The sequence below is a fragment of the Condylostylus longicornis genome, unplaced genomic scaffold, assembly GCF_029603195.1.
Source record: "Condylostylus longicornis isolate FDR11 unplaced genomic scaffold, ASM2960319v2 ptg000049l, whole genome shotgun sequence".
Classification (NCBI taxonomy): domain Eukaryota; kingdom Metazoa; phylum Arthropoda; class Insecta; order Diptera; family Dolichopodidae; genus Condylostylus; species Condylostylus longicornis.
The window spans coordinates 1,756,638-1,828,726 of record NW_026578018.1 but is presented as its reverse complement, the minus strand read 5'-3'; the positions used below and the strand labels follow the sequence as shown (position 1 = coordinate 1,828,726).

Here is a 72,089-nt window from a genome sequence, read left to right as displayed (position 1 = left end):
AAAATATAGGCTTGCTATTATGTAATACATGAGGATTTTTTTTGTACTTTCATAATTTTATTGATTATTTTAGTCTTACCAGTACTAATAATAAAAATTTAACTAAGCACACATAAGTATTTTTTTTTTTATTTACTTAAGCACCATTAAATTTACAATCCCCCAACACAATTTTAAAACTTAAAAAGAAAAAAAAATTGTGTACATTTTTATTTATTATTCAGAAATTTTAAAAATTCCAAAATAAATACGGATCTTTTATAACAGAGTGAAAAGTTTCAATAAAAACATAAAAATAAGAAAATGGAAAAAATGATTATGTAATGAGTAATTTTATATTTTAACAGACTCACCTGCCTAAGTAAAAATTTTATGATGTTAAAATTAAATTAACTTTAATAATATTTATAATACAGATACATGTATGTTTGCTAGTGTATTTGTGCAGTTAGTTAAATTTTTTTATTCCATAACTTTGAATTTTACTTAAAATCATTTAAATGAAAAAAAAACCATCATGCAACTACAAAAATTAAAATTTTTTTTTTGATCTCAATAAAAATGTTGTATTTGACACCTTGCCTTTTGTATTTCGCACCTTCCAAAAAAACACATTTTAAAACTTACCATTAAATTATCACCTCTCTGTATACACAGAAAAAAAAAACCAGAAAATTATAACAATAATAATTAACCACTGACGCGTATTACGCATTATGACACCATGCAAACTTACAATGTATGTGCTTGTAATGAAAAGGTTATACCTAATGCGAGATTATTTTAAAATTTTTAAGTATTATGTGACTCAAACTTAAAGTTTAATGTATAAAATTGTGAGTACAATTGTGAAAATGAAGAAAGTAATTAAAAAATCATTGTAAAGTGAAAGCCAGACTTAATTAAATTTTGGTAATTATTATTTTTTTCTTTTTTTTTAATTTCCGAAAGTAGAGAAACGTATGCATTGCAGCTTTGAAAAAAAATTGCCTTAGTTCAAAATTACTTATTTGGAGTAAGTCAGAAATAAACAAAAAATGTGAAAACGCCTTGCAAGAGAATAGCGTAGAGTTTTTAAATTTGCTCTTTTCAAATAGTTTTTTATTTAAAAACTTAATAACGCTTTAAAAGTAAGTAATTTTTTTTTGAAATCATGAAACATTTTTCGAAAATCTTAATTTTGTAAATTTTTTTAAAAACGCATTTTAGACTCAAATGAAAACTCTTTTAAATTAATCAAATTTTTCAAGATTATCGAATAACTTAACGAATTTCATTGATAAAATGATAATGGCAAAGTCATTTAGTACCACTTGTAACTGTCAGAATTTACTTCTTTTTGATATCCTAGTGTTCTTTTCTAAATTAATTTTACAAAATTTATTCGAAATATTTGATAATTACTCATATCAGACTCTGTACCAAAACAGGAAAATAAAAAATAGTTAATTATTTTCGTTAAGTTTTTTTTTTTTTATTTCAACTCTCTAATTTTTACATAATTTTAACACATTTTGAAAGTAACAAGGAAAAAAATTCAAACTTACCATACTCATTAAGATTATTACTACGGTTACCATACCGTTTCAAACGACAAAATCATCGGAAAATTATTAAAAATAAAAAAGAAATGTAAAATAAAATAAGATGATGACAGAAACTGACAACAAAAAAGTACAAAATAAAAAAGTTTTAAATAAAAACCCCGAAAATAAGTACAACAAATAACAATAATAAATAATAATTTCCACGGCGTCATAACATAACAATATGTCGTTAGGCTACTCTCTATCACCGTACCGAAAGAGAGTTGAGCGGAAGAGTTCGAGTGTAAACATACTTTCGTATTATATGTATGTACACAACACACGGTTTACATATACTATCAAATTGTTACAACTAATATTATTATTTTTTGTATATATGTATGTATTTAAATTTATTACATATCTATAATTATATTATGATACGAACCGGAAACTCCGGATATTATGTAATATTTTTTTTGTTTTTGTTTATTTTTATTTTCCTCTCTCTTTCTCTCAGTTACATTATAATCGTTATGTTTTTGCTTTTATTTTGTATTTTTGTTTTTTTTTTTAAGTTGTACCCATAATTTAACATTTATTTTAACTTTTATACCTAATATTTTTGTAGCTTGGTTAAACATAACATTTAAATCTTTTTTATTTATTTTTGTGATTTTTTGTTACTGTTATTATTATTTTCTCTTTAATATGTTATAAAACTGCCCACTTACTGGTCAATTTAAGATGAAATTGAATAAAAAAGAGTGAAAAAAGAAAAATGCAAAATAAATAACAATAATTGTTAAAAATGCTGGTTAATATTTTTTAATTTCATTTCTTGTTTTTTTTTTTGACTTTATACTAAAATTTAGCCTTTGTTTTTGCACCAAACATAACATTTTTTGTTGAATTTTTGTTTTGTTTATGCATTTTGTGTTTTCTGTTGTTTTATCTTATCGTTACAGTCATCGTTGACACGAAAAACAACGAACGACACTGTTTTGTTACTTTTTTTTTTCAATTTATGCATAATTACACGAATAAATTTTTTTGAGTGGATTTTCCAATGTCAATCAATATAACGATGCTACAGAATAATATGAAATAATTTATATAGATTTGTAATTGTACAGTAAAAACTCGTTTAAAATTACATATGATAATTTAAAAAAACCTGATATGTGACATTTTGCTGCATATTATGGCATGTTTTTGCGTAACTATATGAAATTAAGGAATTTGTCATTGCATTGTATATAAAATAATGGTTATATAATAAATTTAAAAAAAAAGATTGCATCCAAATCCTTTTAAGCTAAATAAAAATTAAGAAAAAAACCTTTCACAAAAAAATTGTGAAAAGAAGCGAAAAAATAAAAAGCAAATCAAAATTTTTGTTGAGTGTGTACGCGTGTGTGAATTTTGAATGTGATTCTTTTTTTTTAAACCGATTAAACTTAATGATAATTTAAATTATTTGGTTTTGGTTCATATTAAAATATTCATAGGAGCTGTGGCGGTAGTAGGTGAGGCAAAATGAACTGTTATAGAGAATTGTTTAAAACTTGAAAAAAGTTATGTTTCTCTGTTTAAAATTTTGAAAATACGAAGGATATTCAAATTTTCCGTGTTTTGTAGGTGTTACTTTCGAATATTACAAGAAGCAACAAAAATACCGTGAAAAATATTTGGACACATTCGACTAGGCATTCTTTCGCAATTTATTGCATTATCTTAAAAAATTGCATTAAAAAATTTAAGAAAAGTGAATTGTAAATTGGGTTGTAATTAAAAATAAAGCCCCAAATCAATAATAACACCATACACTGTGTACAAGTCTCTGTTAATCAAGTTCTTGTATTTTCATTTTTGCTTGACGTATTGCCTGCTTTGAACTCCTTAAACTAGGAAATAATGGTTTTTTTTTCAAAAGTGAGGCTTTTAAATATCCAAACCTCGAATAGGAATGGACCCAATCATCATTTGAAAATATAATAATTAAAACATTTCATAACTTAACCTGTTTTTTTATTGTATACACTTTAAGTACGAAATTTTTGATTGCGATTTCATCAATTTTAAACTGCAAATTGTTATTTAAATTTCATTTTTCTTTTCATTCAAATATTTAATCAGTTGCGTTTCATTATGATAATTTTTTATTTTTCAATTTCATACAAATATTATTGAACAAATTCAAAATGCAAATATTTTATTTCAAAAATATAATAATCAAGAAAAAAAAACAAGAAAATAATAACGAAATATATAGGGTGAATTCACTATAGAAAATCGAAAAACATAACTTTCATTTTAATTTTAAATATTAAATTATTGAAAATTAAATAATACTCTCATCAGGCATCAATGGTTACAAGAAATATCTTGTTAAATTGAATTTGAAATTTGAGTGTGTTTTTTCTACGTTTCAAACTTGAATTCTCTATAGAGTTGAAAATTTTATAGAGTTGCAAAATTTACTTAATTTTCGATTTTTGTAATTCTGAGTAGGTAGAAATGTTCAACGTTGCAGCTCTTTGTAATGATATCTATAAATTTTGCTTTATACAGCTCCTCACTTAAACCTGTTTCACTCCTCCATCATTGTTAGAGTTAAACTCAAGATTTCATATGAAAAATTAAATCCATTAATTTTGAATGCTTAAAATTTTGAGACCGAATTTAATGTGACAAAGTCATATATCCATTTTTGATAAATTTCCAAATTTTGGATAAAATTATAAAAAGATCTATTTATTTTAAAATTAAATCTAATTTTCGAGCTTTTCGAAACACTTTTTCTGGCTTAGTCAATTTTTGTTTGTAACCACAGATATATTAATAATAAAAAAATTTATAAAATTAAAATATGGTTATTAAACGCGAATATGTTTTTATTTGATAAAAGCAAGAAAAAAATACAAAAAAAAACAAAATAATTTTTGTTGTCAAATGTTTCAAGTCAAAATAAAATTGAAAAAAAAAAAATAAACATAACAACAAACAAAATAAATAATTAAGTCAAGGTAATTTAAATATTCAAATAAAATAAAATAAAGGAAAATAATAACGAAAAATACGAAAAATAAAGTTGGGTCAAACCAAGGGTTTGTAAAGAAGCACAATTGATTGACAAACTGCTCGAAAAATAATCTACTACATTACCAATAATCTAATATCAATTTACATCAATTGATTGCATACTTTTAGGATATGTAAAAGAAAAATTCAAAAAAGTTTTAGCATAATTCATAATAGTTGAATTGGTCGGTTAAGTTAGTGAGTTAAGATGTATACATTTTCGCTTTTATAGAAAATCTTACAATTTCGGAAATATAAGTCACCGAACAAGTAAATTTTACAATTTAATGGCCAAAAAGTTGGTAAAATTTCAGACTCCTACAAGTTACCTAGAAAAGTTCTGCTAGAAAAACAATATCAAAAATTTAAAAAAAATGGGATTTTTCAAGCCTTCCGACACTTTTCTAGGTTTGTGGAATTAAAAAAAAAGCAGTTAAAAAGGACACTTTTTTCGATAGACTAAACCTTTTGGAGAGAGGCGATAGGAATTTTCTTTCTTTCCTTATAAAATTCCAGCTATCTCAAACGTTATAGAAGTTTTATAAACGGCCACATGGCCAGATGGACAAAGTGAAACTAATGAGCACTTTATTTTCCATTTTTTGGAGAACTGCTAAGAACTGAAATAAATTTACAAAACATTAAAAATATATTTTTTTTTATTTTATTTGTAAAATTTTTATTACTTACAATAATTATTTAAAAGCTTCCATTATTTTTATTACTTTTTTTTCTACAAAGATCATTATTACTTAATTGGCAACTTATTGGTACTGTTTCTTCTATAATACTGAATTGTTCCAAAAAGTAGGTTACAACATTTTTCTTCTTTAATTGTTGTTCTTTTCTATAATTAACATGGGAACTGGGGGAACAGTAATTTGGCCTCTCGTATAATTAATTTCAAATTGTTTTTCTTTTCATTATTTCGAAAAATGAAAACAATTATAAAATTAATAAACACAAAATTTGTGTAATTTATTTAAAAATATTCTTATACGTTATAGTGTATAGTAATTTAATTACTTATATAAAATTTTAATTAAAAAATTTAATTTAATTTTTTTTCTATTATAATTTTAAAATAATATAAAATACATTTTCTCTATAAATTATCTATGAATTATTAATAATAATAATAATAAATTTATAAATCGTGATTGATTTTCTTTTAAAAACATATTATTAAATTATTATTTTTATTATATAACGTTACTCTAACTAACTAACTCTTATAATAATATTATAAAATTATCAATAATTTGAAATGAATTTTTAATTTATAATTAAATTTCTTGTCGACATTTCTATTAATAAAAAATATTCATTTATTCCGGCATTAATGACGTTGCCACACTACTTTGTATATTGCAATTGTGTGTTCGGTGTACGGAAAAGTGAAAAAGGTGAAAAATTATTTACGTGATCACGAATAAAATGCAGAATTTTCATATACTGAAATCGTATAATAAAATAATATTATATAATTTATAATTAATATTTGTAATTTAATTGATTTTAATTAAATTAAAATTTAAAAAAAATAACAATAATAATAGTTCATTAAATTGCCATAAATATATTATTTAAATAATACGTAAATTAAGCATCTGATGTAATCGACAAACGTCATTTGCAACAGTCAATTAAAGCTTCTCCAAGAAGAAGACCCAATTCATGAGGAAACAATTATTTAAATGATATTTGAAAATTATTGTCAAAATCATTTGTCAAATTAGTTTACGTTTGTTTCAAATCGAAACGAAAAAATAAAAAATTTGACATTTAGGAAAATTTTCATATAACGGTTTTATTTACGTTTTGTATGTCAGCGATGTCTTATGCTACTTAATCCGTCATAATAATTTATATGTGTATGCAATAGTAAATTTTGTTAAATCTAAGAATTAATATGGTTGTTTTAGCAAGAACCATTCTTATTAATTATTGAAGGCCCCAGAATCGAGAAATTATGTTGTAAAATACAATTTAATTATAAAATCTAAATAGTTATTTTTAATAAATGAATACTTTGTTTAATATTTACCATATTTTTCTGTTTGATAATTTTAAAAATAATTTTCATTCATTCTAATGCCATGCATGAGTATGTAAAAATTTTATTCTTTATAAATTATTGACTAGGTAGGCATGAACACTTAATAATTGCAAAATGCTAAGAGCCCGTTTGAACATCTCTAATGTTATTTACCCTATTGTTTACATTATTGACATGTTAATTTTTTTTTAAAGATTTTCATCACGGATTTAAATTTGCAATTTTTATTATTATTTTTTAAAAGGCATTTAAAATACACTTACATAATCTATCTATGCTAATCAAATATTATTATTTTATTACTTATTATATGTACATACATACATGCACAATACAAATTCATTCTTATCATATCGAAATTTAGATATGTTATACATAACGGCTTTGTGCAAATTGCATCCAATTTTTATTAAATACGGAAAAAACAGGATTTTTCTCTTATATTTATAGAAAAAAAATATTTTTTTTCATTCCCTTAATGCATTTTATAAAAAAAATTAAAAAAAATATTCAAAATCTAAACATTTTAATCTCTTCAATATTGCAAAAGCGAAAAAAACTAAAATAAAAAACTTGAAATGCCAAAATCAAAGCAATTTTTTCTTGTTCAATTTCCCATCAGGAAATTTAAAAAAATTACTTAGAGGTAAAGAAAATTTTTTTTTTGTTTTTAAATTGATTAGTTTATTGGGCCTATCCATCCATCCATTCTATCTCTTTCTAAATTTATACATGTAGTAGTATTTACAAATCTATTTTATTGCTTAGTCTCACAACATCCCAGTGGGAAATTTTATCGCTCAGAATGTAAGATTTTAACTAGCTCTAACTACCTTGTAACTAGCTCCTTGTAATTAATTAGTTTCTAGTTCCAATTCTGATTACCTTCAAAGCAGTTTTCGCATTACATTTCACGGGTAATATCGTAAAACTAGGGAGGGGAGGTTTGAATTACCTGAAGGTAATGAAATAAGTATTTTCAGTGTAACTACTTGAATTCTATTTTTTTTAATTTTATCCCTATTTTACCTGTTGTAAATGGTTTGTAATCAAATGAAATCGTTACAATTTACAAAACACAGTTTTCGTTACTACTCATTACTGAATTTCCCACTGGGAAGTTAGAATAGACAATAAATTTCATTCCAAATTATAAAGATTGTACAAAAATCTCTTCATAATAATGAAAAAATAAGAAAAGAACAAGAGAAAATAAGAGAAAAAAAAGTAAACTAAAAAATTCAATAGCAGAGTAATAAAGATCGAAAATAAAAAGTAAATTTTAAACACCTTTAAAAAAAAATTAAAATAAAATTTCAAAACAAAAAAAAAAAATTTTGTTGCCTATTTTTAATTTGTTTTTTTTTTTTTGTTTTTTCTGCAAAATAATCTTTTTTTAGGCAATTTTCCATGTTTTTTGTTTCTTCTTTTTTCTTTTTATGATTATTTTTTGTAACGCATTAATGATTTTTTTTAAAGTTTGTAAAAAAAAAAACTAAGCATAATCGGATAATACAGGGTGATTCATAATTAAAATTCTTATTATATAATAAATAAGAAACTATTTTGAAACATATTTTGTTTTGTTTTTCCCTGTAGGAGGCCTAGAACTTTAGGTCCTTCTCACGTCGACTCATGGAATCTCATAAAATATTTTATAATAAAAAGCATAGAATTCATAGGATCAATTGTGTAATATTCAAATCTTTCTTTCAAATATTTTATTCAAAGACACCTGTACATATATTCATGATTATGCTTTACAATTATGCAGCACAATATTCTAAAAATGAGGCCGCATATTCAAATTTTACAAACTAGTAGATTGTGGATCTCCATCAGACTGTAGATCAAAATCTCCTCCAGAAATTATCGCAATAATTGCTAAAAGAGCATGATCAGCGATTTCTTGTAATTCGTAAACTTCAAATATATCCGTCAATTAATGTAAAATGTGTTAATTACTGATAGTGGCAACTTAATTGAGATCATTATACAAAGCTCATTGTAGACTATGTCACACCATTCATATTCGTTACTTGATCAATTACAAATAATCTGTTATTATTGTTTGATCAAAAATGTTTTTGATCTATATTACAATTAATCACCCTGTTTCTGTATATGTATGAACATATGCACCTACATCCATATATAAATTTGCTTTTGAAAACATTGAAAAGGAATTACTTGTATAATAGTGTCTACCCTATAAGGTGTATTGAAGAGTAAAAAAAAAATTTTATTTTTTTTTTACAATAAAAATGGTGTATTTTTATAATTCTATGAAAATAATGTGCGTTTTTAGACGTAAACATAATATGTATGAAGTTATAGGTAGACATTGTAGCTTATAAAGGTATAAGAATAAAGAAAACGGCATAAAGAAGAAAATTTAAGGTGTATTTATAAAGGTGTATAAAGTGTGTAAGCATAAACAAAGTAGATGAGTATTTTTCTTTTTTATTGTTTATAATTTTGTGTTTTATTCTTCACGATAGGGTGCACATCTTTTAACATAATATTGAAGAATCAGACATTAATAATAATAACAAAAATAATAATAACAAAAAAAATATTTTTTTTTTTAATAAATTTTAATAAAAAGTTCAGAAGAAATTGGATGGATAACAGGAATGACTTTTAGCAAATTTTACTATATTTTCAATAAAATTAATTTTTAACATTAAAAAATTTCATTAAAAAATCAAAATATGGTCACGAAAAACAAATTTTTAGTTCAAATTAGCTTCAGTTAAGGAGGAATCCATAATGACTATTGTAAGCAACATGTTACAATAAATTATTTACAATTTTAAGTTAAAAATCTGGCTTTTAATAAATTTATTAATAAATAATTTTTAAAAATTATTAAAAATTTCTGATTGTTAATATATAAATTTCAGTTGAACGCCAATTTCCCCTATAAATACCTGGATTGATCTTTTGACATTTGGCTTTCATAAATACATTTTTAATATGTTATTCTCTCAAATTTCTTCTTAAAATTTATAAAAATTTTCATTATATTGTTGTAAGGTATACTCTAAACCTACATTTCATTTTATCTTACTTTAACAGCAGTACTGTTATGACATTTGCCGTAATATTGTAAAATTTCGGCAATTAGAATATGATTATAATTTCCTGATTGTTAACTGAAGTTACCGGAAATATTCCTCTAAATAAAAATTCTGGATTTGCATTGAATGAATGGTTATTTTCAAATATGACGTACACTGAAAAAAATTTAAAATTAACATGAAATTATATCACAATTATAATTTATTAAATATTTAATATTGTGTTTACTATTAAGCAAATTAAAATATATTTAAGTGGAAACAAGTACTAGTACCCATATATCTGCATACATAATATAAAGTTCAAAAAACCAAGTCCAAAAAATTTCATCTTTAAATAGTTTCTTGCCCTATAGCAAAAAAAAATGTGAAGACAGAATTTCCTTTTAAATAAATAAAATTTTCAATTAGAAAATAAAATAATTTTGAATACCAATAATTTTTATTGAATATAAGTATTAAAGATATTATTATATTTTTCAAAATATACTTGAATCACTTACATGTTTTGTAACTTCCTTTTTCCTATAACATTTACACGTTTTGAATTCATAATAAACCTGTATAATATTAAATAGTACCTATTGCTTTTAGTAGACAATAACATTAAAATATTATATTATTATAGTTTTGAAGAAGTAAAGGAAGTCTCCAAAAACTACATGAATAATTTCAACAAAAAAAAACTTTCTAAAGAAAAGGTACACTTACATACAAACATATACGTATATGGCAATTATGCCAGCATTTTATTTAAGTACTTTGCCGGGACAAATTTATGTACATACATTTTTTTTTAGTATATAGGAAATAAAATATGTAGTACTTACTTACTTATATGTATGTAGAGGATTATGCACTCTTGACATCGCTAGTAAAGGTGTCTCAAAGTGTTAAAAAATTTACTTGCTTTTTATTTTTATTATTTACGAGTTTTTTTTGTGTAAAAAGTACAAAAAAATAATAATAAAATAAACCTGTAAGTTAAACAATAGATGAAAGCTGTACCTTCCTTTTAAAAATGACAAAAAATCTTTTTTATACAAGTTGTTATTATTTTTTTATATGTGTTTATATTTTTTGAAAATATTATACTTGATTTAGATTCCTAAACTTGTTGGTTTTTATTTTTAATTTCTCATATTTTCATTGATTGCAATCATAATCAATTTTCTTAGGTTGCATAAAGAATCAGTTATTAAAGCAATTGTCTGTTTTCAGTTCTAAAATGTAATGATTTTAGTGTTGTTATACCATTCAGCTTATGATTATGTATTGCTGAATTGTTTAATATTACAGTCTTACTCGAATTTGATTGTTAGAAAAACTGAATTACAAGAATTAGAAAATTCAGCAATTAGTGTATATAAGCTGAATAGTGTATCATTACCGGGACTTCAAGAATATAGTAATATTGCGTTGTTATCAAATTCAGCAATTGCATCCTCTAAGCTGAATTGAGTATTAGTGTTGAGAGACTGCAATGTTTAAAATCATAGAAATGATGCACGTTTAATTGTGGTTGAGAGTGCCTGTAATAAAATCTTAAAATACTTATAAGTAAAAATTTTTTTTTGAAAATAGAAAGAGAAAGGAAAGAGCAAAACCTTTAATTTTCTTTTTTCCAATAAAATTTTTAACAATTAAATTTCTATACTTACTCACTTTACTATCATTTTTCTGTTTTGCTCTTTTTTTCTTTACCTTTCTTTTATTTTTTTTGTTTCTATTTTTCCCCTTTTATCATTTTTTTCTTTTATTTTTTGTTTTTTTTTTTTGGTTATGGTTAATGGATCTACGCGACACGTCTGACCTTTGCCTTGAAAAGTGTTTTTTTATTATTCTTTTTATTTTTTACATAAAAATATTCAAAATTCCTAAAAATAAATTTGAAAAGTCTGTAAAAATTTTTATTTTTTTTTTATTTATTTGTCTCGGTTTTGCACAATTTGTATCAAAAAAATTTTCATTTTCCTGCCTGACCCCCTCCCCTCTGAGAGGAATTTGAATTTTTGTTTTGTTGTTATAGGCTTATATAGAGCCGCAAATAAAAGAAGTACAAAAATTTAATGTAAGTTTACGACGTAAAAAAGCAAAAGGACCGGAAGAAATGACTATTAAAAAAAAAAGAAAAAAATAATTCTTTTATGAAAAATTCATTGAGCGGCACCAAAAATGGGTACTTAAAAATTCAGTACAATTACAAATATTTTAAAGGTAAAAAATTAAAATAAGAAAAATAAAAATTCAAATAAAAAAAAAGTTTTTTTTCTGTGGGATAATTAAAAATGATGGAAGTAATTTTTGTTGTTTTCAGCGCCATCTACCTAACTATTGATACCTACTTATTATACATACAAAGTAATTTAATGAGAAAGTCAAATTTTGAATTTGTAATTTTTGCTTATTAGATTGGCATACATAAGATTAGCTTACATAAGATCATCTTCAAAAAAATTGCAATAAATGAACCACCTTAATTAAAGACAAATGGGAGAAATTAACAATATAAAGATTTTCTTTTTCATAATTAAAATTTTTCTCAGTGAAGAGTAGTTATTTTGAAATTTATACATACGTTAGCTAAAAGGTTCTGAAGAATTCACTTAATGTTTCATAATTTTGCCATAATATCGATTGCGTACATTATGTTTGGGTGCTGGTTGCACAGTAATTGTTTAAAAATGTATGTATGTATGTGTGCATATATAGGTGGTACATGAAATGAAAGTGAAATTTTGATTTAAAATTGAATTTTATTTTATAATATTGGTTCATTATTTAGGACAATTATTAAACGTTAAAATCAAATACAATGAAAATAATTTGCATCCCTACAGTAGAAATTGCATCCCTACTGCTGTATTCCTACATAATTTAGTAATTAGTATTTCATAGGCTGAATTGAATAGTTATGCGGTATTACTGTAATTAATGAATTTCGTAGAATTAAATATTGTAGTGGTATTTATACAAACTAAATATTATGGCTACTATACTTCAATATTCAATAGTGTTCTTCAAATTCCCTATCTTCAAATTCATTAATTTTTTTAATAAATTTTTAAGTTATTATACAATATTTAACACATAACCAAATGCTAATTAAAGTTCAAAATAAAATTAAAGTGAAAATTTAAACTTAATTTTAGTTTTATCAGTACCTATAATTATTTTAACTAACTGAACTTTTACAGATTTCGGTTTTTCTATGTTTTATTTTTTTACTGGGATTTTCAATTTTTTTTTTTTAATTTCGTTAAGTGATTTTGAAATTTTACTAACAAAAACTTTTTTTGAATCAGTGAATCGTAAAAAAGAAAGAGAGGAACATATATAGTTTTTCTCTTTTTCTCCATAAAATGCATGTCTATAAATAATAATCAAAGCCAAAAAAAAAGGAAAAACTGAAAAATCTAAAAAAAAATTGAACATTGTAAAAAAAAAGGGAAATATGAAGCGAAAAATGATGAATAATTGCTATAAAATTGTTAAAGGAAATAAAAGATCAAAAAACAAAAAAAAAAGCTTTAAATAAAAACAAAAAACCAAAAAAGAAGAGTGAAAATTGTAAATGAAAATTTGATTTTCATTGTCTTGTTTTCTTTTTTGTTTTTATATTTAAAATTTTGATTTCGTTTTGATATTTTGTTTTTCTTTCAGTGTACATACGAATTTTCATGATTTAATTTTAAATGTACAGAGTGTAACATATAAGCAATTGTTTGGTTCATGTTTAGGGAGTGTTAAGAAAACATTCACCTGGAATTCGAACTGGAAATTCAATTGAGCTACATATGTTTGCATTCAAAAATTTATTAAATTTTTGTGATCTAGCTCTAATAATTTAGTAGAGCCTTGGTGAAAAATTTTACCACTTCGATGCCTACAATATCTGTTATTAACTCTGACTCTTTGAATTCAAGCTGAAAAAAATTCAATGTCGGATATTAAATTTCATAAAATATTGATGTATGTCGCTAGAAAAGCAGAAAATAATTAGATATTTAAAATTGAGCTTTTATGAAACTTTATATGAGCATTAATAATTTCTGATATGTATGGACATGATTTTAACTGTTGAAATTCCAAAATTATTTTGTCGGAAAAGAATAAATACACATATGTATACATGTAAATTAATAAGTGAAGAGCGTAACATTACATATGGCACACCCTATCATGCTCTCTATTAACATCCATATTCAACCCACATACATCCATACATTAGTAGATGATGTTACCTATCTAAAACAACATTTTTTTGTTGTTATATGCGGCTGGTTTTTCCATAATCGCTAGATGATGATTATATTTTCCTCTTCCTTTCTCTCTCTCTCTCCTTGTTTCTCTGTTTGTCTTGTGTTTTCTTCAGTCTACTAAATAAATAGTGTTAAAAAACTGTAAAAAAATTTTTCGCTTTTTTTCAAAAATTAATTTTCATTATTTTGTTACCATTATTCTATTTTATAAAAATAATTGTAATATTTTAAATATATTTAATAAAAAAAAAAAAATTTCTATTAAAAAGCATTATTATTAATTTTTGAATGAAAGTTATTTGAATTTTTTTTTAAAGTGTATAAAAAAAATTGTGTAGGTTTTAAAATAAAAATTCATTTAACTGGAAAAATGGAAAATTAAATAATCAAAAGTAAGATATAGTAAAATTGTTCGCAATAATTAGCGGGTGGAAAAAAAAAACTAGGTAGTCTTTTTTTTTATTAAACATCAATGAAGAGAGGAAAAAATTATAATCGAGGTAATAAGGACGTGACAATTTTATTTTGTGAATAAAAAATGAGTTTATTGGTAATATTGCAACACTATTAATTAAGTAACTCTGTATTATAGGCAATATAAAATTCATAAAAGTTTAAATAATTTTAAATGCAAGTTAATACGTTTGTGTATGTGTCAGTGTACATTTTAAATGTATGTAATTTCAGTGCAATTTTTAAACGGAATAATAAAATCAAGCATTATCCACTGAAATGTATGCTTATAAGAATAAAATATAATAAAAAATATGAATTAGTGAATTAAAGGTGGGAGACACTAACTCAAATTTAGTAGCACAATTATAAGAAATAAATTTCAAATTCATATTATTTTAGTTATTAATTAATTATACTTACATTTTACATACAAAAAACTAATTTATATTGAAAAATACACGAGTGACAATTGAAAATTGAGGGTTGGTTTCAGTTTATCTCAAATTTAAATTCGTGTTAAATTTTAAAGTTGCAAAAGTGTTGGACTCTGAAAATGTAAGTTTGAAATATTTGATTTTCTAAATTATTAAAATATTATTCAAATATTTGATTTCATCTTTGCTCTGAGTGATTGTTCTTGCTCTTGTAGCAATTCAAAATTTTCGAAATCTATATTTCTTGGCTCTGAATCTTTGACTACTACTCTATGATGATGGGTCTCCGACTCTGATTCTATAATTCTCACTTCTTAGCTACCGTTTCTTAGCTAAATCTACTAAACTATTATAATTTAAAATTAAATTAAATATTGCAAATAAACTTTCTGTCCTTTAAATAGAATGAATTTACAATATACACAAAATATTTGCAAAAGTTCTTTTGCATAACAAAAATAAAAACTAATAAATTTTAAAATTTTTCTTTATTGCAAACAATAGACAACTATACCATATAGAAATACAGTCTTATACCATTGAAAACACAGAGAAAAGTTTCGTTATTAAATAGATAGAACTAAAAATGTAAAGAATTGCAATAAATTTTTTTTTCCAAAATAACAATAATAAAGACAAACACACAAATTTTATCGCTCATTTCATTCATATTGAATTTTTGGAATGAAATCCATAAATTATTTCAATTTTTAAACTAAATTTATGTTCGTATTTAAACACACATATATGTACATAAGTACAATATGCATATTCGAACATAAGTATGTTACTTCTATTTCAATTCAATTTGAATTTTTCATATTCATTTCAATATTTTGGCAATAAATTATAAAATTTTCATTTCATATAAAATATTTTTAAATTGGCTTATATTCGAGGTTATAAAGTTCTGCCTTTTCTTCATATTTCTTGTACTTAAGTATATATATACAACTTGTACATAATATATACCAAACATACCAAAGAATACGTGCTTGTGTAGATGTATGAAACTTTTTTACAAAATAGATATGAGTATTTTTTAAGATATTCTCATTGTCAATTCAAAAATGTACTCAAAATAAATTTTTATTGAATAACCTTTAAAATTTCAGTATTTTTTTTTGTCTTCTTCTTCTCCATTTGGGCTTATTACCCAAATAGTTTTAATAAAACACTAATTAATTATAATAAAAAAAAAAAGCAAAATTTTTATTTAAACATTTTGCAAAAATTAATCATACAATGCATATTCATTTTGTATTTTTTTAAAATCAAAATTTGATTACAAATTAATAATCATTTTAACCATATAAAGAAGTAATCAAATCAAAAGAAATAAGAAGGTACCCTGCCCTGCCTTAAAAAAAAAGAAAACAATAACAAAACACGAATAAATAAAAAAAAGAGTTTGGAGCTTGCATTGCCATTATTTTATGGGTTGTTTTGTCTTTTTTTCGTATTGAAATTTTCATTTGCAATAATGATGAAAGTAATTTCGAAATTGAATATTTATACCTACAAAGTAACCATGAAAAAATATAGTAATTATTAGTAGTTTTTTTCATATAATAATTATTTATTTATCAGGTAAAATTTTGCAGAAAATTAAAAGTAACGAAAAGAGTTAAACAGTTTTGTAAAATTAATAAGAAAATGCCTAAAATTTCAAAATACTTGAAAAATTAGCATGATTTTATTACAAAAATGTTTAAAATGGAAAATTTAAATTTCAGTTTTAAATAATAATTATAGAAGTTTACACGGATTTTGAATTTGTACAAAAATTTTTCAATATAATTTTAAGATTTTGGGGATTTTTAAAGTTTCTCTATACAATTTTCTACGTTGTAACTTTACGCTCTAAGATATTAGAAATCTAAATATTCGGAATATTTATGACTTTGCCATAGACATTATTGCCATATTGGATAACTCTAACAAAATTTATTTGACGTTTAATATGAAAAAAATTATGACAATTCTTAGGCTTTTCAATTCAAATAACTGTTACTCTTATACATTTAATAATCTTTACAGTTCTTTGTAAAACAATTTAATTTGAAATTAATAAAATTCAATTTTAGTAAGAATAATTAACTATATTTTTGTAACTTAAAATTATTAATAAATTCAAAACATTTGTATTTTACCATAGTAGTACATATCGTTGTAATTAAGTAATAGTTACTTATAAATTACAAATATTGCATGCAAAATTTTAATTTTTAAATTTTGTACATATTTTATTTGAAATTCAAATTCAAATTACGAGTTAATTTCATATTAAATAATAAATTAGATGTGATACGGATGCATGAGTTAAAAGATTAATAATATTTTATTGAAATTATTAGTTTGTTTTCAAACAGATGGTTTTAATGAATACATTACCATTCGTGTACAATGTGAAACGAGTAACAAAAAAAAAAAAATGTTACTTATCGTTATTTTTTTTTTTATTGTGTCTAAAAATAAATTATTATTTCTCAATTCAGTGGCTTCAAGCACAAACGACTTAAGTCTGTTTTAGTGATTTCGAGATAAATGCATTTTAAACTTTAAATTTAATTTTGAAAAAAGTTATGAAGTTTTTTGAGCCAATTTTTTTTTTTGATCGAAAGATAATTAAAAAATGAAGCGATTAACTCATAATCTGAAGTAAAACAACTAATAGTATTCTCATAATTATGAAAAAAGTGAGATAGGCGGTTATACAAAATTTATAAAAAGCACTTTGCAAAGCATAACTCGACTTAGGCGATTTGTGAAAAATTACTTTTGCATTTTCGTCAAACTTAAGTCGACTTAAGCTGTTATTGCAAAACTGAAGATATGGTTCTAGGTGACTTAAGTTATACTAAAATGGGAAGAAATATATATATTATTTTTACGTTATTTGATTTTTCACTATTTTTTCAAATCATTGTCATAAAAAACATAAATTGAGGTAAAAAATGAATAAACTTCAAATAAAAATTTTTTCTAAAAGTTTAAAAATAATTTTTTCATTAAATTTAAGAAAGGTGACAGTATCTTTTATTCTCTCTCGGATTCTCCAACTAAATATGGATGAGTATCTGCTAAATCTCCAGTCTTTATCGTTTTGTAAAATTTGTAAACCAACAAATAAAAAAATTGCGTTAAGTACTCTAAGTTTTTCTTTTTTGGGACTAATTTTCTCTTCTTCTTCAATTTGGAGCATGTCTTGAAAATCTAACTAGTTAACACCTCGTCTTAAAATATAAAAAATCTTTGTATAAACTGTTCTTGTAAAATATTTTTGGAAGTCAATTTTTTGAAATCTGTGGTGCGACTCTTTCCACTTAAGAGAATTTCAGAAAGTAATTCAATTACAAAAAGGCTTCATTGCGCAACGGATCTGACAAAGTTGTTACATTATTGTAAAAATGAGCACATAAAGTAATCTCTAAAATGAGTTTATGAGTTTGGTGTTTGTTATTTTATTTATGTACTATAGTCCATATGACTTTCTTACTTGTTCATAATGATACTAAATGCGAATTAATTAAAATTTTTAAATCAAAAACAAAATGAAATCGAGTGTGAGTCATTACAACTACTGTAATGAAAAGTCAAATTTGATAGTGAACTCGAACTCGTATAGAAAATAATAATTCGATACTTGTGAAAATTAAATCTTGGAGACGTATTATTAATTACATGTAGAAAATGGTTTGTTCGTCAGTTTTTCTCTAAGTTCTGCCGTAAAAAGTATATAGATCTCCTTAAAAAGTTGTGGCAAAGTAAATTGGTTCGGAATTTGCTCTCCTATCATAGAGTATATAAGTATTTGATTTTCAAATAAACAAAGAATATTGTAAGTTTGCTCGACATTTTTATTTAAGCTGTCAGCATTTACTTTTCAATTAAGACTCCATACAAATTAACAATGAGTCAGTTTCGAGCGTTCATGTACTTGAGTGCATTCAGGAAGCCCGGTCGCGAAAGATTAAGCGAATTTTCTAACCGTTCGGCAAATTGTAAAAGGATTTTTCTTAAAAGAATAAAAGTAGAAAGCATTTCATATTTTTTTATTTCTACAAATATGTTCACATGCCCTATAGGACTCAAAAACTTGCTTTTGAAGGTTGTCAATTTTAAAATCAGGATCATTAATACAGTCACCACGACCAAAGTCAATTGCGGTTTTCAAAACTGTATTAACTTCGGTTTTCAAAGTAAGATCTGTAGTGTAAATACTTGTTTATTTACTATAGGACCAGTTTCGCTAATTTCTATGCTTTAAAACACACTGAATCCGTTATGTTAGTTTCAAATATATTGCAATACCTCTAACATCCGCCACAATCATCTCAGCTCTGCTAGCAAGTTCCAAAATTTTTAACGTACATTTATTAAGCGTGAATAAAGTTTATATTGGATAATTTTTCCATTATTTAACAATTTCCAACATCAGCACATTTAAAAACAATAATAAATAACTGTCTTTATAAAAAATACTTCCTTCGAAATAACAAAAATATCATAAATATTTGAAAATCGAAAAAATTTGATCTCACGGAAATGAGTAATAAAAAGTATAACAAAATATTGTTATTCCCAGACGTACCAATTTTATTTATTGAATGCCCTTGCATATTATAATAATTTGAATTTTCTAACAAAATGTGTTGTACTAGTTTATAATAAAAATATTGCTTTGTAATACAATAATTAGAATAAAAACTCTTGTTAAACACAAAAATTTGATCTTCCTAATAACATGTGTTTTACAAGAGCGTAATAAAACAACACTTTGTTTAATAATACAATTAGACCACAAAGGCAAAACAATCTACCATCAGGTAGCTAGCCACGTGTCATTTTAACATGGGAATTTCGTCAATTGAAAAAACCATTTGTCGCAGGTAAATCACGAAATGACCTACAATATTATTTTTGTTAAAAAAAAATTCAAATCTTAAACATGGGATATTTGGGTAATTAGAGCACTAATAATGCAGGTAACTTCTGCAGATGTTTTATATTTTGTGTTAAAAAATACAATTATTTTCTTGTTGCTGAATGTAAGATTTAATTTTAACTATAGTGAATAAGTTTTAAACCATGGACATAAAGTACCTACACTATATATCACATAAAATAATATGTTAAGCGTTATAAAGTATTTTTTATTATAAAAAACTAAAAAATATTCTATACTAATCATGTATTATTTCAAACACTAAACGCTTAACTTTGGTTTTTGGTTCTTATTTGCACGCGTAATAAAAACCTAACTCAACATAAGAAGCCTTTTGGAATATAATTGTATTTGCAATAATCGCCTAACTCGAGATAAGTTTAAACAACCAACAATTATTATTTTACACAAATCGCTTATGTCGAGTTAGTATTTAAAAAAACTCAAAATTAATTTTGCAACAAAAGCCTAACTCGAGATAAGCGGTTGTAAAAATTCATACAAATAAAAAAAAATGTCACTAATTTCGATTTGCAACAATAGCCTATCTCGAAATAAGTGGTTTGTCCAAAACATAAAAAAGATGTTTTCTGCTCTTAACTCGATTTAGGCGATTAGTGCAAGTGCATATGGTTGCCATTTCGAGTTAGGTCATGTGTGAATCCGACAATAACTCCGGCTGCAATAGTCGTAGAACCACCAAAATTTGTGAGCACATGAAACTCAAAACGGAGAATTCGTTGGTAAACATATCTCATTTTTGTCTTAACTCGAGTTAGGCGGTTTGTGTTTGAGGCCACTGAATTTAAACTAGTAAAAAAAAAGCTATTTAAAATAATTGTAATTATTAGTAGATTTTTTTCTAAATTACTTACTTTTTCGATATACACAAAAATAGTTACATATACACGGATATTTTGTATATACATATATGTATCTGGTAACACATATATACTTTATGATATTTTAATAGGTTGTATAATGTGTCGTTACTTTAATGTAATCATTAGTAATATACAAGTACATAATTTTTTTAATAATGGTTATGTTTTTGTTACTTTTTGGGCGGGTGCATGCAATTCTTCGACATATATTACTCTTCCACTGTAAATGATCATTAAACTATAAATATTACGATTAATTTTTAATAACTACTTATAAAAAGTAATTACTAGAATGAACATATTTTAAAATGATGAAAGTCATATTACAAAATGAAAATTTTTAATAATTACAATTAAAATATAATTTAAATGTAATTAAAAGTACTAAATAATCATTGCATCTTAATTTTAAATTTTATATAATTTAAAAAAAATACTCAATTTAAAAGTAACGAATAGAATAACTAAAATATTTCTTTTACAATTGATTACTATCGTTACTTTTGATTTAGTAACGAATCCGGTAATTATTAACGGTTACTTCACAATTTTAAATCATCAATGACGTGATTTTGATGTTTGTTTTTTTTTCTTAAATTTGTGACGTGAATTTGTTATGTGTTTTTATAAGATTTTGTATCTTTGGTTTTGTTTTTTTTTTGATGTTTCACAGTCACAACACAAATCAAAAAGAAACAAATAAAACCCTGTAATGTCATCGTTATATACAAGTAGTCAAACGACTGAGTTACTGTCATCTTTTTCTTCTCTATTTTTTTTTTTCATTTATTTATATTTTAAATTGGGAAGGTTGATTATTACGTTTGCTTATATGTATATAAAACAAGTATATAATTATTTATACATATTCTTAAATAACTAATATATTATTTACTATCATATCTGAAGAAAACAAAAAAGATTCAGGAAAATATAATTATCTTTGTCATTCGTTAAATTATGGTGATCTTTTTTTTTTATTTTGTAATTTTTCTTTTTAAGCTACCATATTCAATTATAAATTTTATAATAAATAATATGTTTGTATGCGTATGTCATTATATACATGAAAGCCAAAGCACGTAAGATTTTACGTAATACTTTTTCCTTTAAATTTAAAGTTAATATATTTTTAACCCTTTAGTAGTGTGTCGAGCACATTTATTCGAACTAAAAATGACTTAATTCTATAGGAGAATAATTTTTTTGTTAGGCACTTAAGTATAGCCGCATGTCAAAAATTGAAAAAACGCTTAAAATTATTTTCAAAATACATTTATATTCATTTCATATAAAATGTCGCTTTCCCCAGCTTAGGCCGGCCATAATTGTTAGAGAGAAAATGAAAGAGTTAAAAATTCGCCAATATTAGTAGTTCACAGATGGGGTTTAAAACTACGAGCTTTCATTCAATTCGGTTTTATAATTTTGTATATCAAATATATTTCAAATCAAATGAATGTTGATCTAATTTTCTCAGAAATTATGACTTTTATTATGTAAGCAGAAAAGGGTTAATCTTTTTTTTTTTGTTTAATTTTTATTTGATTTCGCTTTATTTCATTATTTATGTTAATGTTATTTTTATTTTTATACAGACATTAAATATATTATTAAATAAAATTTAATAAAAAATGAAAATTGGAAATTCCCACGCATGTTCAAGAAAACGAAAACAAAAGAAAACAACATTCATAAGTAGTTACTTATGCATAAAACTTTAATAAATTCTACTCTTATGTCTTTTATTTTTGTTAAAGGTAAACTGAAGTAATCAATTTAAAATTTCTGAAGTTATTTTATTGATTGATTACAATAATGATGCCATTTAATATTATATTGATGTTAATAATGATTATATTTACAATAATAATGATTGTAAAAGAATTTTTGCAAAACAATGTGCAATTGTAAAGCAGTCAAATATTTAAACACACTAATAAAATTGCATGTATAACCTTAACATGTACATATGTTATGTATGTATTAAATTGTAATTTATATGAATAATAAGAAAAAAATAAATTAATTTTTATGTAGAATGTGTTTACAAACTACTAGGTATATATGCATAGATTGTTGTCAAATGATTAATGTTAAATTTTAAAAGATATGCCAGTCCTATTATGAAATTTTAATTGAATTCTTTGAATTATATAAGACTTAATCAAAAAATTTGCATTTTGTTTTTTGTTATTGTTGTATTTTGCCATTGATTGTTATGAATAAAAAATCTTAATAAATTCTTAATTAAGTATAAATGATTTCATATCTCTTAATTTTGTGAATGTTATCCAAAATTTTAGATATAAAATTTGTATTTGTGACCAAATTTATAAAAAAATGTTATTCTTTAACGCTAAAATTCTCATCATATTCCCATATTCATAAACTATATACAATCGAACATGCTCATATGTACACCATTTCGGCCAGATTTTTTGTGCACAAACACATCCGTATTATGTGGTTATTCATTTTCTATTTGATTAGAGAAATTACATGTATATAAAGCAGTTTTATTTATCGGCATATTGCAAATAAGCATGTTCTACCGAATGTGAACGGATAAATTTTACTCTAGTTTTGAAATATAATAATTTTATATATGAATGCAGCTTATTGATTCACAAATATTCCTCATTCATTTATAATTAACAGTTGCAGTTAATTAATTTAAAATTATATGTTAAAATAATCATTTAAAATTCCGTAATACATTTCACATTCTAAAAAGATTATTAACTTGAAATTTAAATGATAAAATGTAATCAGAAATTAATAAATTAAAATTTACATAAAATTAATTAAGTTATAAATAAATATCAAATCAAAAATATCAGAATGACTAAAGATTTAATCATATTTACAAAAAAAAATCAATAAATCATTCAATTTTTAATGAAATCCAATTAAAAATAATAAAACAAAACATGAAGAATTTGCTGTCATTTCCTATAGCAATAAGTACTCACTTAAAGATCTTGATTAATTTTTTTTAACATTTTAAATATTATTTTAATAATTTTACGGAATTTAATTAACAAAAACGTTTTCATTTTTTAAATTATTAATCAATAATTTTTAAATCATTCATTTATTTACAAAAAAAAAATAAAATTAAAATTTAATTACTAATAATTAACAATTACAAATTGGTATAAAATAAGAATAACTATATACTGAATAAGTAACTGAATAAGTAATTGAATAAGTAATTAATAATTGGAATACATAAAACATATACCCGTAAGTAGTAATTTGGTTTTCTGAATTTTAAAGATTTCCTCCTTGCTTTAACTAACATTTTAAATGGGAATATTGTGAAAAACGGAAAAAAAAAACAAAACTAATTTCAAGGATTAAAAAATTAGAAAGGAAATTGTAAATAACTAACTATTTGATTTTTGATTACAAATATTCAACTACAGTTGTTTTTTCAATTTTTAAGTATTTTTACAGGAAATGGGAGTGCAACAAACAATTTAATTTTATTTTTTAATAAATACACAGAATTTCGATATAAGAAACTTCAAATTTAGATTTGAAACATAAAATAAAAAATTAAACAATTAAATGTAAAAATTTAAAAATTTCGAAAAATAAAAATAAATATGTTTTTTTTTATATTTTATTAATTTAATTAACAAAAAAACAAATATTCAATATGAGCAAATAATTTGAAAAATAAATTTATAGAATTTAATTAAAATAGAAAAATAAAAGCTAGACAACAAAAATAACAAGAAATTACAGTTATATATTTTATACACTCTAATAAAATTTTATGTTAAATTTATTGTTAACTGTTATTGTTATTATTCTTACATGAAATACATTTTTATTTTTTTAATTTTCAACACAAAAAGAGCTTACCAGTTTCACTCTGTCTGTCCATCTATCGATTACAAGACTTCTACATCCTCTGAGATAGCAAGCTGAAATCTTACACACAAATAAATTTTTAGTACAAACTTATTTCTGTTTAAGAGAATTTTTATCTATCTCCTCTTTTTTCAAAGTTACAAAACCTTAAAAATGTCATTTTTGAACTATTAATTGTAACGAAACTACAAATCAATTTTTCCGCAAACAGAAAGGTAACGACATGCAGCTAGCGCAATTGAATATTAAAAACACAAAATGCCCGTTAAAGTAAACTAATACCCAAGACATGAAATTTTTAATATTGTTCTTCTTCAAGATGGTTTTTTTTTATTCATATTAAATAATGCAGTAGATTTTTATTAAAAACAGGATTTTCACTTCATTGTGGAAAAGTGCTTCTTTATAAGCCATTGGTTTCACTAAACTTTATTCATATTTATTTTCATATTTGCTCTAATATACAAAAATGCATATTGAATTTTTTTTTTGTTGGTTTTTTTATATTTGAACAGAATTTTTCAATTAATTTAATACACAGCTGCATACTGGCCTTTGTTTTTACATTAAGTATGTATTTATTTTGATAGTAAGTTCTCGATTAATTTTAATTTTTAATTAATGTAAATTAAAATGTTTTAGTTTAAAATTTTAACGTCTTTTTTTGTTTTGTTATAAGAAGACGAGGATCAAGAATAAGTTTCCATTTTCAAGACACTTTGATAAAATACAACTATTGTGTATTTATGTACATTATGAGTTAATTTTTAGATTATTGTGAACTAATGTTAATGAGTTATATTGGTATACAAAGTCAGTACATGATGACAAAGATTTTCTGTTGCAGTTTGTCATCAAAAATTTATGCAGTGACGGCGTCCAGTATAATTAATTTTAGTATTAACAACCGCAACATTATTAAAATTTCCCAATATATCAAGAATTGACTGTAAATTTTATTATAATTTAATCTATGGCTTGTTAAATTTTTAATATAAATAAATAAATAACTTGTGTAAAATATTTAGAACCAGTTTTGAAATTTATTTTTCTTTTATTTTTTAAAATATTGTTATTGTTTCATTGTCTCCCAGGTATTTAAGTGTTTTACTAAAATTCATTTATTATTTATTTACATATTAAATTTTTTGCTATTTGGTTCACATTTATTATTATTGCATTTGAAATGTGTGTAATTGCAGCAATGCTATAGCAATGTAGTAACAAATTTTGCATATTTGAATTTTCAATTAATTTTCTTTTCAAAATTTAGTTTTATCAAAGTTTTTATTGTTTGGCCCGTTATAGTTATTTGTGAATTCTTAAAACAGCATTTAAATATGAAATATGAACTTGCCTCAAAAAATATTTTAATATTTAAATTTTTATTGTTAACCTATAAGTGTATGCAATAATATTGTTACTTAACATTTCCTGAATTCATTTATAAAAAAAAAATATGAACTTTTATTGTTGTTGTTTTCCAAGTAACCATAATTTATATTTAGGTATTTTAACTAATTTTTTTTTAATAATTTATAAGTTGGTTAACCTAAATTAATATTTATAACCTTTTTTTCGAATAAATTGTTCGAATATGTACCGGTAAAAATTACTGTGTTTATAGCCATTTAAATTTCTTACATTATATACTGTTAAAGTTTTTCTTTAATATACAGTTGAGTGCCCTTAGGTCGAATTGTTCTAAATGTTAGAAATAAGTTCGAACTAGAAAAGTGGTGTACTTTTATAAAATACATATTCAACTGATCAAATCCAAAAATGGAGAAAAATTTGGAAAAAATAGTACGACTGCAGTAGTAATTTCGATTTGTGTTTCGTTAAATGTTATGTTCTTCGAATAATTTATTTATTGAAAAATTGCCATAATCATATTTACTATTTGTCCATATTATGATCCATATTATTCTGGGTGAGCTCTGATTTAAAAACTGTAGTAATAAAATATACAATTCAGCTAACAAGCTGTAAATTTTTCATTTATGTAACATTAGAGATTTCCCAAGATTCTTAAGTCACATGGCTACTATTTTTTATTGTGTCTCTGCATAGGAAACGTTCAGTTTAGTTTTGTCTACATATAAGTTCAAAAGCAAGTTTTTTATTTAACTTATTAGAAAGTAAATAAGTACTTAATCTTGCAATCATAGACGAATTCCCTTAAATATAGAAAAATATTTTCAATTCAAAATGATAATATTATAGTTAATAAGCGACTTAACTTGAGGAATAATATCAAACTTTCTTATTAATTATTGCTGTCATATAGTTATTTTATTAATAATTTAATTTTTATTCTTGTATTTAAATTATTATTTTTAGTATACATTTATTCTTTAAGAATTTGAATTTTAAGAATTAATTGGAAATTTTAAGAATTTTATGTTTCTTTAATTAATTTTAAAACTCGGTCATTATTATAAAATAAATTTTCAAATATTATTTAATCATGTATGTTAATGAGATTTATTTATGCTCTTATGTTGTTACACAAGTATGTGTATGAAATATGTTAAAGTTTACGATTCAACATTAAAATATAAACATAAAAATTTTTATTATAAACTTTATTGTTTAGCTTTATCTATTTGAAAATATTAATGAATTTGAAATTTATTAATAATAAAAATTAATTATATAGATTTTATAAAGAACTAGATAAAGAGTAATATTTTATTCAATGTAAGGTTTTAAAAAAATTCTTATAATTTCTTATTCAAAAAATTCAGCAGTATTTTATTAAGGCACATATTTAATCGGCGAAGGTTTCTAAATTATCATAAATGCTCCATATGTTTTCATAATTAGACTAAGAACAAAGTATAACTATAAGTTTAAATTTGAAAATTCGAAAGTCTCAAAGGACGCAAATAACTTGTTTGAAAAACGGGGTGTGACAATTATTTCTAAAAATAAAATTAATTGTAATTTTGCAAAAAATTATTTTATTAACCATTGATGACTAACTTTTATTCTATGTTGTCTACATTATGTTCTATTCCGTAGGATCATATTGTTTGTTCATATATGTATGCTTGTTGATATCACGTTTTGTTAAATACAGTATAATGTTAAGGTATATATATATGTATATCGAATTGTATATAACGTGAATATAACGATATTAGTAGAATAACAGTGCAGTAAAATTAATATTAAATTAAATGGCTATCAACAAATGTCAACAATTATCAAATGGTTAGAATGTTGTATATTGAAATTGAAATTAATAATGTATATACAAGTTAGATAAGCTACTATAACAAAAATTTACTTTTAATCTGGTTTTTCTAAGCATTCTAAAATTAAGCAGAATAAATTTTAAATCAAAAATAAGGATTTGTAACAATTATTTCAAGAAGTTTTAGAAAGTGAAACTTTGAAAATTAACTGTTATATTTTATACTTTCATACATATTTCTGTAACGCAAAACCCCCTAAGTGACAAGCACAAAGTTTAAATATTTGGATTCGCCTTGTTCAAACATATAATCGAGCAATATTTGGTTGAATTCCAAGATAACATGTCACTAATCACACAATAGTAATGATATTTTGAAAAATATTGGAAATAAAATGACACACTTCATTCTAATTTGCGCACATACATGTATGACTTTATTTTCTGGATGTTTTGTGTCATTTTAACTTCAGTTATTTACATTTGAAACCAATTAATTATAAAGAGTTCAAATCATAATTTGATTATAATTTTGAATGTGTGTTTCTGTTTTCGGCACGTTTTTTTTAAATTAAATGTAGTTTAATTAATTCTTATCTAAAAATCTATTATTTCGTTAATTGCATTTGCAAAGTAGAAGTATGCAATTAAAATTGGAATCTAGATTTCTGATTTCAATAAACAATTTAAAAATACAAAATCAAAACCAGTTTTCGGAGTACAACTATATGAACTTACTTACGTATATGTGACCAATTTAGCAACTAATAATAATTAAATATTTTAAAATTAAGCTTTTATTATAATTGACATTTAATACATACACACTTACTTACGTACATAAATATATACATACGTATGCGTATGCATAAAAATACCTTAAATTAATATAAAAATACTTGGAAGACTTCACTTTTAAAATCTTTAACCAACTAGCTATTCAACTTTTTTTTATATTCTTTGGTATTCTTTTGATTCTTGTCTCTTGTAATATGATATTTAAGTTGAAATTTTCCGCTTTCACATGAAAGCATTAATGTTTTCAGCAAAAATATTCTTTTTGGTCTGGGTTTTCAATTTCGTTCTTTGATGTCTCTCAAGAAAACTCACTGCTGTTACAGTATTGAAAGAAGGTTAGAAAAAGACAAAAAAAGCCGTCGTCGAATCTTGTTTTTTTTTTATTTTAATTTTCTTTTATGCTTTTAATATTCTAAATTGATATTTTTTTATATAAGATAAGAATTAAAAAAAATAACTTGAATAATGCGTGCAATGCCATATAATGTTCGAGAGGAAAATTAAAAACCAGTTTTCATTATTTTTGTGTTTTGTTGTTGTGATTATTCTTAGTTTAGCTTTATGTTGTTTTTCAGAAAATTTTCGGAAAAAATGTTTTTAATAATTTTATTCTGATGGGATAATCTGTGGTTTACTTACTGCGCTGCGGTTCGTGCGCCTGTGCCGAAAATTTATAGATTTTACGATTGATAAAAATTAAAAGTTTGCATACATAGCAAGAGTTAGAAATTATCTTTTCTAAACCAAATTTTTTACCTAAATCTTATATTTTTATCTTCTCCCCATGCAGAACAGTTCCTTTTCAAATGAGCAAAATTTTAAGTTTTCACGCTCTTAGAAAAAGAAAATTGTTTCTCTCTTAACTGGTTTATTGAAATTCAAATCCTATCATTATGTAAGTAATCGTGGTACATAAACTACTACTATCGCCTAGAAGTATGTAATGAAAGCAAATTGAGGGGAAAATCGCTTTTATCAAAAACAAATCAACTTCAACAAGTTGCCTATATGTCTTATTAAAAAGAAAATGTGCTACTTTACAAACTGACTTTAGTTTAACTCTACTTTATTAAAAAAAAATTTCACTTAAAGTTCTTGTTTGAACCTGGAGTCATTGCATATTATTGATTTCAGTTAGGCTGATTGTCTTACATTTTGTTTTTATTTTTCCATTTTTCTTTGCATTTTTTTTTAGACTTCATTTAATTTTTACTATATAACAAAATTTCATTGCTGTTTTTTTTTTAATAAAACTTTATAAATTGTATACCTTATATTTCTGGAATAAATAATTTTGCTTTAACCCCTGCACATTGTTCTTATGAATATTTTTTTTTAAATTGGAAAGGTAAACCGTAATTAGTATGATGACTAAGAAATTAAGTATTTGAAGCTTAATTTTTAAGTTCATACATAAGGGTGTTATTTATGAATTTTTCAAAATGATATATTTATAGAAAAGCCTTCAAACAGAAACTACGTGGAAATAAACGCAAATCTATAAACAATTATCAATTCATTTTTAATTAAAAATTATCTAAAATTAAATCAAATACAAGTACAAACATAAATACTAATGATTTTTTCTTTTATTTTTCTTTACAGGTAAATATATTATTCTATAATTCAAAATTTTAAGAGAATAATGTTATGGAAATTTGAAATGCAGGTATTTTTTTTGATTTAAGCAATTATATACAATCTGTGTTTAAATTTTATTGGTAAAAGTAATAATGCAGTAAGTTTGAAAATAATTTTATTATCGAACATGTTCGATCATACAGTATGTTTATACAAAGATTAAAATTGAAAAATATAAAAATAATTTTATATTTAATTAAAAACAAAATCAAAGCTCAATTTTATTAATAATAAAATATTCTAAAAATTAAATATATATTTAATAATGGCATACAAAACAAAGTAATCCAACGTGTTTGATTTAAAAAAAAAGTATATTTAAAAAAAGAGAAATTTAAAGCATAAAATTAATAACCCATTAAAAATTCATAAAAATTATATAATAAAATTTTCATAATTATATTTATTAAATGCGCATATTAAATTTAATTAAAATATTAAAATAAAATTATAAATTTATTTCCGTTCATGAATTATATGCGTACATATTATATGTTTAATGTATTCATATTTTCTATTCCGATTATTTTATGTCCGTACTAAAATCACAATAAAAATATTTTATAGCAATTTGTTAATATTATTTATGTCGAATTATTAAATATGTACATGACATTATAATGTTCTATAAATCTAAATTTGATTGCAATTTATAATGTAGAATCAAACACAATTTCAATGGTGTCTTTGTAACACAATATTTGTAATTTTGTTGATATTACATATTTAGAGATTTAAAAATTTTAATTGATTCTGACATTAGTTATCACCTATTTTAAATAATAACAAAATATTTCTACAAAATGTCATAGAGATTAATGAACATACAATACATTCACATTAAAATTTTATAAGGTAAAGGTCCTTAATAATGACAGTGGCTATGTTACTGGGACTTACATACATTTTTTCTATATAGCCAACAATATTAAGAGTTAAATATTTAACTCATTCCTAAGTTTTCTTTTAATATTTCAAGTGCTCTTTCGATAAAAAACAAGGAAGATCAAATTTTTTAAATGAAATATTCAATTGTCAGCTTCAATTTGTCTGAAAATATTGCAGTAATAGAGAGGGTTGTTTACCTTACATTATAGCAATATTCAAATATATTTATTTAAGAAAAACAGGACAATAATTAAGTATCTTCAACTCATCTACCCTATAAAAGTTAAATAATATTCAAAAAATCGTATAAATATTGTGATATATAGATACATACATACATATACTTATTTACGGTAAAGTATGTAACCTACATATATATAAATCTAGACAGATCGTTTACATATTTATTTCATTTCTACTTAATATGTTAATTAAGTAAAAAAAATTAAACATAATATTCAAAAGCAAAACTTTTTATAAAATTGAATAATAATTTTTATGATATTAAAAATCGACACTACGTTTGTTATTAACCGCAAAAACCACACCATATAATTAGAATTTTTATTACTTACATTCACATAAGATATATATGTGTATGTACATGCATACAACCAATTTTATTTATATACACATATTATGCAGACATAATTAACAACTGCATTGCATACGTTAAGAGAAGAGGGAAGTATTGTTAATAGCACTAAATTTAACATTCCAGTTTTCAACAGACAAATATTTTTACCTATAAAATGCAAATATTTTATCCGAATTGATCTATGAGTATGTAAGTCTGTTTTGCGATTTGAATTATTAAGATTCAATTGAAATCTGAGTTGAATTTTACTTTCGCTAAGTGTGTGACCAATTAATTTCTACTATAAGATTGCATATAAAATTTTCGTAATAAAAGAAAAAGCTTAGTACTAATTTTTTTATAATTTGAAATAAGTGTTTAGATCATTTAATTTTTTAGTGCAACACTAAATTAATAAAAGCAAATTCATTGATCTTTACTTGTATATTTACTTATATTGTTCAGAACCAACAAGTTGGTTCATAAGAGGGTGGCCAGCCTCTGAGCGGGCCCTAGGAGGTGGGCATGCCGTTGTGGGACATTCCTACAGAAAAGTTTTTCAGAATTGCTGGTCTCGAGGGGGTGCTCGTGGTGGTTGGTACAACATATCTATTTATTCACGGTGCATCTTCCCCTTTATTCTACAATCTATATTATATATTGTTCAGAAAATAGATTATGTTGTTGATTATTTACCTGCCACATCAAATTTTTTCTAAAATATTCTAAATCGTATTTTTTTTTTTTAATTTAAAATATGCATTTAAATTAAATTTTATTTTTTTCTTTTAGAAATTAAAAATTTGCAATTTAAATTTTTTTATAGAATGAAAATGAAAATAATATTGTGTCTGTAATACATATATTTAGACATACATATATATGTATGTATGCACAGTACATGGTTGTATTCCCTCCAATTTTATATGAGAAATTTTTAAATAACAACATGTAAGCACTTATTTATAACCACAATAATAAATAGTTGAATGATCAACATTGGAACCCCATGTTTTTGTTTGTGTTTTTCCTATATTTTGTGTACCTATCCTACTATAGATTAAGTTAAAATTTACTACTTTGTTTATAATTAATTTTTGTTTTTTATTTTTTTTTTTGCAAAAATATTAAAACGTGTTATAGGAGATTTATTTAGCACGTACATAATATGTAAATTTAGAAGAGAAAAATTCAAATTTTTTTTTTTTAATATTAAAAATACAAAATTGTTTAGAAATTTTTAATTTACATGCCTCTATGCCTTTGTTGCTTATACGCACTTTAATTTTTTTTTTGTGCGTTAACATTTAAAATGTATAGATATTATGTATGATTGTATGTAACATAATTATAAAGCTTAAAAAAATTGACGACGCGTGTTAAGAATTATAATTACTTTTAGTTCTGATTTAGAAAAAAAGAAAATATTAAAAATAACTGGTTTTCATAATTTTATTGAAAAATTTATGGTTAAAAATATTAAAATGTTTTTTTTAGTATAGAAAACTAGTTGATATTTTTTTTTGTTCAATTTTATTAAAATTTATTAAGTAATTAAAAAAAATTTAATAATTATTTTTTATTTTTTTTTTGTTAATCTTAATTTAATTTTATTATGAAATTTTCATTTTTGCAATTTGCATAATTACATAATATTTAATATATAAATAAATTTAATAAGTTTACGAAATATTTTAATTAATATTTGATAATTTTGGTGATTAGCTTAATGTTCATTTGATCATATGTATGTACTTACATGTTTAGATATTTAAGGGTTTTTTTTAAAGATTTTATTCTGTTTATCAAACTAGATTTAGGTCATTATTAATTAAAACTTAAAATAGTGTCGAAGTTCGATTTAGTAGGAACAATCTATGTGCACGTTGCAATATATAAATTTCAAGATTCTTGCAATGCAATTTTATATGGCAAAAATGTATAAGACGCCTTTCATCCAAAATACTCTTAACTAATAGTTTTTAGAATTATCAATAAAAATATTATGTAAGTTAATTTTGTCAGGTTTTTTTTTTTTTTGTAAAACTGTAACTCGAGTTCATTGTAAAAGAAAGAAATTGCTTAATTTAAGTATGATGTCTCAAATAAGAATTTCAATATTTTAGGATTTTGAATTTCAATATTCGAATTTGTATTTTAAAAGAGATCAACAAACATTAGAGTTAATAGTTTAAAATTGATTAATTGTTCAGAACACAAACTGAATCCAATTGTTACATATATCATTGAACTGAATCCAATTTAAAATTTCACGCCAGTATAAGATATAAAATTTTGATTCTTAAATTTTTACGTGCCAATATCTCTTGTAAATGTTTACATTTATCCCTTTCAAAGAATTAAAATAAGATTTCGATTTCAATCAAAAATTTTCATTAAATTATCACAGTTCAAGTAACAGACTTATTGACCGTAAGAATGCTATTTAAGTACAAAGATACATACACGTATTTATGCTTAGTGTGTTCCCCTAAAATTATTATCCTCTCAAATGAATATGGTAGTGTACGCGACTCTGTATATATAATTTTTGTATTAAATATTTTCTCATATTTTTTTGTAAGTAAGTACTTATGTATGACAGCCAATTTTTATCTTATACACTCCAAACTATAAACATGCCTTACGTAAATTTTCTTTGAAAAAAAAAACCAATCAAATCAGCTTTAAAAATTCAACTTTTCTTTCTGGATTATCCATTACAGGAAGGCAGAGAGTATTAAAAAATAAAAACTAAAAATGTAACTAACAAGAAAAATTATTAAGTAATAATTTTTATCAAATTTTAAATAAAATTTTATTTTTTTTTGGTTGGAAAACCAGTATTACACGCAAATCCATATAATAAAGAAAAATTCAAAACAGACTTATACATGATATCAAATTATGCTTTGAAAACGCTAAAGAAATAGAAAACTATACGAAAATATAAAACGAGAAATACTTAAATAAAATGGCAACAAACTTTCAATTTCTGTATACTTGTATACATACTTACATAGTTAGTTATACAATATCAAAAAAAAAATGAAACCAATTACATTAGTGGAGTCTATTAGGTTTAATAATCCAACATTTTTTATAATTGGCATAATATTGCAAGCAATTACACGCTTGTAAGATGATGTCTTTACTTTTGTAAAAAGACAAAAAAAAAAAGCAAGACGAAAAACGCGTTTTCCTTAAAAAAATGCTTTTTACTCTAAAACGTGAATTATGTAACAGAAGTTTCTAATGGATTTTACTTTGCTCTTATACATGCATTTGTATGTGTGGTATGTGTGTACATAAAATTAAGTATAAGTAGTATGAGTATTACCAACAATTTTAAAAAGTAATTAAAGAATACGAAAATCTGGAAAATCTTAATTGTTATTAAGGAATATGAGAAGTTAGTATCGGTTGGTACAAAGTATGTATATTAAAGTTCATGCTTCTCTATAGTACGTTTTTTATAATTGGAAATATGAATAACTTTTAAAAATCTTTGATTTAAAAACGCAAGGCTACATAAACGTTGGCATATATACGTACATCATCTAAAATCGAAAATGATAATTTTTTGCGAAAATTTTATAAAAATAAATGGACCAAAAATTTCAAACAAGACTGTAGAATTAGCTCCAGACAACGACATCTCGATAACCGATCAACTTAACTTGTAGAAATATAAGAGAAGATATTTAAAAATTTAAAAAAAAAAATAATTGAATACTTGCCAAAGCAATAAATAACTTATTATGTTCAGAGGAGCAGATTTTCACTACACTTACATAAAAGTAGTAAATATACTACAATTTTAAAGTACGTACCTTTACTTAAACAAAGAATGTATGTAATTCCAAATATTTCAACATAAAAATAATTTTTAAGTACTTAGTTATTGTACTTTGTTGTAATTAATATTTATGTTATACGATTATGCCGGTTAATAAAGCCCAAGAAGAAGAAGAAGAAAAAAAAGAAAATCATTTAAAATCAAAATTCATTTACAACCACCATTTTTGTACTTTAATAATAATAATTCATCTCGATTATGAACTAAGTCATAGCTTCAATATAGGGTACAAGTACAGTGTACACATGAATTTTTGTCTTATCTGGCAAACCAAACTATAAAAAAATTCTGTTTTTTTTTTTAAGTTGTTTTTGTATTTTTTATTAATTTATTCACAATTTTAATTTTTACTTAATATACCTAGGCTTACTTATTCGCTAAAATGACATTAGTTTGACAAACAAAAAAAAACTACAACAAGTAACGAAAATATAATAACAAATTTTTATGCACGCAATTGCACGCGTGCTTATTTTTTAATGAATTAACAATTAAATACGTGTAAGTGTAGTAAAATTCATTACTTAAATCACCATTTTAGTGCGTTTTTAGTAATTGATAATTAATTACTTTTATTATTAATATCGTAAGGTGCAGGGTGTATTCTGGTAGAGAATAATTTAGAAATATAGCATTATTGAAAATTGTGATTGTGAAATTGTTCTACAATTTAACAAATTAGCAATGCAATCTTAATTGTCGAACAAGAGAGAATTTTTTTTTGCGTCTAGACAATTCATTTTGATTATCTTCCATGTGGAGACTGTGATATTAATTTGACATTTCAATTGTTGCAATATTGAAAACTAAATATAAAAAATTACAAAACTTATTCTCTTATTTTAGGGTTTTTTGTTCCAAAAGAAAAATATTCTTTATAAAACTCTAAAATTTTCATCCCATTAATTTCTGATAAATTTTAATTATTTCGAATGTTTTCGACTGGGCAAGATGGAATATAATATATTATGTAAATATTTGTTCAAACTATTGCTGATTAAGAAGCTATTTTTCAAATACTCAATTTAATTTTTTAATCCCTTTCGAGTTCTGACAATATAAAGCACCTACATTTCTTTGGTATGGAAATGCTGATCACAATCAATTTTTTTGAAATTATCCTTCTCTTTCTTCTGCAATATGCAACAACTTTGCGAAATTCAAAACAGTTGATTAGTTGAAAATTTCAGAATAAACCAAGTGCTTGGATTAAGATTAAAATTTTTCATCTTAACAATTCATAGTTTCGTTTTGAATCTTGAAGTACCCTGTAATAAAAATTTGTAAATATTTATTTTGCTATTGCCATATTTTACAAAAATATTTCTAATCAATTAAACTTACCAATATGACAACAACAAATTCATAATAACAAAAAACAAAAAATAATGACGGCAATGATGGCGATTATTGGTGTATGGTGCGGGTATCAATAAAATTTAAGCGTGTGTCAAAGCACTTGTGTTTTATTTTTCTATTTTGTTATTATTTTTATATTTACTTTGTAATTTTTGCGGTCATTGAAAGCAAAAATATTGAATGCAATTGCAATTAACACAAGTTGTCAAATATTTAAACTTTTGAAAAAAAACAAAAAAAATAAATGATTCAAGACGCGCATTTTTGTTTTTTAATTGATTTGATTTTTTTTTATTTTATTTATTTTTTAATTTGTCTTTGAAAATGTTTCAAGCTGTAATTGATATTTTTTTTTTGCTTTGAAGAATATGGGACAACACTTTTAATATATGCGCTTATAATAAATATTCTTCTACAAATAGTGTATTGTTTTAGTTTTAAAAATTTTTTTTTTATTATATTCAAGGAATCGAAGTTCATTGTTGTTCAGCTGAATGAATTGAATTAGAATTATAATTATGGTAAAGTTATGAGAAAATTTAAGTGTATTTAGAAAGAATTTTGAAATTTATTTTTAATTAAATTACAATTAATGAAAAATTAGTTAGAATTAAGAATTCGGTTCTTTACCTTCCAAAAGAAGAATAGATTAATGAGTTTTTTAAGTATTAAAAATCTAATTTGAAAGAAAACCTCTTTGGAACGAAACTTATGCGCAACAAATTTTAAATACTCTTGTGTTTTGTGAATGGCATGTTTTCAATATTTCGTTTTAATTATGCCGCAAAAAAATTCCTGAATTTCGAAAAATAATGTGGCCATAAGAGGGTTAACGAAATTGTGCATAATATTTTAAATTCAATTAACTAAAATTTAATAATAATGTACTTAAATTAGATTTTAAAGCTCAAAAAATATTTGTTTTGAAGATCGTTTCTATACTCTCAAATAATTGACTCAATATTTGGTTGTATGAGTGAAATGTGTGCAGTTAATTCAAAAATACAGTGTGATCGTTGCAAGTCCACTATAGTTTCTAGTCATTTTCATTGTTATTTATTTCTTAATTGTTGCATTTAAATTCACAAAATAAATCAGAATTGTAACCAAGTCTTTATTATAATAGCAAATTGAAATAAATTTAAAATTTTCAAATGAAATCTTGAAATATCTAGAAATGTAAGTATTTCTTTTTGAAAATAACCTTTCTGAACTACAATTTCATATTACACTCTTTATTATACTTTTGATTATATAACAGAATAGTAAAAAATTATTTTTGATTACAAATGTAAAACTACATTTAAAATAAAAGAAAAAATAAAAACTCAATTCTTTAATTTTTTATATATTTTTGTTTTTACTACAACGCTAAATCAGAGAATAAGTAAAATGAATTTTTAAAAAGCTTGAGTCATAACTATAAAATGTGTAATTGCCGTGTCAAAGAATTTAGTATAAGAGAGAATTTTTAATATTGAAAAGAAAAAAAATAAAATAAAATTATGTACCTATTTTGAACCTATTAACCCTTAAAGACCTTTTTTTTTTAAACGTTTAATTTAAACATTTCTGTTGTTTATTTTTTTTTTTTTGCTATTCTGATTTTATTCACTATTTCATTTACTTTTTACTGTGGTTTTGGTTTTGTTTTGAAAAATTCTGACTCAAATTATTGTAATGGTTTACAAAATGGAATTGAAAATATTGTACGTACCTTATATTTAAATAAATCACTGCGTTCTTTGGGATATTTTTACAAATCTTCTCAATTATAATGTTAATTATTTTAAAATAATTTCTTTTTGGAAAATTAGAATTATTTGAAATTTTATGTAGCGATTATTTCATGACCAAGTTCCCTATAACAACTTATTATTTACTTAATTTGTGAGAGAAAAATTAATCACTTTTTTTGCAAAATTATGATCGAATGTGTGAAAAAAATCCGGCCCTTGTATTTAAGAAGTTGATGGGCTTAATTTTTATTAATTTTTAATTATAAAACGGTTCTGTATGCCACTTTTCAAGTAGAGTCATTAAAAAATTTTAAAATTATTTTTTAAAATTATATTTGAATTCGAGTAAAATGTTAAATATTAAGCCGTCAATTCTCTTGAATTGAACACAAATTTTGGAATACCTTTTAAAATTAAAATTGATCGCTTGTTCATAAATTAAATAGAGGTAAAAGTACAAAAGAAAATAATAAAATATTAAAACTCATACTTACAAAATCCACAAAAAAGAAAAAATTAATATAAGAAAGTGTACGAGCACGAATGCGAGTGCAAACTGTGTATAGTAAACTTACATAATTGCGTAAAATATTTATTATGCAATATCAAGAATTTTCATTATAAATTATGTATTTTTTACGTTTCTATATACATATATATATGTATGTATATATAAAAGTAATTAAATTATGTATAAAGGCACAATCATACTTGCATATATCAGAATTTTTAATTTTTTTTCTTTTAATTTGTATTTGACCAAAGTTGAAGACCTTTGTATCCGGTATTGGCAAATAAATTTTTGGTATAAAAATTATTTTTTTTTTTTTGCATAATATGTAAAAAATAAAATCGAGAAAAAAACTTTTTTAATTCATTACTTAGCAATAAAAATGCAATGATAATCAAATTTAAGAACATAAAATTTTTTCATTTAATCCCGAAATAAAATATATAAGACATTTTAAATATTAAATTAAAAAATAAATTTATAACTTAAGTGACCATGCTGGAATTTTTCTATATTTTGGAAAATATTAATAAATTATTTTCAATTTTATGAATTTTTTATTTGACTGTTTCGTTTTGAAGAAATGAAAATACTATACTATAAAAAACACGTTGAATTATAACAATATTGTAAATTTGATTATTGGGCTGCAAATTAAAAAGGTCGAGACTTCAAATTAAATGGTCACTTTTCAAGGCATTCCTAACTAAAATTTGTTGAAAAGTATAGATAATTCGGATGAGCTAATTTGATTGCTAGTCGCTATTTTTCTACCAAAGAGATTCAATTTAAAGTTAACAATAATGCAAATGAATAATTTGTGAAGTGTAACAAATGAAACTGATTCGATTTGACGTTGAATTGTAATTCGGATCGCATTCATGAAATGTCCAAAATAAAAATTTTATTCTAACTCTCACATAAAAAATTTCAATTACATTTTCTTTTATGTATACGAGTAAAATACTGTAATGCAAGTATTTCATCTTAAAAAAATTTTAAACATTATCTAGCACAATTTGTTTTACCCAAAATGTATTTAAGGGGTACAATAACTTAAATTAAGAAATTACTTAAATTACAACAAAAGTATACAAAGAAATTTAAAAAAGAAAATAGAATAAACAAAAAATTATTTAACTACATGATTGCTATAAATTATCAGTTTTAATTGTTGTAGAAATTTTGTAAACATTGTACTATAATTACATACATATTATGTATATCAGTTTTGTGACCCTCAGTCTTATTATAGTAAATTTTTTATTATATACCCACGATAACATATCTGTATGTATGTACTGTTTATTATGTAGACAAATTATGAAGAAAACTATGATTTTTAAACATATTCCGCTTCATACACTGTAAGTATTTAAATAAATAAATGCAGAGGTTCTTATTAACTTTTTATAAATCTAAGATGCTCTACAATTTTTTAATTATTTAATAGACGGCTGCAACTAACGTCTAATAAGTATACATGTGATGTTCTTTCATTATATATTTAGTTTATATGCATATATACGCAATGAAACTTAGAAAAATGTTACTAAATTTGGCATCTACGAACATTTTGTGACATAACTGTGGTTCAAGTTCGTTCATAAAATACTGTTGTCATACACGTATGTATACCAATATGTAATAGTTTCTATAAAGATATTAACCGACTGGGCTCATTTTAAGATTACATAACACAATATATGCATTTATTTCTTACTGTAAAAATACAAATCGGATATACAAATCGGAGATGTGAAAATAATTATTTTCAAATGTTTGATTTAAATTTTTAACGATCAGTTGATTTTTGTTTTTTCAAATTCCTTGTTGTCAACTTACAAATTACAGATATTTAAAACGTAATGCTCTCAAAATTTTGACATAATCTGACTTCTAAATACTTACCAGATTTTGTTTTAGATTGTGCAGAATGCAATTATTATGTTTGAATTGCAACATGTTGCACATGCTCTCAAGCATGTTGTAAACACCAAGTTTTGAATCAAACGTCTTTTAAAAATCATATGAAAGTATTTATAAGTAACAGTTATCGTAAAATAAAAATTACATTAAAATAAGTTTTTTTAAGACAAAAAATAATAATAATAATAATAAAAATCGTGTTTAAGAAAACAAAGAAATTTTGTATAATGAACAGAAAGCAAGAAAAAAATAAATTAAATAAAATCTTTTTTCTTAATCTCATACATAAAATATTCAAATGTGTGGTTTTCTGAGATTATAAAAACATTCAGAAAATTCTACACTATTGATATACACACCTACATACATATATGTATGTACATATATGCAATAAAGTTTGTGGGTATATTTATTAAAGAAAATAGTGTAATAAACTAATCTTGAGTAAATTGTATAAAACAAAAAAAAAGTATTAAAATTATAAACGATAAAAATGATTTTTTGTTTTTTTTTGTGTAATATTTTAAAACTGAGAGACAAAGAAATTTTTAATTCTAACACAAAATGAACGAAAAACAGACAATAACAAAACATATAACTTTTACTCATAATAGCTCTAAAGTGTCTTTTTATGTTGATATGACTTAGTATGACTCATACAACTTGAAAGATAATTTTTAACATAATTGTTATTGTGACACAAGCTCTGTAGACATGTATGAAAGAAATTTATAATAAAGAAAACAAGAAGAAAAAATATTAACAGAACAATAAGAATTTTCACAATTACAATAATTATTATTGTGAATTGAAAAAATTATGTGAATGATTAATTATAAATTGTGATATCGTATCGAATTACACGAAGATCGAAGAACTGAAAATAGAAAATTAATTGAGTAAGGCCTGCTTTTGTTTTTATAAAAAAGCAAAATTTTTTCTCTAATTAAATGCAAAACTTTGGCATTTAATTTAAAATTAAAAATTAATTTACAATAATTAATTTTAATTAAATGTATTTTCATATATTTAAATATATGCGTACCTACTTGCATGGAAGTGTTGCCATATTTTTTCAAAATAAAAAGCGTTCTTATTAACATTTGATTTTAACTTATACATAAACATTAAATTAACTCGGAAACGCCTGAATAAATCTCATTGAAGTCTTTATAATACGTCAAGTCAAGAGAGTCATAATTGATTTTAAATAAATTAACATTCTAAATTAAAACAAATTCAGTAAAAAAATAAAATCTATAATTTCACTTGTCAGTTATATAATGTCGTTTTATTACAAATAAAATCTTCTCTTTGACGACAGGGGAGAGACCCTCTACGTCAAAAGGCTTATATGAGGAAATTTTGAGAAAAATCGAGTATGCAAATGGTTTCGTTTTAACAACTTAAAATAAAATGGCATTCTGTTAGAATATTCCATCAAATATGATAGTATTATTTATCAGGTATGAAAGCAGCCCTGAATTATAAAAACATATTCTGACATTAAAGTGAAAATTAACACAATTTCATAAATTATTATTAACATAATGATAATTATTTCATTTTATTATGAAAAGAACACAAAAATAAATAAAAATTTAATTATTCTAATTTAATTTTAGGGGATTTTTTTTTTTAAATTTTGTATTCAATCAAAATTTTTAATTTCGTTAATATGTTTGGATAATAAAAATTAAGGTGTGTTCGATTACTCAATATTTTTCAAATCAAGTTGTTGGTGAATTTTTTTTTTCCAATTCTAAAAATAAATATTTTTTTTTTGTTTTTATTTAAACATTTAATTAATACGTCAATTAAATTAAATATTAGTATTAATTATTTAACATTTCATTAACACATTTCTCTCTTTAAAATGAAAATTTTTAATTATAAAACGTACTTATACTTATGGTTTTTTTCCATTAACTTAAAACAACAAAAATTTTAATAGAATTCAAGAATTTATGTAAAATAATCATTCATTTAAAATACAAGATTATTATAGTATTCTTAATATAAGAATATAAAATGACTTTAAAAGTGTTCAGCAATTTATTAAATACAATAGAAATTTCAAAATTAATTAAAATATTAGTTAGATGTTAGAATTAAAGTGATTCTTGTAAAATAAGAAAATGGCATTTCCATCATTTTGTTTATACATTTACTCTTATAATATATTGCCTCTTATAAAATAATGGAAAAAATTATTTAGTATAACATACATACTTAAAATTTAAAATAAATGAATCGAAAAGTTGAAGCCATTTGCGTACTCATGTGGGTACATACCCTTCTATAAAATTATTGCCGTATGAAAATTTGGCATTACTGTATGAAAGTTTGACAAATTATTAATTAAAGTTTGATGTGAAATTTCAATAAAATCTTATTTTGGAAAAAAAACACGGTCAATCTAATTCTCAAAATTTCAATTATTTTCATAATAATTAATTTTATTGACGTACAAAAAACTGACACAAAATTAGTTTAATTCAAGATAGAAAGAAAGAGAGTGACTCGAACAATTGACAATTTAAAAATTTGATTGACAAATTTAATGCAATTCAAATGCATTGTTCTGTATTCGTATTGTGTATAAAATATTAATGATCGTAAAAATATTAATTGGTATTCAGATACGATATATATAATTATAATTACTTTGTTGTGTCACCTTTTATTTGAAATCAAATTAAAAAAAAAAAATAAAAAAGTGCCAAAATTTTATATTTTGTTATCGATTGTTAATTAAAAAAATATTGAATTTTTGATCAATTCATAATAAGTTTAATTTTTATTTCGATTAATTAATAAATAAATAAATGATTAATGATTAGAAAAATACATTTTAATTAAAATATATTTATTTTTTTGATAAGAAATATTGCTGATATCAATATTTTTACTTACTTATTTAATAAAAAAAAAATATTCAATAAATAAATAATTTTCGTTTTTGTTTCTTTCTACGCAGCTAACCAATAATCACACCTTAATTATTATTTTTGTATGACATATTATGTGTACATATATAAAATAATGCCTGAAACTTGAAAATATTTTTATTATCGTAAATTTTTTTTTTTTTTTATAACAAAATTTATAAAAATTTATTAAATAAATTACTTTAATAAATTATTTTGTTTAATTTTAATTTATTTTTAGGCCGTACTTAACTATAGCTATATTAAATTTTTTATTAAACAAAATAAAAATTGAAAAAAAAAAAGACTCTAAGTACTTAATAATTTTACGATAAGACTTTAAAGATTATTTTTTGTGTTTCTCTAAAATACAAAAAACAAAACAAATAAATAAAAAATTCTGATAAGTTTTTATTACAATGTTTATTAATTGTTTTCATTTATCATTTTTATTATTATTTAATTTTTATTTTAACTTAATATTTTATTTTAGGTCTTAAGTTTTGTTTTGACTTTATTTGGAGTTTGTTTTTTAATTTGATAAACATTTTATTTAAAGAGTGAAGTTTGAAGACAGATTTAATTATTTTGTTTATTTTTTTTTTTTTTAACTATAAGACTGGAAAATTTAATATAATTATGACAAAGGTACATTTCATGCCTTACAAATGCTACAATACATTTATATATTGCGTTTGACAGTTCCTCTAAGTATTGCGTTAAAAATTTGACAATTTGAAATTATTATTGCATGTTAAGTTAATTTTCATCAGGGGTTGAATTTAATCGGATTTAAAGTTGTCAAAGCATGATCAAATGAAGGAGCTGTGGTTTTAAAACGGACGTCCTATGGTTTATTCTGTTATTTAATAATTGTCCGAATTCAAGCAAAATTTTTGTTTTTGGGCCCTCTGAAATTATATTTTTTGACAAGAGCTGAATGTGCTCTAATTTAAAAAACAAAAAACAGATTGCTCATTTATTGATAGATCATTTAAATTACAGTAAAAATTATGTTCGTAAATCTTTATACAATGATCCTATTTAAATTATCAATAATTGTAATACTAAAATTTAATTACTAAATTGTTTTTTAATTGAAAGATTATACTTATGACATTTCCGTCTCTCATAAATATTTTTTCGCATTTAAATTTTGCATTCTTACAAACCTTGATGTATGGTAACAATTATAATCGATTATTTAATTTCGATTCTATTTAAAAAATTTTGAATTCCTTAAATAGTTTTCATTTTAAATCAGGTACAATACAAAACAATACAAAAAATTCTTGATTTTTTCAATTTTTAAAATGTGTGGTACCCAAATAAATCTTTTCCAGGACCCTTCATTTACTTGAATTTTTATAAAACCATACATTCATTTGAAGTTTTCTAAAATTTTAATACACAATTAATTGAAAAGAAAAACGAGGAGAAAGAAAAAAAAATTAAATTTCAAAACTTGACATTGTGACTTTCTTTTTGACAAAAAATCAGAGCAAAAAAAGAGTCAGGCATAACAAGATCATTTTATCTTATCAGAATGAAAAAATATTTTTTTTTTTTGGTGGTTGTGTTTTTTATGATAAAAAATTAATTTGTTTTTTTTTTTTGTCAAAATTGAATCATAACTTGGTGGCGCAACAAATAATTTGATAGAAATTTAATTTATTTGTTTTGTTTTCTTTCCAAGTATTTCAGAAGGATTCTAAAATTGATATTCTCTTATACAAAACTTCTAATTTCCTAATGTGTTGAAACATAAGTATTGATTTATTGAGGAAGGAAGATAGGTGGCGTAACTTTATCTTTTATTAATAAGGCAGAGATAACGAATGAAACTCTTCATCGATATGTTCTACTTAATTTTATATGTACTTTAATTCTGAAGGGCGGCTGATGTTTGTCCTTAATTATGTAATCCAAATTAAAAAATGTACAAAAGAATAGTAAATTTTTGCAAAATGGCACATTCGATTTCGACACAATGATTATTAAAAAATGATGTCAGTTCATTAAATTTTTTGAAATATTTGAAATAACAAATAACACAATATAAATTGGAGAAAATTTCACAAAAACTGTAAAATATTCTAAACATTTTGAAATTTTTTTAAAATTTTGACATTTACCTTAAATGTAATTTCATTTTTTAATTCTTTACTTTATTTTTCTTTTGCAGAATCAATCTTCATCACGTACATTACTACAACAACAACAATCAGGAGGAAATTTAACACAACAGGATGCATGTAATATAAACAATTTAACGAATGCATTAAATTCAATTAATAATAATAATAATAATTTTGATTCAGCTGTTGTATCAACCGCAAACTCACCAATATTTACACAACAGCAAATAAATGCGATTGCAGCACAAACACAACAGCAACAACAAAATAATAACAATAATAATAATAATCAACAGGATCAACAAAAAGCGATAAGACAGGCATTATCTCGAGCTGTATCCCATCCCCAAAATGGCAATAATGTTGTTACCTGGGTAAATACATTGATTGAAAATATGGGTGGTGGTCATCGAAAAATTGAACGTACACAATCTGAACCATTACCGCAGCAAGTTAATGCATCAAGGTAAGTTTATATTTTTGTAGTTAAATTTTCTATAATCCTTTATAACTTTTGTTTGTTTCAAATATTTGATTGCTTCTTTTATTTGAATTTTCTCTTCTTTTTATTATTGAAAAAAAAACCATTTTTTGACATTTTTTTTTTCTTTTTAGATATAAAACGGAATTATGTCGACCATTTGAAGAAGCTGGTGAATGTAAATACGGTGAAAAATGTCAATTTGCTCATGGCATGCAGGAACTACGTAATTTACAACGTCATCCAAAATATAAAACTGAATATTGTCGTACATTTCATAGTGTTGGTTTTTGCCCATATGGACCGCGTTGTCATTTTGTACATAATCAAGATGAAGCACGTTTTCAGCAACAGCAAGAACAACAACAAGCAAGAATTGCAGCTGCTGCTGCTGCCGCTATCGCTGCACAACGTAATGCTGCTGCCGTTGCTTATACACGTTTGGCAACTGTTGCAGCTGCTGCTGCACAACAACAACAACAACAGCAGACACGTCAACAATTGAATTTAAATCATTTGACAAATTTAACAAATACTAATTTACAACAACAGCAGCAACAACAACAACAGCAACAAAATCAACATCATCAATTACCATTAAGTCCACCATTAAGCATGTCAACTGGTTCTGATCGTGCATCACCAACTGGTTCATTATCACCAACAAGTTCAATGGTCGGTTTCCCATTCATTGATCAAATATCACCAAATAGCAATACAATATTACAATCTCAACAATTTTCATTTAATCCATCGCCACCATCTAGTCCAGCACAAACACCATCTCCACCACCAACATCTTTAACATTATCATCAGCATCATCAACAACATCTTCATCATCATCTTCAACTTCATCAACAGCTGCACAATTAAATTTAATTGGTGGTGGTAATTGTGGTGGTATTATTATTAATTCTATGATAAATGGTACATTACCGCAGCAGCAGCAACAACAACAGCAACCAACAACAATAAATGCACATAGAATTTTACAAAAACAACATTCATTAAATCGCACTTCACCAATATCAATAATTGGTACAAATAATATTAGTAACAATAATAATAATAATGCAAATAATGTTAATACATTATTAAATGGTAATGGTGGTGGATCACCAAGTGAAGAGGCACGTTTACCAGTTTTTAATCGTTTAAGTAAAACAATTGATGCTTTTAGTACTTTTAATATTTAAACAAAATATTTAATATTTGAGAAAATAAATTAACTTTTATTAAAATTTAATTTGAAAAAAAAAAAAAAAAAATAAACACAAAAATCAATAATTTATTATTATTTTTATAATTATTATTATTATTATTTTTTCCACAAATTTTATTTATGAAAATCTATATACTTATTATATATTAAATATTTTTATACAGATTCATGTAAAAATATAATTTAAAAGAAAAAAACAAAACAAAAATTTCAACTATATTTTCAATAACAATATTATTTTTGATATAGAAATGAAAATTATGAAAAAAAAAAACTTTATTTAATTTATTCAGAAAATTAATTTAATAATAAAAAAAATATATTGATATTTTGTGAAATATTATAATATTTAATTACAATACATTTATATAAAATTATACTGGACACCCATTAAATATTATTTAATTATATTTCGCTAATTTGCCGAATTCTTATGTCACCCAGAACTATTATTTTATTTTTTTTTAATTATATAATTTAATATATATTTTTTGTACAAAAAAAAAAACAAAATTAATCAAAATAAGAAAAAAAAACAAAAAAAAAAAAATAATAAATAAATTATAATAATTATTTATATATTACATACATATTTACATAAATTTTAGAAATTAATTTATATATCTATGCATATTATATAATTAGTTAAACAAAAAAAAAACACACAAATTAATAAATTATATTATTTAATTATTAATTATTTAAAAACTAAATATTTGATTATTGGATTTATCGAAATGATTTTATTTAATTTAAACAAAAAACTAAAATAATTAATTATTTTTATTGTAAATTTTTTAAGTCATAGCTGGAGTTTTTTTTTTTTATTTTTTTTTATTAAGGAATTAATTTATGAAACAAAATAAAACAAATTTTATATTTAATTATAAACATTATTGGAAATTAAAATTTAAAATGGGAATCAGAAAAGAAAATAGAATAAGAAAGAATAAAAATTTCTTTCATTTTTTTGTTTTTTGAATAAATTTTAATAAAAGATTAACTTAACGAAGATAAATCAAAGAAATAATAAAAAAAAAATATTCTTTATACATATACACATATTATATAATATTAATTATTTTAAAAATTTAAGGATACGAAAAAAAACAAACAAAATATATAAAATTATATATAATTCATGTACATACCTTTTTTTTTTATAATTATTTAAATTTAAATTATGATAAAAACATTCAGAAGAAATTTTGCTTTTAAGTATATAAAAATATGTAATAATAATTATAATAAAATAATATACCTATAATATATTTATATGAAAAAAAAACATTCTTGAGTTTCATAATGCAATGCATACTGTATCTAAATTCTATTTGAATTTATAATTTAGTACTAACTTGAATTCAATAATTTATATCTAAAGCTGAATGAAATATAAGAATTGTATTACTGCAATATGGAATTTAAAATGGTATACAATAACATATATTATGTATATAAGTATTTAACAATAAATATATAAAATTGTTTTAATAATTATAATGTAAATATTTAAAGTATATATTATATTCATTTGTATATTAATATTTTAATAATTTTTTTTTTTTCATATAAAAATAACAAAAGAACTTTTAACGAATACAAAAAATTGTAAATTTGACGGGAGCACTAAATTTTTTTTTTTCTAAATTTACTACATATATATAAATATTTGTTTTATTTTCATTAAAAAAAATTATTTTTTATTTTCATTACGATTTTTCTATCTTATTCTTTTACTTTTTTTTAATTAAATTTTAAATATACAAAAATGTATACAAAAAATTAAATACACAAATAAGAATTTGTTTTTAAGAAAAATTTTAATTAACTGATAAGTTTTTAGACAAAAGTTTTTGTTTAACATTTTTCTATTATAATAATTAATTTCATTTCTGAACATGTAATTCAATATGACAAAATATTTTTCTTAAAATTTTTTATTATTTTCAATTTCTATTTAATAATTAATTAAATGTAATCAATTTTTTATTAATTTAAAGTTCATAATTGTCAGCATTCTCAATGATAATCAAATATTACAAAATTCAATTTTCCAGTAATTATTTAAAAAAAAAAATATTTACTTATTTTTCTCATTATTAAATGTGAGTTCATTTTAATATTGAATAAAATTTTCTATGATTTAATTATATTATTATAATATATTATAAAGCTTTCAAATTATTATCAAATATAATTGATATATAAAGGTTATATTTTTTTAAATAAACGTAACTAGTGACAAATCGAATTTGACTTAAATATACTTTCAAGATTACAATTTTTTTTTTATTTGAACAATTTAATTTTCTTAAATGTTTCTTTTAAAATCTTTCTTAAAAACAATTTTTTATCATAATATATACCCAAGTATATTTGTACCTCCAAATTTTAACTTTAAATTTATGTTTTAGAAATTCAAAAATAAAAAGGAATCTAATTTCATTGAAAATCTAACTAATATAATAATGAAGAAAAAAGAAGAAAATGAATTAATTATAAAAACAGAACAGAATATGTAAATTTCTCAAAATTTTTTTTTTTTTAATTAAAATTCTAAATTATAATTTCTTAAAATATAAATTCTTGTATTCTAAATTATATATTTTATTATATAATATTATATTTTTATAAAAAAAAAAAAACTAATTAAAAGAAAACTTATGTTTTTATGATTAATAATGAAAATGTAATTTTAAATAAAATTTTATAAATAATTTTAAAAATAATGTTTAATATTTATTTAAAAGAAAATTTCCATAGAGTTTTTTTTTTTTTTTTTAATTAATTTGAATTACAATATGACTTGAATTTTAATATATATATATATATTTTTTTTTTGGAATTAATTAAATTATAAATTATTTGTTAAATTTAGTAATTAAAAAAAAAAATAAATAACAAACAAAATAATTATTTGAATAATATAATGAATTTTTGACTGTGAAATTAAAAAAATGTTACTAAGATTTTTACAATTTATTATAAAGACAATACATATATAAATAAATAAAAATAATTTTACAATAAATTTAAAATAATAATTATTAATTAAAATTACCGTATATTAGATAATATATTTGATATTAAATACAGTATATATATACATACATATATATATTTTCCTTTTTATATAAAAAGTTTTTTTATATAAACAGTTGAAAAAAGGAAAAGTGGTTAACATTTTCTAAATAATCAAAACAAAATTTTGTATTTTTAAATATACATATATATATATATATTTTTTAAATAAAATTTGAATTCCTTTTACTTAAATTTCTAAATTAAAATCGAAACTAATTATTTTCATAAAAAAAAATAACAATTTAACAATTCCACAATTTAATGAGTCACAATAAAAACATTTTTATTTTATTTTTTAATATAGTAACAATATTACAAACTCAGTTTGCTGACTTCATTTTCTCTTTTTAAAATTATAGAATTAAAATTTTAATATAACATTTTATATTTATAAAATAAAATTCTATTTTTTAATAAAATAATCTTTAATCTTTATTTGAACTTAAAATTACAAAATTTTTATAAGTAAAAATCAAAATTAATATTCTAATATTTAATAATTATTACAAAGTTTTTTTTTGAATTTCATAAATAAAAATAAAAAATAAAATATGAAAACTGATTAAAATGAAAGAAAACAAAAAAAACAAAATGAATGAATGAAAATAAAAACAAAATAAATATATTAAAAAAAAAAAAATTAAATAAATTTATAAATCATATTGAATTATATTTTATACTATGTATATACAAGTATATAGCTCTATTTTTTTTTTTTAATTTAAATTGAATTGTATGAAAATTGAATAACATAAAAAAAAATATAAATAAAAGAAAATTTCTCAATGTGCCTTAATTAAATAATTTTTTTTTTGTAACATTAATTATAATATTTAATTTATTTAAAAGGGTAAATATAATTGGATTTTATTGTGTAAACATTAAATAGAAGAATGAAATACAAAACAATTACTTTTAATTTCATAATTCACAAAAAACAAAAAATAATTTAATTTTTGTCAATTTGTTTTTTTTTTTTGGGAATATTTTAATTACAAATAATAAAAGCAAATAATAATTAAAAATATATTAATTTTTTTTTTTTTTTCATTTTTAAGAAATAAAATAAATTAAGTTTAATAATTATTGTAAAATAAAAAATTATTTGAATGTGATGCCAAAAAGAAAAGCGAATTATATAAAAAAAAAAAAAATTAATTTATAATAAAATTAGTTTTTTTAATGATTTTCCATCAGAAATTGAGTCAGAATCCCACTAACCACTTGAAAGCATATTAGAACAATTTCTTTTTGTTTTTTTTTGGTGGGAAAGTAGGGGGAGCAATAAATAATCTTAAATTTTCTTTTTGTTTTTATTATAAATACAGACATATATATTTTTTTTTGTTGTAATTAAATCTCATTTCAGTTATATAGAAAATGCATAATAAAGAAAATTAAATAATTAAATAAGCAAAAAATAAATAACTTAAAGAATAATAAATAGAAATATTTTTTTTTTAATATTCCCAAAAAAATAAAAATAAATAAGAAATAAAACAAAAAAAAAGAATTAAAATAAATAAAAAAAAAACAAAATAGTTTTTTTAATACAAATTATTTTTTTTATAACATTATATTTATATACATAATATATATAAATTATATATATAATATATATAATATATATATATGAATTTTTTTTTAATTGAAACAGTCTTCCGTTTGAAAGTTTTAATAAATATAAATATATAAAATTAAATTAAAACATTAAAAAAAAAAAATTATAAATAAAAAAAAAAATATTAATTATTTTTATTTAAAAAAAAAACAAAAATGAGAAAATACAAATTTCATTTATAATTTAAAACAAAAAAAAATAAAAAACAATTATTTTATATCATTCTTATTTTATTTTTATTATTTTTTTTTTTTTTTTAATAATATTATTTATTGTTAATATTTAAATAGAATTATTATTATTTTTCCTTTTTTTTTTATATATATATATATAATATAAAACATATTTTTAGGCAAAATATTTGTGCACTTATTATTTTTTGACAAATGAAAAAACTAAAAACAAAAATTTCTATATAAAATTCATGAAAGAAACACGCAAAAAAAACAAAATTGTATGAAAAAACAAATTAAAAAAAAAAAATGGATTTGGTTTTAATTAATTGATTTTGAAAGAAAATAAAATTTTAATTCATTTTAATTTTCATGTAATTTTTAAGTAATTATTTTTTTTTTTTATAATATTTAATTAAATTTTGTGAATTATATAATTCAAGAAATGAATGATATAACAAAAAAAAAAGAAAAACAATCGAAATTTTATATGTATATATTTATATATTTATTTAATAATTTGTTGAATCAAAATAAGTGAATATTTTCATTTAATTGAATTATTTATTTTTTTTTTTAATATTTAACAACCTCTTTTAACAATGGTTAAAAAATTCAACCTTTTTTTTCTTGTAAAATTCTTATATTTGTTCAAATCAATTGATCTACTTCGGTAAATCAAATTAATTTTCTATTGTTTAATAATATTTTTTTTTAATAATATACCATAATTAAATTAAATTACAAATAAAATTATTTATAATTAAAATTATCAGAATAGCAATATTAAATGCTATTCAGTTATTTTCTATTCAACTATTCAGTATATTCAGTTATTTAGAATAGCAATTAAATGCTAAACGTATATTTTACATTACATTGTAAAAAAAGAAAATTTTTAGAATTCTAAGCAATTTTAATATTATTTATTATATAAATTTTGTAATTATTTAAATAATAATTTAATTTGAATTTGTTTTGTCTCAATAATATTTAAATTTTTGAATATAAAAGTTATTTAACTATTATTAATTATCCAAATTGTTTTAGACGCATTATTTTAGTCGATGGGTTATTTATTATTAAAAAGATTTTATAATTTTCTAAATAAAATCATTTTGGAAATTTTATAATGAAATTTTATAATGAAATTACTTTAATATCTTTGAATAATATCTCCATCAGTTTAGAAATTCAAACAATATGGTAAAAAACAATTCTACGATAAATTTTTTTTTAACCATATTATGCAACTTATCTTGATTCAAAATATAATATTTATTTTACTTAAATATATATTTATATACATATATATTAAATATACTTATAACTTAAATATTATTTAATTTATATAAAAAAGAAAAAATCAAATCATATTTTCTCTCAACGAAAAGGTTTTCTTTTTTTTTTAATTATTTTTTAATTTATTATTTTTCTCCACATATTTTATTATTTTTTTTTTTTATATATATAATATAAATAAATAATTATTATTTAAAATTAATAAATTAAAAAAAAAAATAAATACACAAAATAAATAAAAACAAAAACTAAAAAAAAAAAAACAAATAAATTATATGAAATATTTATTTTTTTTCTAAATTATGTAAAATTAAATTAAATACAAAAATAAAAAATTATAATATATGAAAAAAAAAAAAAACAAAAATTTATAAAACTAAGCAAAAATAGAAATTGAAAGAAAAATTAAAAAAAAATATTATAGAAATCCAATTACATATATATTATAATATTTACATACATATATATATATGTTATAATATATACATACATATTTGCTAAAAAGAAAAAAAAGAGAAAAAAAAAAAACACAAAGAAAACAAAAAATTGTATAATTTATCATTTTATTTATAAGGAAGAAATATTTAAGGGCGATTTAATAAAATTTTCCTCTTATTTTCATAATTAAAAAAAAAACACAATTTGTTTTTTATATTTTAAAATATTCCATTTATTTTTTTTTGTTTTCCAATTCCCTATTATAGTTTTGAAATGAAAAATTCTTTTCAAGTCTCATGGTTTTTTGAATCATAAACTGTTCATCAATAATTACTATTCAAAGTCAGTGTTGCGCTTAAAAATCATACACAGGATTTAAATACATAGTATAAATTTTCAATTTCAATTCAATTCATTTATTTCTCATAAGAGCAACTTGCTCGTATAGAGTATATATACATAATTATTACATTTCAAAATAACTTAATACTAAAATTGAACTTTAAAATAATTATGAAAAATAAAAATAAAAAATTTAAGGAAAGTACTAGAAATAAGAGCCCAAAAGGCTTTATGAAAAAAACATTATTTACAAATAAAAATACATGAATTTTTGAATTTTACGTAATTAAATATGTCTATCTGAGCCAAATCATTAGTGAATTTAATATAATATATATAGATAATGCAATTAGAATTATAATAAAACAATTACAACATATCAAAGTAAAAATAGAAGATATTCTTGAAAAGACAATAGTAATTTAATACAAAATTGCAATATGCATTCTGAATGAGAACTGCTTAAACTGTAAAACAATAGCCTAAGGACGTGATCAATATATCTCGCTATTTGACTCGCCAAGAGGGTTATTGACTACCATACATTTGTATAATGTAATTTCAGAGTGAGAAAAATTTTTCCGAATTTTTTATCTCGTTTTTTTTGTAAAATGCATACAAAATTTAATCATTATATTTATTCAGTTTATTTTTGAAGGTGATAGGTTCAGTCGACATTATGAAAATGAGTTCGAAAACCCGATTAGAGTAATTTTATTGGAAATTGTTTTATTCAATTAAAAAGATGAGAAATTTGATTTGAAAATAAATAAAAAGCGAGACGAAAAAGCGAAACACACAATTAGATTCTAAATCATATTATGAAAAATTATATAACAATGCTCCAATATCTTTTAATATAGCATATCCGACAAAAAAAAGCCCCAAAAAGTTGTAGCTTTGAGAATGTTTGTAATCCCCAATGGACATTAAAAATGGAATAGCAACTGTTTTGAGAAATCGTATAGCAAAACTGAAAGAACAAAAGAGAAATTTTAATAAAATTCATATGGTGCTCTTCATATATTCACCCTTATTCTCATAGACTTTCAGTGACTTTATGTGGTACGACATCAAAAATTTAAAAAAAATATTTTAGCTCTTATTGAGCCTTATTCTAGTTGTCGCGTCACTTACGTGACATTTGTCGTTGTCGCTGTCACATCACTTGAAATGTGGTATTCTAGTTGTCGAGTGACGTGACTGCGAGAAATAAACGAAAATGAAACGTTTCAAGTGAAATTGATACATTTTAAAAAGAAATTTTGGCGAGTAAAGTTCAAACTAAAAAAAAAAATTCGGTGTATATATTTATATTTTTAATCCGAGGGAAATAAAAAATGTCGTCATTTGCATTATGGTTTATGGATTCATCAGACTCCGAGAGTAATGAAATTGAAAAAAAAAACAACAATTTTAATATTTTAATATAATGTGACTTAAAGGTTTGCGATCATAAAATGCGCACCAGGTATGTGGATGCTAATAATCCGGGATCATCTCATGATTCCTTTATTGAAAATTACCTGAAATTTACATAAATTAATTAAATTTTAAATTAAACTTATGTTAAAATTACCTTCTGCCATCCTGCAGTACTTCTAATGGGCGGACCCAAGCTATTAAGCTTTTCTGTTAGCTGGTTCCATTTCGCATCAAACTCGCATTTGCTTATGCAGCTATTCTCAGCAAATTTAAGGCCTTTCGCAATAAAGGCGTTCTCCGTCATAAAATTTCCCAATTCTTCAAATTGCTTCCTTGTTGTTACTTTTAAGTTAAAAATAAAAATTAAATTATATATTATATGGTTTAATTTATGTATTAAATTACAAAATTTATTATTTTTTATATTTTTATTAAATTGTTTTGTTTAAACTTACATTTTTGGTGTATCCATCTCGCTTGTCACTTGTTAAATACATTTCGACAAAAAACGTCGTTTCACTACGACATGTGTCGCTCTACAACGACAACTGGAATATACCTGAAACACATTTTCCCGCTATTCCACGACACGTGTCACTGTAATCGCCATTTAGAATATCAAATTCAAGTCGTGACGACAATTGTCGCTCTACTTCGACAACTAGAATAAGGCTCATTATTTTTTAAAGTATATATCTAATGTTGGTTCTTGAGACTTTTCCTTTTGTATTCTTCAATTTCAAAATCAATTTTCTTTTAAAAACAGCAAAATTTTTAAGAAGTTATGAGAATAAACAGGACTATAAAGTAAAACAAAAAAAAAAGGTTAAAATTAGGTTTTATTAAAGCAATAACAAAATTTAATAGGAACTGAGAAAAAGAGAGTTTTTGTATTTACACAAACCCCACTTGAGATAGATTAGTTATTAATGTAATATAAAATTTCTAATTTAACCCATTTAAACTCAATTATCTGAGGTTATTTACACAAACAATATAAGTCTTATGTATTTAATTAAAATTGAAAATTTTTTTTTGTTTTATATGTATGTATGTAAGTAACAAATTTCATTTAATTTCAAATGATTTAATTTAACTGAAAAATGTTTTATCCTAAAAGTATGCAATTTTTTTTTAAAAATTTAATATTACTTTAAAAATTTTTGTTACCGATTTTATAATTTTCCTACAAGGTAGATATTGCAGGTGATACTTAATTTTTATTTGTAAAAATTATTGAAATAGATAGTAGTGATGGTAAAATAGTTAATTAAAATAAAGAAAAGAAAATGTTAATATTATTTATTAAGTGAACAATAAAAAAAATTTACTGGGACTTCGTACTCAAACTTGCCAGATTAAAGTGAAAATTTAAAATTTTCACCAATATCATTTAGTTCATAAAATTAGATTCCAATTTTCATTTGGATCCAAAATTTTTAATTTTTATGAATTAAAATTTCAATATTATTTTAAATAGATTAAATAGATTCGAATGCAGACACAAATTAGTTTTGGTGGGTTTAGATTAGCTTTAGTCAACTTTAAGCAGTTAGAAATTTTGAATTTTAAGCAATTATAAAAATTAAAATCGAGCTTTCAAATATAAAAGTAAGAGCATATAATATATAAGAGTATGTGAGTAATTACAGATTATAGAAGAAATTACTAATTATTTTTTTATTTAAAATACGTACGTATACTTAAAATTTATTAAAATTAATATTAATTAGAGCTCAAATACACATTGTGTATTATATACACACATTGTACATACATATATTATGGCACTTAAATACTATAATAATGAACATACATGTATATGTATATTATTTTTTAACTTTTTGTGTTGGTATATCATTAACTATAATTGTAACATCATCATTTTCACTTGGTGCCAATGGATTATATGTAAATAATTCACCACTTGAACTTGAACATTCATATATTGGACAACAATATGGTTGATGTTTTTGTAAATCTTGACCAATAATTTTACATGATTCTGGTGCATAAACAATTCCACAACTAAAAATATAAGATTATATATAGATAAAATAAAAGTTTTAGTAATTTATATAAGAAATTTATGTCTTAATTTGTCATAGACCCTTATTATTAAACATTTATTTATATGACCGTATTATATAATCTCGAATATATCAAATTAATTTTCTTCACATATAACGTTTTCATGGTTTTGCGAAAATAATAACTAATAAAATTTCTATAGAGTTGTAAGTATTAAGTAGAGGTATAATTTATCATGGATTCAACTGGTATCTGAAATAAAATCAAAACATTCTTCAAATTTTTTTCTCATCACGTAAAAGTAATTGCAATCAAATATCTGGACGACCCACATTAAGTGGGTTTCAAGTGGGCATCAAGTTTCACTGTATAGCTCTCCGTTTAGAGAAATTTTGTAAATAATATTTTTATTTTATTAAAATAAAAAAAAAAATAGAAAACAAGACTAATTCAAATGAGCTTGAAATCAAAATTTAATTTAATTGAATAATTCATTTATTAATTGCTTCTGATCAGCCCGTTTAATAAATAACACAATTAAATAAGAACTTTTTGCTCACTAAAAAAAAAACAAATAATATTCATAATTAACAAGTTTGAATATTAAGCATTATAAAATACAGATTTATACCGGATGAATTCTAGTTTCTAGTCTAACTCTATAACATTTTAAAATTTTCTTACTTACTCTCTTACAACAACTGTTCCAGGTCTAGAACAATAATACGATTTACATTCACCTTTCCATCGATACTAAAATTAAAAATAAATTAATAAAATTTTTTCTGGTTTTAATCTGTGAAAAACATACTCACATAAACATTAACAGACCATGGATGTCTAGTATGCTCATGATAACATTGATCTGGGTAATCTTAAATGATTAAAAATGATTTTATTTATTTTATATAATTTTTTTTCACAAATTCTTTAAATATTTTCAGACCTTCATGTTGTGCATCATCTAATATATATAATTTATATGTTATACTAAATGTAACACCACGATATGTTAATGAATAATTTGTTAAATATGTTGAACTTTCCAAAATATTTATTAAAAATTGTATTAAAAATATTAAAATTCCGCTCCAAGTTTTAATCATTTTTTCTTTTGTTTTTAATACAATAATTTCAAAAATTATACTAAAACATAATTTTTTTTTTACTATGATGAAATTCTAAGATATATTGTATGTATTATGTGTAAATGTATGTATACGTATTATAAATAATAATATAAGTATATAATATAATAAAAATAAAAGTATTTCGTATGTAAGATAATTCGTATATACGAATTTAAGAGTAAAAATATATAAACAAAAATAAAAAAAATATTTTTGATAAAAATTGACCATAACCTGGAGAAAAGTAAGCAGGACATGTTCGAGATATTAGTAAAATATCATTTAAGTGTAGGAGGCGCCCCAAACAGATATATTTTTATATTTTCTTATAAATTGTGTTCCAGATCAGCAGTATATTCGTAATTTCATGAAGACTGTGTTTCAGACAGAAACTGCTATCTATAGACAGAAATATTTTCATAACCAGACCGAGTTGTCATATATAAATTGCATTTCAGACAGACGATTTTCATAATTTAAAGAGTTTTCATATATAAACAGATAGACATGTTTTCATAAGCTGGCAAGTTTCTTCTTCTTCTTTCTAAGCATTAAAGCCCCCTGTGATTGAAAGCTTCCGCACCGATTCTCTTCCATTCCTCTCGATCTTGCTCCAAAACGGTGTTATTAGTACGAGCCATACTTCTCAAATCAGTTTCTACCATGTCTAACCACCTATACTTTTTGGTTTTCCCCTAGTTCTTGTACCACACTCACGATGCAAGAAAATCTTTTTAACAATATTATCGTGCGAAGAATATAGCTCAGTCACTCAATTGTTTGCGATTTTATAAAACGTAAGATACTTTTATACTGTTCAATTCACGATTGAACCTTAATCTGTAACTGCCATCTTCAAGTTGGAGTTGTTCACATATTTTTCTCAATATTTTTCTTTCGAATATAGATAGAAGTTTGCAATCTGATATTTTCATGTTCCAAACTTCACAGCCATATGCTAGAACAGGTTTTATCGGGGTCTTATAAATCTTCAGTTTCGTAGATCTTGATTCGATCGCATGAGTTTAATGTGAGCAAAATAACAATTATTCACCGCACTAATTTGCTGGCGAGTTTACATATATACATATAATTTTGTAAATTATATTCCAAGCAGACACATGAATTTTCTTAATTTGACGAGTTTTGATAGCACCTGCGTTCTACACACATATTTCGTAACTGGAAATGATTTCGTATTAATTAACGAATTGTCCCGAATTTTGTCCCGAATAATATCTATTAAACATTAATCACTCTAAAATTTTTAACCCAGTAGTTGAAAATATTACTTAAATATACAATTGTGCCATTTTATTTTCGTCACAATTTTTTTGAACCTATACTTACTTTTCATTTTAAGTTTATCTCATATCTCCTTTAATATTCTACTTATTCACAAATCATGTCTATTAAATTGAGTAATTGGGCTCATTTACAATAATTTATAAAATTAAATTGTACATTTTATTTCAGAAAATATATATACAAAATTTTGAACTAAATACAATTCAAATACTGAACTTAATACATTTTTATAGGTTTTATGTACAAACATACACATTATTCTTAGATGTATACATATATAAACATACATACATATATACATATACTCTAATAAGTAAGTTTGTTTATGTAAACTTTAAGAATACGATTAATTTAACTTTGTTGTACATAATATGGTTACAGAAATATTGTAACTTAGAGTAACTTATAAAGATGACTAATTTTAACGGAAGTGAACTGTTCACAAAAAAAAATTGTTCTAAAAAAAAAAAATTTTTTAAGTCGCCAAAATCAATTAAGATTATAAAACAAAATAATAAGAAATTACGTATTAGCGTTAATTTCCCGATAAAAACACTATATGAATATTAGAGATGTTATTTTTGAGTCTTTCTATTAAACACTCTCAATATTTCTGAAATTAAATTGAAATATTTCGTTAATTCAAACTTTCTTTAAAAACTATTCAGCAGCTCAAATTCAAAGTAAAAATATTGACAAATATGAAAATTCAAAAGTATTGTCAAGTCACCTGCTGTCAGTTGATAATAATTTTCCCCAACATAACGGTTGACAGTAATTTTTAGTTTACGTTTTTTTACAGAAAGTAGAAGACTTTCTGTAGAAGAAGAAGAAGAAGGCAACAAAATTACGGACACTGCTCAGTTTTTGGAGAAAACGAAAAGAACAAAAATATTCATCTGTATATTCACAGCACAATAGGAAATATTTTATCTGTGTCACACTTACCCATAGGTAAATTTCCTAAGATTTGCCAATATTGTTACAAAATTATGACTGAAGCTCTCCCGTATTTTGGTCGTATGAACATAAAATTTCGATATTTTCGCTTTATACTGTTGCAAATTGCAAATGTAAGGCTTTCTTTCTGAAATTTATTAAATTGCTAAGGTTTTCTTTTCAATTCATCTACTTAACTGTTGTCCCCTTAAGCAACCGGGACTATTTTAATAAACAACAATTAAAAAGCTCCAAATACGAATATTTTGACGTAAATCACAGATAAACAATTATTTTTTTTTTTTTTTTGAAAATTCTAAAAAAATTGTTTCCAAAAAAAAACAAACAAATAAAAACGCGTATATTTTAAAGTTTTCAATGAATAACAGCTGAAAATAAAATAAAAAAATAAATAAAAATTAAGACGCATAAAGGTAAATGACATGTGATTTAAACTCATTTCACATTCTGTATGGTAGTGTGGTCAACTCATGTCTGTAGTTTATGTTTGGTAAGTGAAGAACTTGCTAATGCACATCAATTATTGGAGCACAGCGTGATTTTTTTGATGTACGACGAGTTTTTGTGCGAACACTAATGAATGCTCACATTGTATAAAGTCAAAATAATTTTTTTTTTTATTTTTCGTTATAACTTATAAGAAATTTTAATTAATTATCAAAGCAAATTGATATTTTTTGGAGGTAAAATAAAATTTTAAATCCTTTATTAATAAAATGTAAAGGTGTCAGTTTTATACAAGATATTTTGTCATTAAGTTTTTAATAAATGATTTATCACCCGGATATTTACTTTCCTCATTTTAAAATATTTTTGCCAAAAAATTAAAATAAAAAGAAGGTATACTAAATGTTTGTTCAAAACAGAAAAGCAAAATACTTGATAGTTAGTAAGTTCCGTTCCTTAAATATTTGATGTTTTTATGAATAAATTTTTTCTTAATTGGGTTTGTTTTTTGTGTTTATAAAAGCTATACTTGCATTTATATTCATAAAATATGATGAAAGAGAAAAAAAATATAATTAACCGGTTAAGAAATTCTTTGGTGATAATGTAGATAGTGTTACCAGAGGTATACCAAAAATGATTTTCTTATACCACTCAAGATTTAATTAACAGATATATTTAAGGGTGTTTAAGGTGCAGTTACCTTCGAAAATAGATTCTTATTAGAAGAGAGAATAATTAAGGTGCAGAGAGGTCGTTCGAAAATAGATTCTTGTGATGAGGCCAATAGCAAACATGTGCATGATCTTACTAATTCTCCTTACATCATATTTACCTCAATAATCTAAAATTATGTATTTTGAATGAAAAATAAAGAATTTAGTAAATGACGTATGGTTACATCCCATGCACTTCTCATAATTCTAATTAATTTATAGATACATAGAAAAAAAAACTCTGATGCAAAATATTAAATTAATAAATGCAATTTTTCTATAGATAATTTCGACTACGTATAGTTTAGTTTTCACCACAATAAGAGCACAAATTTCCAGGGGGGTAATTTGCTTTCTACACAACCCACAGATCGTATCATATTGGAATATTTAATTTTTTGGTGCAATATTCAATTAAGAACTAATTAACATATCAATTGATTAAGTCAGAAATAGAAAAAAAAATCTATTTAAAGACTAGTTTTTTACATTTTTCAATCCCAGTATACATTTGAAAATTGCAGTATAGTTATCCAACATCTTCTCTATTATAGAATTTTAAAAATTTAATAATGAATAATTTTTTAAAAATTTATTTACTTTTTCTATTAATGGCGATAAAATTGCAAATAATTAAAGGATTTGATTCTCGTGTTACATTTGATAATTTAACATTTATTTTAAGAGATTTAGAACCGATAGAAGAAGATTCATGGCATAACGAAGGTAATTGCGTATAAGTAATAAGGTGATAAAAATTTAATTGTCAAAGCAAAACAATTTTTAGTTATTAAATTAAGGAATTAAAACGTTTTGTAAATTATTTTATGCATTAATGAATAGATAAACCACAAGAATGTTATTTTCGTTCAACTGGAAATTATTGGGGTGTCGGTGAACATTGGGGACCAGGAAGTCAATGTTGGATTGCAAGATGCATTAGACCTGGAGAAGTATCAATATTAAGGTAAAAGTTAAAATATTAAATTTAAAAGTAAATTGAAGATTTGGGTGATACCAAAAAAAACTAACTACATGTTATGATTTTAATTTTAGTTGTGGTGAAGTTGAATCAGCTGAAGATGGTTATACAAATAGATATTGCCAAAATATTGGAATGGATTTTAGTAGACCATATCCAGGATGTTGTACAAGATTTTTATGCCGTAGATTAAATGATTCAGTACCATATATATATAATCCATCAGTACCAGGTGGTGGCCGTGAAAGACCGTATTATAAACGATGGGTTTTTTAATTTTTTAATGAGTAAATGTTACGTTTTTGTAAATCTAACACTCGTTAGCTGCTTTTTTAAAATAATGTGCGAGAATTATTAAAAATTGAATTATGTTCTCAAGATTAGATAATTTTATATTATATTGTTAAATAAACTATTTGAAAATTAAGTTATAACCATTAAATTTTGATTGTAATATTATTTTATAGAAATGCAATTCATAGAGGTGAAAGAAATTTAAAACTCCCAATTTGGAAAACGACTACACAGTTTTAGTTACTTTATTTCTTCATTAAACTAACGAGCAAAATTTTAAATTTTTTAATTTCTTATTTTTTAAGTTGAACAAAATCCCTGATTCCTATTCTAATTTTTTTTCTACTTATTCCCATTTTATTTTATAATTGCTTCTTTTCCAATTATTTCCCAATGAAAATTGTCTTAAATTATATAGAAAGGCGTAAAGTCAATACAATAAATATTTTGCAAAAGTTGGTGTTTGCAAAAAATTTGTTGCGAAATAAGTTACTATGAATTTTTAGATTAACACGAGGGTAAAAAGAACTTGAAATTATTGTAATTCTGACATATTTTCGACATAAAAATGGGTTATCTCTGAATTCTCTGATATAAAAAAATAAAAAATCTAACAAAAAATACCATTCCTATATTAATTTTGGTACGTGTTCAGACAAAATTAAAGAAAATTTAATTTTTCGAAACTATAGTAATAGCTTGAAATTTCAAAACTTACTTCTAAACAACATTTTTACATATTCTTCATATTTTATACTCTTTATACATAATTATTCTGTCTACAAACTAATTTTCAATATAAAGTCAATATGTTAAATCAAATTTTTTGCTAAAAGAAATTTAATTTGTAAAATTTAATTAGAACAACAAATACATATTTTTTTAATCATTCGACAATTTATATCTATACACTCTTCAATTTCTTCAGCTTCTATATTTTATATTGAAAAATTATTGGTCAGCTTAAACTAATCTAAACCATACTTATATGCAATTCATTTTGTAATTATCTGAAATATTTTTACCACAGCTCATTCTCTTATATTTAATCAAACACATAAAATAATATGATAGGTAATATTGTAAATTTCATAATCTATATACTTTTACATAAATTCAAATAAATAATATTTTTTCAATAAATAAATAGTTTATAAATTTGAAATTATATTAAAAATAAAACTATAGGTACTTTAATTTGAATTTTTCAATTGTCTACATAATATGCATATGTATTGCGAAATTTTTATTCTTCTTCAAGATCACCTTCATATGGTGTTAAAGGATTATATAAGAATTCTTTATTATCACGTGCTTTACATTTAAATATCCAACAGCAAGCTGGATATGGACCATCACCTTCACGATGTGTACGGCATATAATACCATCAGCAGTAACAGCACCACAACTAAAATATAAAAAATAAAATTATTATTACCATTTATTCAGTTCTGTTAGTCTAAAATATAATTTGGAAAAAAAATTGTTTTAACTGTTCAACTTGAATTCGTCCATTTTCCGTACATGTCATCCTTTTACATTCATCTGGTGGATTATAAATTGTACCAATATCCCATACTTTTTTATAAAAATTTATAAAGCATTTGTCTGGATATTCTATAAAATATAAAATTTATATGTACATATATGCATATATGTATGTACTTTGAATGAATATTCAAAACTCACCATTTTTATTATTTGATTCTAATAAATAAGGTTTATTGCTAACTTTGAATGTGTTATTACGATAAATTACCAAATATTTTGGATATTTTTCTTTTGTTGCAATTCCAATAATGAAAATTTCAATTATAAATATTATTAATAAAATTTTTTTCTTCATTTTAAAATAATTTGTATTTAATAATTTTTTAATAAATATTTTGATTTGACTTATTCGATATGACAGGAAAATAATTACGATTTTGAAAATGAAAAAATTTTGCGCGCAACCTCTCTCACACTTTATGAGTACAAATCTGATAACGTGAACTAGTCTGTACTTGTAACAAACAAATATGTAATTTCCGTCTTAGATTTTTTTAAACTTCTTTAGATGAAATTTGAGATTTTATCTACAATAATAAAATATTTTTCATCTCATTTTCGACTTGAGTAGATTTTAAGGATTTGATTTCTATATTTAGAAAATTAAAAAAAAAAAAAGCTTTTTCTTTATTATTTTGCCCTCTTTGCGATTTTTCTCTTGAATTGCAAATGCAATTTAATTTTTTCGACATATGTATATAGATAGTGTCGACACCTATACATTATAATATAGAACTAAATCATTATAATATGACGTAGGCGCTACTTACAAATAATAATTTATTTGTTATTATTTTTGGAATATATACAATAATTTTACTTGTAGGTTATGAGTTTCCAGTCGTTTCATAAGTGCTGGTAAAATAAAAATCTAAGATATTTTAAAAGATTTTATTGCAGAGGCCTAGTATACCCAGGCACACATACGTAAACATACAAAATATTTATCTCATAAGATATATAGGTTACTTTGGTTAAATAAATAGATAGTTATAACACCGTTCTTAACTATACTATACATATTCCCATTTGGAAATCGTCATCGATATCCTGCAGGTTGACAAAGTCAATCTATTTTGAATTTTATGCAATTTTATGAGCAAACCACGTGGTTTAAAAGATTACCATTTGGTCTTAAAAAATTTAAAAATCAGGGAAAAAAATTCCATTAGGTTTTCAATTATGAGTTGTAAAATAATAAGTTGTACAGCATTCCAAAGCTATGTAGTTTTTTTATAACTATCAAAAGAAAGATGTACCTTTCCTATTTATTCATTTAATCTTAAATAAAAAGCCATTAAAATTTGATGGAAGTAATAGTTTTATTTTCTTTAAATCTAACGAAATGGTAAGCCAAATTTTACATAAACTTACTGTTCATTTTATTGTATATAAGTATCTACAGTCGAACACAATTATACGCATACCCTTTTGGGCAGAATTTTTCCTGCAGATATCAGTATTGAACAATTATCCATTTCCTATTTGCAACATTAAATTTTTTTGTCAACTTTATAATAGAAATGACAACGAAAATGTATTATGGGTAAGTTATTATATTGAATATAAATTAACAATTCCTATGTTACGCGCCAGATGGCTCACCAAAATTTATTTTTATCAATAACGTTGCCAAAAAATTTTATGTTTATAAGCAAAAATCAGAATCGCCTTGTATGAAACTCTGACAAAATTATCAAAGAATTGTAGTTAAGCGTTACAAATAACATCAGGAATCAGAAAAATTACATGCAGAGAAAAAAAGCAACGCATATAAATGAGTTTTGCATATATGCGTATTGCAAAAAAATGTGTTCAACTGTATATGCTTACAAATTTTACAGGCATATCTCTAAAAATTTTAAAACCAATTTATACTCTGAATAAAAATTAAAATAATTGAGACATACATACTTATATACATAACGTATGTATATTTAAAAAAATCTTTAATAAAAATAGAAATAAAACGTGCATTTCTTTTGCAAAAAATAAAAAAAAATTCAAATGAATTAAATTGTAACAATAAAAATAATAAAATGCTTAGAGCAGAGTCAAAAATGTAAAAGAAATTTGAATGTTTGAGATCCCACCTGAATGTAAGTATATTTTAATGTCATAGATATCGTTGACAAAACTTATAGTGCATATTTTTGTAGTTATTTGTAGTTGGTTAATTATGATTGTAATAGCGGAATTCTAGTTGGATGGTTTGAAATTGCAATTTAAATGTTCACGTAATGAAACAAAAGATTTTAGTATCAACTTTAGTCTAGGTGTGTAGCTGTTAATGATTTGACAATTTTGTAATTCACTAACACAACTCCAAACAATCAATTATATTTAATTATTATAGTAAAACAAACATTTCGCCTAATTTCAATTTAGCTTAACCAAATTAATTTATAGACTTTTAAAAGTAGTAGCAACATTATTGTAAAACTTTATAAATTTTTGTTTTTAAACTAACCGGCATGAGTAGTTGGTCCGAATATAACAAATTATGCATGTATATGTATGTAAACCCATTTTTATATATCTTCAGATAGTTTGACCTAATTGACGAATCGACAATATTTTTTTCAATTTACGATTAAATTAGAAAAGAAAAGAAGGTTTATTTTTAGTTTTATTTAAAGTACGGTTTATTTTGTTAATCTTTGCGACCTTGACAGTAGTATTGTGTATGTGTTATCTGTATGTACATTAAATAAATATTTTATATGCATATAGATTCATACATCGTTGATTCATACAAAATAAACGAAGAGTTTTAAAATTTCTCTTAAAATTTTGAAAGTTTAAGAAATGAAACTCTCATTTTGTTCTAATTGGGATTAAAAAAAAAAGCTTTTAAAGTGTCATAAGTTTAGATAAAAGTAATTTTATTGTCACTGAGTTGATGTATTCATTGTTTGACTTTTCTCAGTTATTCTCACGCAAGTTAATTGTTAATATGCGAGTAAATAAATGTTATTGCGCCCAATTTCTGAGTACGAAAACATTAATATTTCAAATGCATATGTTACGTATAACAAATTGTGAATAGCCCTTTATGCTATAGAATTAAAAATGTTAGTCAAATTTTAAATCGAAAATTTCATTTGAAATTATAAAATTTCCCTTACATAATTTTTAAATGAATAGGTATATAGACATCTGCTTTTGTCAAAAAAATTATTGTAGGTATACGTTAACCGTTTTCACCTTTACGTGAAACTTAAATACATTATAGCTACCTTATAATATTTTTCTATTAAATATATAACTTTTTGCCTTTAATTTTTATTGAACCAAATGCATGTATGTATTTATTAAAAATGCAATGCACGAATCCCGCATTTTATTGCAGAAATCACCCGCATATTTTTGGTGTAAAAATGTTTTTGAAATTTCATTATTTTTCCCTCATTACCTTTACTAAATAATGATATATTCACAATATATATAACATAATATATATATATGCATATGTATATGGGATATAATGAGTATAACACAATTATACATACCAAAAATACTTTAAATTCCCCTAAATACTTTCACATTAGAAAGGACAAAAACACTAAATCAATTAAATTCAATTTTATCAATTTTCACCCAAAAATCAACCTTTTATAACTTTTTAACAGTGTAAAACAGTGTAAAAATTAAAGGAAGGACTTCTCATTCCCACATTCAACCGAATGTTTATCTTGTATAACTATACAAAACTCAAATAATAAGGAGTGTAAGAGAAAAATGCAACAAATACAAAAAAAAAAATATAAACAATTTTTATCACCCCTTTTCCGTTTTTTTTTTTTCTATGATCTTTTCACCCCTGCTGAACACTTAAAATTCTTTGTCAAATATTATAAAATGAAAGTGCAATTTTTTTACCATGAGTTCGTGTAAATGTGAACATTTATAATATTTTTATAATATCCTTATGCGTTTGTCCTTTTATTACGATATTATTAAAGAGTACGTGCTTCAAAAGATCGTTATTAAATAAATGCGGTATATTTAAAAATATTTTCGGTTCATAATGAATGAAGTGCTTGCTCTTATATTGATGTGAAGTTTTTGGTTATTAAGGATAAAAAAACCGTTATTATATTTTAAATTTTTCCTATTACTTACTTAACATAGAAATTATGAACTTTTAAGTGTTGAAATTAGGAAATTTGAAGTGTCGTGAGAGAGTAAAATCGAAAATTCTCTTATACATATAAAATATTAAAATTAGATTTTCAATGCATTTTGTCGAGGGTTAAAAATGACATTGATAAATTATATTTGTTTTGTATATTTTTGTGTGTTGGTTTGCAAGTACCAGTAGATTTTTCTAATTTTCTTTTTTTAATCTAGCAAAAATGTTATTATTTTAAGGTATTTTGTGAATTTGAAAATTAAACAGGACATGAATATAAAAGTAGATGGTGTGAAAATTTTGAATACACCAAAGAAAAAGAAAGAATATAGTCCTTGAAATTAAATACAGAATTATGTAAAAAAGATAAACACTTGAGAGATGAATTTGATTATAATCACACCACACATGATATATGTACATATTTATAATTGTTATTTAAATGCGAGTATGTTTGTAAATCCATAAATATTAAAAATAAATAGTGAAAGTGTTATAAGCCGCGTAATTATATTCTTTAATATGTGTACGTATATAATTACAATATGCAAACGATTAAAATTTTGGAGATGAATTAACGATATTTAGACTGTAGGCACGCAGTTTGAGTGGGCACAGCGCGGTTGCCTCTCAAACCACATATTCGCTGGATGAAATGTTTGAAGGGCTATTTGATGTGGAAATAGTGGTTTCTTACATTACTGCTTACACAATAATTATAAAAGATTATAAGATTATGTATTAAATAATGATGACAATGAAATAAATCTCGAAACTGAACTCAAACTAAAAAAGTCGGTTTAACTACATATAAAACAACACGTTTCCACTTGCTGTTATAGTGATGTCCTTTTCATAATCAGCAGCTATGATGCGTATGTAATATGCATGAAAATAAGAGAAGAGTATTTCATCTTAAAATGATTGACATTTATTACCCGGAATTAGTTTACTGCAAAAGCCTTAAACTCGCTGTTCTAAATGATATTCTTCTCTATCTCTCCCAGTACAGGGTTATTTTATAGCAGTGACTGTACTTTCATCATTATAAAATTCATTTTTTCGAAGACTTATTTTCCTTCTTGCTTCGGCGAACAAATTTTTACCCATAATTTTGTTTTTTCACTTGTACATTCTCTCAGATTTTAATATTTCGCAAAAATTTAATAAATTATCATAAAACTTTATTCAACTTAAATATTTTCTGTATAGGGAACGTCTAAATTGAAGATTTGCTTTCTTTTTAATAAATTTTGAGTCTTTTTTTCCAGCATAATACGAAATGAGTTCATCTACATACACATATATGATATAAATTTGAAGAAGTCTTGTTGGATGTCAATATAAACACGATCTGTTATTAAAAATTATAAAAGATCTTTTAAAGTAAATCAAAATATTACAATCCATTTCGCCAATTTGATGTATTAACATCGTAAAATCAGTTGCCGTATCCTTACTACTGACTGCATGGTTATTTTCGTATTGCTGGTTACATAACTACATAGGATATACGATTTTTTAAAATTTATACTAAAAAGCAATTGTTTAAACATTTTAAATTAATGATTTACAATAAAAATTTAATAATTTTTTCAAATCACCCTCGTAAGAACCAAAAAAAAACAACAATAACTTTTATCCTTTACCTATTTTTTTGCAAGCCCACAATAAAACAAAAAAAAAAATAGCAAAAGCGAATTTTTTTTATTTAATCAAACGACCTTCTTACTTTCACATTGTAATCTTCATTTTATGTCAAGAGAAAAAAACATTCCAGTGAGTTTATTAATGGTGCCGGTAGACAATAACAACATTTTTTACTGTTTTCTTATTATACCCGCACGAACGTCGTATGTTCGAAGAGTATTCTAAATTTGCCTTAACGTTTAACGTTTTGCCTTAACGTTTGTTAAATTTTGCCTTAAACGTTTGTAAATTTGCCTTAGCGTTTGTTAATTTGCCTTAACGTTTCTAACACTAGAAATAATGGTTCGAAATATACACATAAGTGTTTTTGATCAGCGTCAAACCATGTCTAAGTTGGTTTAAACCATGTGTTTCTGTCCAATTGCCCATCTGCCCGTTCGTTCCAACGTTAACTTAATAACTAATTAAGTTAAACTCACCAAATTTTCAAAGGCAGTAATGTCAGAACCCTATTTAAATTGGATGTAACCGAGATAAAAGTAATTTAGCCGTAATTTGGCCATGTCTCAGAAATGATTCAACCTATAATATCGAAATTTC

General features: G+C 22.8%; 3 protein-coding genes and 2 long non-coding RNA genes across 5 annotated transcripts; 2 read left to right on the top strand and 3 right to left on the bottom strand.

Moving 5' to 3' along the window:
* The first annotated feature begins 30,235 nt into the window (after positions 1–30,235).
* On the top strand, positions 30,236–47,942 carry LOC129611297 (protein TIS11). Its single transcript, XM_055524369.1, has 4 exons — positions 30,236–30,290; positions 46,240–46,309; positions 46,376–46,658; positions 46,808–47,942. The coding sequence occupies exons 1-4, from the start codon at positions 30,267–30,269 to the stop codon at positions 47,868–47,870; spliced, it is 1,440 nt and encodes a 479-aa protein (XP_055380344.1). The 5' UTR covers positions 30,236–30,266; the 3' UTR covers positions 47,871–47,942.
* An 8,041-nt stretch (positions 47,943–55,983) lies between these two features.
* LOC129611419 (uncharacterized) lies at positions 55,984–56,967 on the bottom strand. The gene is made up of 3 exons (XR_008697161.1): positions 56,740–56,967; positions 56,439–56,626; positions 55,984–56,385 (listed from the first exon to the last, which is right to left on the bottom strand). It is a non-coding gene; the product is annotated as an uncharacterized LOC129611419 (long non-coding RNA).
* A 1,145-nt stretch (positions 56,968–58,112) lies between these two features.
* Positions 58,113–59,398, bottom strand: LOC129611456 (uncharacterized). The gene is made up of 4 exons (XR_008697164.1): positions 59,262–59,398; positions 59,131–59,189; positions 59,004–59,068; positions 58,113–58,312 (listed from the first exon to the last, which is right to left on the bottom strand). It is a non-coding gene; the product is annotated as an uncharacterized LOC129611456 (long non-coding RNA).
* Positions 59,399–63,487: 4,089 nt separating this feature from the next.
* On the top strand, positions 63,488–64,214 carry LOC129611450 (uncharacterized). Its single transcript, XM_055524629.1, has 3 exons — positions 63,488–63,602; positions 63,720–63,843; positions 63,933–64,214. Exons 1-3 carry the CDS (start codon positions 63,488–63,490, stop codon positions 64,132–64,134), a joined length of 441 nt encoding a protein of 146 aa, XP_055380604.1. The 3' UTR covers positions 64,135–64,214.
* Positions 64,215–64,995: 781 nt separating this feature from the next.
* On the bottom strand, positions 64,996–66,233 carry LOC129611422 (uncharacterized). The gene is made up of 3 exons (XM_055524565.1): positions 65,843–66,233; positions 65,647–65,770; positions 64,996–65,561 (listed from the first exon to the last, which is right to left on the bottom strand). Exons 1-3 carry the CDS (start codon positions 65,997–65,999, stop codon positions 65,399–65,401), a joined length of 444 nt encoding a protein of 147 aa, XP_055380540.1. The 5' UTR covers positions 66,000–66,233; the 3' UTR covers positions 64,996–65,398.
* Between the last annotated feature and the right edge of the window lie 5,856 nt (positions 66,234–72,089).

Bases quoted from the DNA above. Each gene is read 5' to 3' on its own strand.
- LOC129611297 (XM_055524369.1), top strand. From the start codon at position 30,267: ATGTTATGGAAATTTGAAATGCAG. The intron at 30,291-46,239 runs GTATTTTTTTTG...TTTCTTTTGCAG, and splicing joins TATGGAAATTTGAAATGCAG to AATCAATCTTCATCACGTAC. The intron at 46,659-46,807 runs GTAAGTTTATAT...TTTTCTTTTTAG, and splicing joins CAGCAAGTTAATGCATCAAG to ATATAAAACGGAATTATGTC.
- LOC129611450 (XM_055524629.1), top strand. From the start codon at position 63,488: ATGGCGATAAAATTGCAAATAATTAAAGGATTTGATTCTCGTGTTACA. The intron at 63,603-63,719 runs GTAATTGCGTAT...ATTAATGAATAG, and splicing joins AGATTCATGGCATAACGAAG to ATAAACCACAAGAATGTTAT. The intron at 63,844-63,932 runs GTAAAAGTTAAA...TTTTAATTTTAG, and splicing joins GGAGAAGTATCAATATTAAG to TTGTGGTGAAGTTGAATCAG.
- LOC129611422 (XM_055524565.1), bottom strand. From the start codon at position 65,999: ATGAAGAAAAAAATTTTATTAATAATATTTATAATTGAAATTTTCATT. The intron at 65,771-65,842 runs GTGAGTTTTGAA...TATATTTTATAG, and splicing joins AGAATCAAATAATAAAAATG to AATATCCAGACAAATGCTTT. The intron at 65,562-65,646 runs GTTAAAACAATT...TTTATATTTTAG, and splicing joins GGACGAATTCAAGTTGAACA to TTGTGGTGCTGTTACTGCTG.